The sequence below is a fragment of the Pseudonaja textilis genome, chromosome 1, assembly GCF_049901715.1.
Source record: "Pseudonaja textilis isolate UNSWEBS1 chromosome 1, rPseTex1.2, whole genome shotgun sequence".
NCBI lineage: Eukaryota > Metazoa > Chordata > Lepidosauria > Squamata > Elapidae > Pseudonaja > Pseudonaja textilis.
The window spans coordinates 87,382,436-87,454,524 of record NC_141990.1 but is presented as its reverse complement, the minus strand read 5'-3'; the positions used below and the strand labels follow the sequence as shown (position 1 = coordinate 87,454,524).

The 72,089-nt window shown below is 38.6% G+C and overlaps 2 protein-coding genes across 3 annotated transcripts; both read right to left on the bottom strand.

Annotated features, from left to right (window-relative positions):
- Positions 1-8,024: 8,024 nt before the first annotated feature.
- Positions 8,025-25,251, bottom strand: LOC113439519 (interleukin-20 receptor subunit alpha-like). 2 transcript variants are annotated; one of them, XM_026705401.2, is made up of 7 exons: positions 24,858-25,251; positions 21,677-21,806; positions 20,328-20,506; positions 17,792-17,967; positions 15,509-15,650; positions 13,077-13,219; positions 8,025-11,056 (listed from the first exon to the last, which is right to left on the bottom strand). In XM_026705401.2, the coding sequence occupies exons 1-7, from the start codon at positions 24,934-24,936 to the stop codon at positions 10,013-10,015; spliced, it is 1,893 nt and encodes a 630-aa protein (XP_026561186.1). In that variant the 5' UTR covers positions 24,937-25,251; the 3' UTR covers positions 8,025-10,012. The 2 variants fall into 2 exon arrangements, with proteins under 2 accessions (XP_026561186.1, XP_026561187.1); XM_026705402.2 differs by having other exon boundaries at positions 13,077-13,216; positions 24,858-25,212.
- Positions 25,252-33,406: 8,155 nt separating this feature from the next.
- On the bottom strand, positions 33,407-54,509 carry IFNGR1 (interferon gamma receptor 1). Its single transcript, XM_026705557.2, has 7 exons — positions 54,239-54,509; positions 47,959-48,073; positions 47,629-47,795; positions 44,290-44,435; positions 43,178-43,349; positions 40,728-40,840; positions 33,407-38,682 (listed from the first exon to the last, which is right to left on the bottom strand). Exons 1-7 carry the CDS (start codon positions 54,324-54,326, stop codon positions 38,251-38,253), a joined length of 1,233 nt encoding a protein of 410 aa, XP_026561342.2. The 5' UTR covers positions 54,327-54,509; the 3' UTR covers positions 33,407-38,250.
- Positions 54,510-72,089: the final 17,580 nt, after the last annotated feature.

The following is a 72,089-nucleotide window of genomic DNA, read 5'->3' as shown; positions in this document are numbered from 1 at the left end:
GGAATAACGCCCACACAAGTGAGTGGACCTGAGTGAGAACTCCTTGAGTCCTCAGGACATAACACCCATCTTCAGGAATCTATTTGAGCACAGGTTCCAATCAGTGACTTTAGGTCAGCCAGAGTAGATCTGCTCCTAGGCCATCTTGAGATCTAAAGAAAAATGTGTGAGAGAGAGAGTGGGAGAAGGGGGAGGAGTAAGAGATTGAGAGATCCCCCGCCCCTCCGAACATCAAGATAGTATAGGAAGCTGATTTTATCACGTTTACTCATTTTTCTGCAAGGCCCTCTCTGAGCTTGGCTTCAAATCCTTGCCCTCTTGGTAAAATACCTCAGAATCAGGTCCTTTTCATAACTGAGAGAAGGAATTGATAAATTCTAGCCTATTTCACTGATCATACCTTCTGCCTCATATTAAGGTATTTCACTCATCATTAGCATATAGTAGATGAAAGATAAGCATCCAAGTTGAATTTCAACCAAAATGGCCCTGAGCCAGATCCTTAACTTCAAAGTACACACTGTGCCTCTGGCTAAAGAAAAACATGCACATCCCACACTATCATTTCCTTTGAAAAGCAGAAACACGGACTTGAGCTCTGTTAGGAACAATTTAAATCTTCTATACACTCCCAGCATGAGTACTTAGGCTGAGAGAGTTTGTATTTGGTAGTGCACTTCATTAAATTAAAGCAGAACTCCGAAATAGCATGAAATATATTTACTGAAATAGAAATGCCAATTTAGCTGCAGAAGGTAATGCGTTATTTGCAAGACAGCAACAGTTAAACCCTGAATTAGGGGAAAAAATTTCTCCCATATCTAGAAATTGCTACTAATGTGCTGGGCAAGGAGTAGCTGCAAAATATCAAGTGGCACTTTAGCTGGAAGCTTGTTTCATATGTTTAGACGTCAAGAAATTCTAAATGATATTAAATGTTTATTTTCAAAAGGTTGAGAAGCATCCTCATAACTTCTCCAATTCTTCAATACTGTTGGTCTATCTCTACAGTATAGCATTGATCTATGAAATGCAGTTAACTTTATGGTAGGCTTGGAGGACATCAAGTTTCCTACTCTTGTTCTAGGATCATAAAGTTCTCAAGATTGAGGTCCTCTTTGAAAGCCTTGATAGTCTACATTTACCTTTTCTAAGTGGTAATGTGTCTCTGGGGATACATAGTTTTTCCTAATCCTAGTATCAGAGTTCTTTAGAATTGAACCAAATGTATGAAAACCTTGTGATCTATCACTAAATGAAGATCATTCATTAATTTTAATCTCTTTTGAAATCATTGGAATTTTAAAAAGTAACATTAAAGGTAAATATTTAAGGTACTTTTACTTTAAAACTTTTGACAAAATTAAGAGGATTAAAATTGAGATTTAAAAAATGCTACTTACTTTATGGACATATTTGGCTGTTTATATTTTTGGCAAGATGCTAATGTACTTGTTGTACTCTACTCATGTCTTCTTGAGACATACCCTCCCTTCCTCCAATAATACTTTTATGGCAAAGAGGTTTCAGAGTCTGGCCAACAATTAAAACAGGATGAATGGCTCTGAAGCAAATGTCAGTACTGAATAAACCAACCAAGCTCCCTTCAGCTATTGTTGAATGCCCCATAAGTCTAGCATGCATGATGGTATAGTGAGAAATGATGGGAAATGCAATCTAATCTGATCAGTGAAGGACAAAAAATTGTACTTTGGCTACTGGATGGACCCTTACAGTAGCAGATTAAGGCTCATTGGTGCCCTAAACACTGACAACTCTTGGTGCTCCCCGTCCTTTGTACATACTGTACAAATGAAGCCATATTCTCAACTTTGTGGGCCCACTTTGGGCCTGGTGCCCTAACCATGTGCTTAGTTTGCTTAATGGTTAATACACCACTGGACCCTTAGCAACCATCTTTATATTTCAGTAGGGTGGAGATTTATTTACCATTGCCCAATAGTTTCCATGAGTACCATCTTGTATACTGTAGCCCTTTGGTGGGACCATCTTCAAACTGTCTTTATCAACATATTTCCATTTGGTTTCTGCAAGGATAGATCTCATAGACTATACGTCCTTTACCCAAACCATTGCTGGGTTCTGAATTCCACTGATCTTCAGAATCCCAGGAATTCCAGGAGCATAATATGAAAACCTAGAGGCAAACAGACTAATGTTATGATGACTGTATTTTTTTAAATGAAGTAAGTAATATAGAGTAAACTCCTTTGAAATTTCACAAAAAAAAGGCCAAAGACTTCACGCATCTCTGGGATGTTTCCGCACTAGGACATTATACCCTCTGCAGTGATCACAGACTGAAAATAATTTAAAACAAAAACATATAATCCACAGATTCTGCCCACACCTGAGTTATTATGAATAATGTCTACTTTTATGTAGGGAAAAAAAAGGGTTAGCCTTGAAGTGTGTTTACAAGATTTGGCTTTGTCCTTTAACAATGGCGGCTTTCCTAAAAGAACATGCAATATAATTCATATTTATCAAAAAGAATTGTACATTAGCTGTTGACACCACCCTAAAACATGTTCTGCTTTTATAGCAGCTCCTGGGCACAATTAAAACTATTTCAAAAAACAGTTGAAGAACATGCCACTTTTAAATCTTAAGTGTGACAGGAAAAAATTATTCATTCATCTTCCCAAAGTATTCCAGACTGATGAAAACTTTATCAGGAAGTATTATTTTAATAGAACACATTCTTGCCTAGTGTATTGCCAATATCAGGACTGGAAAATATTGGAAGTCACTGGAAATCCATTTTATCTTCAAAGTAAAAACTTCTAATCCATATTTTATTTTTTTTAGACTTTAACCCAATATTTCCTTCAGAAGCTCAGACATCAATCGCACTCTTATCTCATTTTCCCCATAGCAACAATTCTGTGGATTAGTTAGGTTTGTATATTATTGACTGGGATATCTTAATAGAAGGAACGATTTTATTGGATTTCACCGATCCTAGTCTAACATCTTAACCACTATAGTTGTTCTGACTCTTTGGGCAAGATATTTATTAGGACCTCCACAAGTGGTACAGAAGAAACTGAAAACCTTCATGTACTCAAAAAGTTCTTAATCAGATAAACTTCTACAAAAAAGAGAGTTGGAAAAGAAGGGATTTTTTTAAAAAAAATCCAGAAATGAGACCAGAAGACCTGCAATTTAAAATTCAAGCAAAAATTAATCAGTTGAAGGCAGTATTTAGTGGTAGATATAATCACTACCAGTAAAGTATCTAGAGACACCTACCATTTCAGTAAAAAGGAAATTATTCTTGACCTGCTGCTTTTCAAAGATCAAGTATTAGCCTCCAATATTCACCGACAGGGACACTGGAGGAGGAATAGGCTGAATGTGACTTCAGGACTATGTCTGTCTCTAAATAACTTGCTCTGCCCCTCTATCATCCCATTTTTGGCATCTCCATAATTAAAATAATGTGAAATAAAGAAGCATGTGAAAAGATACCAGGGTAGAAATAGCTTAAGAGAGGAGGAAAGTAAAACTTGTGATGATTTTACAATTATCTAGGTTCTACACATTAGAAAATTGGAAACTGGTCAAGTCTGTTACTAATACTACCATAACTATATTGAAAAATGACCAGAATAATAAGCAGAAACATCCCCGTCTTTCTTTTCTATTGAAAAATTGGAGGTCTCTTTTCCACCGTCCTCTGCCTGGTTGGATGTCTTCATGTTGAAAAAGAGGGGAGCAAGGTGAGGAATCCAGAAGAAAACTCAGAAAATAAGGCACTAAAGAAGTTGGCAAAGGTTGGGAGAGAAATGTCTGGGGTGAAACCTAGCTAATTATTGAGAGGAAGAAGATTCCCAAAACACTTGCCATTGTTTACCTGAATGTGTTTTCAATATAATGAGAGCACACCTTCAGGCTGTCCTCCTTGGGCAATGTTAGAGAAAGGATGAGAATCCCACTTGTAAGCTGTCCACAATGCAGCCGATGACAAGTTGTCATCTGTAAGTGAGCTGTCTCACTCATAGACTATGGATGATTATGAGATGAAGGGAATCTTGCAGATACAAAGGAGAAATGTGGTGTCAAAGCAGAACTGTGGAAAAGTTTTCACCCAATGCATACATAGTTTAAAAAGCCTTCTGTTTTTTTTTTCTTTTCTTTTTCTTTTCCTAGGTAGAGATTTTTTGTGATTATTTATTTATTTATCTCCCCCTGTGGTATAACTGACAGTTATCATTTTTGTGAATGAGGAACCTCCCTGCCTCAACAAAGTTGAAACAAAAGAATCCCCCCAAAATGTGCTTATTAAGTTTAGGATTTTAAAGAAAAAGGAAAATTGAGGTATTTCCGAGACAGACTTAGAGATTCTTGGGCTTGAAGCTGAGAAGACTCGAGGCCTGAAGTTGAGAGAAGATAGATGGGTCTCTGAAAGTATATTTAGGGATAAAGAGGCATCACAAAAATGGAATAATTAATATCAAATAAATAAATAAAATCAGAAACATCAAAATAAAGTCAAGCCTCTGGTGTGCCCACAGCAAGCCTCATTCCCTAAAATAAAATATTTGGTTGTGTTTTCACCAGCGAAATGTTTACCTCATGAAGAACTGGGATGTGACTGGGAGTGCCTAATTGCTCAATAGAATAAGCAACACTTGACAACAAAATCACCATGGCAATAATATTTTTGTTTTGCTGCATTTTGCACCCTAGGGACAAGAAAGCCTTTTCTGTTTGCTTGTGAGTAAATGGGCAGCATCCATGTGCCAATGATAGATGAGTCCCAAGGCGCAAATGAACAAGCCAACAACAATTGATTGGCTGGTATTTTAGGAAGTCTTGGTTGAGCAATGATGTCTTAAATTAATGAAAAAATATTCCTTAGATTTCCTGCTGGGAGTCCTTTACTTATGGAAGCCTCATATGCTTTTTAATACTCAGAGAACAATTTAATACAGCAACGGGGTGATGCTAGGGACACTTGTACTGCATTGCAGCTAATGGCACAGAGAAAGTCACTTCCCTTTCTTAGCTTGACAATAAGAGACAAGAACAAGCTGGTGATAGAGGAAGACAGCATTGTTTTGCTTCCCACGCAAACTGGCTTTTGTTTCTTCTCAGCTTTTCAGTTTCCCAGAGATTAAATAGTTGAAATCCAACTGATCCTTTGGCCCCAACCCAACATCAGCAATGTGGAAAAAGAACAAAAAAATTGGTAAAAGAGAGGGACAGGGCAGTGGAAGAATGAGCCTTTGACTTTCTTAGGTTTCATAAGCCCATATCTAAATTTCCATTTGCTGATCTTTTAATGATGAAGAAAATTTCCCAGATACCCATTTGAAGTTTTACATATTTAAGATGGAACTATTTAGATTCTTGCCAGCAACAAAGATTATTAGGGGACTGGAGGCTAAAATATATGAAGAACGGTTACAGGAACTGGGCATGGCTAGTCTAGTGAAGAGAAGGACCAGAGGAGACATGATAGCAGTGTTCCAATATTTGAGGGGCTGCCACAGAGAGGAGGAAGTCAACCTATTCTCCAAAACACCTGAAGGCCAGACAAGGAATAATGGATGGAAACTGATCAAGGAGATATTCAACCTAGAATTAAAGAAAAATTTTCTGACAATGAGAATACTCAACGAATGGAACAGCATGCCCTGAGAAATTGTGGGATCTTCATCACTGGAAACTTTCAAGAAGAAAATGGACTGTTATCTGTCAGAAATGGTGTAGGATCTCCTGCTTGGGTGGGTGGGGGTTGGACTAGATTAGGGGTATCAAACTCGTGGCCCACAGACCAGATGCATCACATGCTGGCCAAGCCCACCCCTGGTTTAGTGAAGGGGAAAAAAGTCACAATACGTCATGTGATAACGACATGATGATGACATGACAACGCGAGTTTGACACCCCTGGACTAGATGACTTACAAGATCCCTTCCAATTTTGTTATTCTATTCTGTTAACTTTTTATATGGATTTAAAACATTATTAATTTAATGAACATACACAGCTGCCTATCCACAGACTGATACTAGATAGCTCACAACCAATAAAAATAGTACAAAAAGTGACCATGCCTTCCCACCAAATGCCAGATCACCATACTGTTGATCCCCTGACTCAGCCCCATCTTAGCTCAATGCATGGGAGAAGAGCCAGGTCTTCACAGAATTCCAGATCTCAGGAGGGAGGCTATACCCAGGGGTAGCTACAGAAAAGGCACATAGTCAAGCTCCTATCCATGTTCAAGGAAAGGGACCTGGAGCATACCTATCCTTTCTGATAGTGGGATGAAGAGATACCCTTAAGGAGAGATGGTTCTCCTTTAGCAATCTGGTTGTGACCAAGGTCATTATATGTAATTTCCCAACATTCTGTAATCTTCTAGCATATGGGCTTATGAAACCTAAGAAAGTCAAAGTCTTCTAGCTTCTAGCATATTTTTGTGTCAATATATGCTGCCCATGTAATTGACTATTCAGAAAATAAATAAATTCAACTGCAATTTTCTATAGGGAATTGCCTACCACTGCCAATTCTTCAGACTGGATGAAAATATCAAAGCCTGATTAATTTATAGCAGTTAAACTGTATTAGGCTAATAGAGGTGGTGGTGATTGCCTTTAGGATGTTACAGGTGTCAACACTGATTTTATTCATGCTGCATTGACGGAAAAATGGAAGCTATGGATACCTTTTAAAACTTGCTCCAGCAATATAATGTATGCAAGATGCATTTGGCAAGATGTACAAAATTCTAATGTCATTTCCTGAACTTCTCTGCTATCTTGCTTTTGTTGGTCACCTTTAGCCGGTCACACAAACTTCAAGGCCTAATGAGCTTCTGTTTGCAAAGACAGTGGGGTGGGGAAGATCAGGGTGGGAAGCGAGGCTATTGGAAACTAGCAAAAAGGGGTGGATTATATATCACATCCCTTCCAAGAGCTCAAATTCAGATAAGCAGGGGTCATCACCAGTCAAACAACCAGACAGAAAGAAAACAATATACTAATCAAGGAAGTACCAAGGAGGAAATTATACCCCACCAAAACTGGCAAAACAACTGAATATAAACTGGCAGCAAGTGCCACACTCACTTGCATTCATGATGTTAAGCAGTTGGCTAATGAAACATTTGCTCAGACAACACCCAAAACTTCACAGAGGTACAGAGAAGGGATTGGGCATGCAATCTAAAACAGCCTAGAAAATTTTACTGTGGTCAGGAAGAAGGGGTGGAAGAACTGAGCAAAGACAAACTCTTAGCTGAAGGTATGCTTTTGAATATTCTGGCCAGCCAGAGTTTAAGGGTTTTGTCTGAAAGCTGAAAGGCTACAACCATTTTGTTGGATCAGATCAAGGGGCCAAGGTTGCATTTTCTACATAAGATGCATTCAGGAATCTGACATACATTTAAAAAAAAGATTATTTCTGAGCAGCTGGCATTCAAAGTATAGTATCTGTGATCATAGGCATCTGTAGGGGGGCAATTATGTTATTGTGTGTGACAATAACAACTTGACTTACATTTTTTGTCAAGTATCAGGATGCAAGTATGCAATGGTGACATTTTCATATGTTGACAACACTGAAGTTTGCTGTAGGTAACAGTCATCAAGACTACTAATATTGAGTGTATCCATTAATTTATCCTGGAAAAGAATACTTCCAAAATTTCTCAATACAAGAATACAAGAAATAGGTATATGAGCCAGTAAAAGAATTAATTCTTTCATTTAGATATAAGGATCCTATGATGTAGCATGAAACTTATATTTGCCAGGGTTATACCAAGTGGAAATCTAATTCTTCTTTGAGAGTCTAAGTTGTGTTTAGAGAAATCTCACTCACTTAAGAAAAAAAATGGAAGACACACAGAACCGCTGTTATAACATCTGCACTATGGTGCCTACAAGTGCCATGGGATACTTGGACACTTCTCCCTATGCCATATTGATTTTTAAAATATTTTAATTAAAAAAATTAAATGGGAAGCTAGCGAAGTCAAGCACTATCCTCAAACATATATATTTTATTGCTTTCAGATCCCACAATATATTTCACAGGCATTCCTAGAAAAACTTCTCAGAAGCTGCAGTCCAGCTGACTTGATTGTGTCTCCATCTGACCAGAAGAAAGGGACAAGAAGAAAAAGTAGCGAGCATTTGGGGAGTTTGGAATGAGTAGAGACAACTGTTTGTAAATAGGTGTTTTTTATGATTGGTCAATACCACAATACTATATACCATAATAGTACATTTGTGACTGTATTCAGAATGCTCTCCCAACATTCCAAAGATGTTTATCAACTCTTAAGAGTTTAGAAGAGGGGAGTCAAACTGGTGACCCATGGGCCAAATGTGTCATGCACAGGCCATGCCCATCCCAGCTCCACAAAGGGAAAAAAAGGTTGAGAAATGTCACGTGATGGCAACATGATCCCATGAGTTTGACATCCATGTTTTAGAGCACTTTGTCAGAAGAGCAGCCTATTGAATCCTACCAGGAAGCCATCAAGCAAGACATGATTACAGTAGCATCCACTTTGCCTCAGTGGTGCAACGATTAGAGTGCTGTACTGCAGACCACTTCTGCTGACTACCGGCTGCCTGCAATTTGGCAGTTCAAATCCCACCAGGCTCAAGGTTGACTCAGCCTTCCATCCTTACGAGGTCGGTAAAATGAGGACCCAGATTATTGGGGGCAATATGCTGACGCTTAGAGAGGGCTGTAAACAGAGATGGGATTCTCCTGGTTCAGACCAGTTCGGGCAAACATCTAGCTCTGATCAGCTGTTAAGCGAACCGGTTCTCTCCAATGATCAAGTTGGCTTGCCCCACCCCTCCACCCCTGCGCTGTACTTTCCTATATCCTCTCAGCTGATTCACGTGGCGGATTCCCATATCTCAGCTGTGTTACTCCCCGGAAGTAACTTAGAAGATAAGTAATTTTAAAACCTGCCCACGTAGCGTGCTTCACGCTTGTGTGTGCACGTTCATCAAACCAGTTGTTAAACTGGAAGCATCCCACCACTGACTGTAAAGCACTATAAAGCATATATAAGTCTAAGTGCTATTACTATTTGAATTCCGAAGTATGGCACTTCAGATAGTGAAATCATATGGCCAACTTAACTGACAGCTTAATGGCCAATAAAACATGTATGGGTAGTTCTTGACTTATTACCACAATTGGGATTGGAATTTATGTCTAAACCAGACCCAATTTTACAACCATTAGATTGTTAAGCAAATCACCATGGTTATTAAGTAAATCATGTGGTTGTTAAGTGAATCCTATCTACCCAATTGACTTTGCTTGTTGGAAACTGGCTGGGAAAGTCACAAATCTCATTCTTGTGACCACAAGATACTGCAATTGTAAATCCAAGCCAGTTGCCAAGTGTTGCCATGTTGTGGTCATGTGACCATGGGGGTGGCACAATGGTTGTAACTTTGAGGAGGAATCGTAAGTCACTTTTTTTGAGATCGTCATAGCTTTGAACTGTCATTAAACAAGCAGTTGTAAGTCAATGACTACCTATCTTAATCCCTGGTGCTATTAGTTCTCTATACTGAATTGTTCCCTCTAATATTTTATGTTTTTGTTTTAATTACAAAAGCCAGTTCATCTTATCATACCATTCAAACCAAACCATTTTTTCTGCACTGTATGGGCAGTCTTATTTAAAGCAAACCAATACAACTCAAGTCTGTCTTCTTCAAAAAAATATTTTAGATATATTGAATTGCTGAAGTCTAATGATATGAAGTTAGCCAAAGGATCTTTACTTATAACCAATTTTTAGCTATTATGCAGCATTCCTTATCTGCAAATGTCTAGAAGAAACCCTTGAGGTTTGGGTCAACCAGATCATTGCATAAGGCAAGTCTCCACTGACTGGAAGAAGATCCTTTGGTTAAAGCTGACTGAGGGCTGAAGCCATGACTTTGTTGATAGTCATGGGCCTGAATTAGTAAATTGTGAAATGAAAGACGGATTAAGTTTGCATTTCTATATGCAGTCCCCAATGTTCTTTGAGTTGGAGGAGATACATATTCTCATATCTTCCTATTAAGTCTTCAGAACAGTGGTTCTCATAAAGCCTGAAGAGAAGTGCTTCTTCCAGGGATTCTTCATAATTTTTTGGGTCAATTTTATCTTCTTTTGTTATATTAAGTAACGGGGACAAATACATCCTCCCAGACCAGGGATTCCAATCAACTGTTTTGTTCTGTTCTTCTTCCATCCTTGTTTCCTGGTTTTCCTTGGTCCTTCTTCCAGTCTGGTGATATTTTGAAGTTGTCTTTTGAGTTAGTAGAGATAGTAAAGTGTGTGGCTCTTTGAGCGCACCTTCTTTTTCATCCAAAAAGGGCTCTTTTGGATCAGGCACCAAACAAATGTCTGCTATAACATCACACTCAGAACAGAAGGCTCGGTTGGGCTCATCAGACATCAAATTTATCAGAGGGACTTCAGCATCATATAATTGTAAAGAAGCAGATTTCCTTTCAGTCAGAAGGACTTCTTTTAACTGTTGCCTGAAAGAGGTATTTGGATCTCGTGCGCCAAACTGGGGGCAATAGTCCTGCTTTGTTCCATAGATGGGCAACTCTGACATCATTACTTGTGAATTGTGCAGTGCACAATCTGGTTCACAAATACAGCTACACATTTGTTGTGGAGTCATCTGTTCAGCCCTCACGTCAAATTCATATGCCACCACCTCATCATTGTGTGTCTTTTCTAAAGCCTGGGGCGTTTCCAACTCTGCCAGTTTTGCTTTGCTTCTGTTTTGTTCATTTTTTAGTACATTGTCCCTTTCTAAGAAATTACTGTTTCCCAGAACTTTTTTCGAAGCTTTCTCTTCTATACAGCTTCCCTCACCAGTCTCAGCATTGATGTAGCCATTGCCGATTTTCCGCTGACGGTTCTCCGGAAAGGATTTATGTTCTTCTACAACATTAACTGTAATGAAGTTAACCACTATTTTTTCAGAAGGAACAAAATTATATCTTCCACAGCTTTGGCTATATTTCAAGATCTGGGGAAAAAAAGGCAAAACTTTAGAAAGAAAACGGCCCTATCTGTTAAATATTGAGTAAATCTGGTGGAATATGCTTGTGACATAATTGTATATTTCCTTGATAACGTTTCTTTGATAACTATAAGGCCTACAATACTGAGTAAGGAATGGAAGATTGGTAGCTAAGAGAAATATTGCTGGTTGGCACCCACAGTTTCACACTTTCTCTAATAATAAGAAATAGTTTTTAATCTATAGCTACCATTTCCTCGCTCATTTACCTCTTATCTTTTTTTCTGGGATTTCTGCTTCATTATTTTCTTAATTTCTTCTCTATAATTTTTCCTTTCTATCAAGTTATTATAGTTAATATTTCCTCCTTTCTTTCTTTGACATATACTTAAGAATTCACTTGTCTACTGCTGTCATTTTTTTTAGCAATAACTTATCTTTGCTGTTCAGCCTAGCCCACAATATACAGTATGTATGTGTCATGACGAGCAGTTTAAAAAGAAAACAATTTCACTCATGATTTACTCATGATGGGTTTATACATTACATTGAGCCATGGCTTGTTTTAATCATGGTTCATTGTACAAAGGGTTAACCAATATTACCAAGTTAAAATACCCATATGGTATTGCCAAGTTAAAAACAAGAAAACCAAATTATGTCTTAGTGCAATGTGTGTACACAAGTAATGTAATACATTAGTAGATACTTGGACTTAAAATTGTTTATGCTTCAACCTGTGGACAGTTAGCAAGCCAAATAAAGATAATAAAAATAAATTTAAAATCCAGTTACCCAAAATACATACATGATTGATATATGTATTTTAAAATACTTGTAAAACTTTGAATACTGTGTGTAAAACTCAGGGGAAAAAAACCAAAATGTCTTTACAAAATATTAGTTCATTCTATAGCTACCCTTAAAGACTGCAATACTGTGGGATTCTATTCTCTTAAGATTCTGAAGAGACAGTAAGCACTGCGAGATTGAAGAGTAGGCTCCCAAATGAGTCCAGGCAAGGTTCCCATATGGTACTAAGTCATGTTTGTTGCTTAATGCACTGTATTAAGTCTTACTCTAAGGACATTCTGTCTTTTGATGGCATGGCAGCTGGCAAGGCTGTTCTTAAAGAGCAGCACATTAGGACTCCGAGAGTCATTGAGGCCATTTGGGGGTTTCCTCAGAGTCACTTGAATCAGAGTGAAAATGGATGTGGAACCTTCTTGGGACTGCTGAAAGGATTGTGTTGTAAACAGGAGATAGGTGGTGTCTGTTTCAAGAGACTCTGAGGATACAGATAAACTCCCAAGTGGCCTCAACAATTCTCAGAGTGCTACTGACCAGATGACTGCAAAGAGTATAAATCCTTCCACCAGTCAGTTAGAACTGAAGAAGCTTCTTGGATGAGAAGCAAATGTTTTCAAGGAAAAAAACCAAGAAAATCAAGTTGCCTCTTGGAAAAAGCACCTTTGAGACATCTTGTAATGTCATTCACCCATCACTGACAATGCACTAACAATGCTCTCTGAGATTCTGTAAGTCATTTGTAGAGATCTCCCATAATCATGTAAAGCACTTTGAGCCCTTCCAAATAGTTGCACAGGTGAAAAAATGACAACTTACTACCAAAAATATCACCTCTATCTGGCAATCGCTATTTTAAGAAAAGGAGTTTTGGGCAACCACTCCCTGATGTGGTTTACTTTTTCAGTACCTGTCAGGAGATACAATTCTTCTTCTGAACTATCTTATGTAAACTGACCCAGGGAAAAGAAATGCAAAATTGACTTCTATACAGCTGCTAATTCTTTTGGTTGTCCATCCATTTCTATCAAGGCATGTGAGAAACTGCAACACTAGAAATTTCCAAGAATAGTCATCTGTATTTAATGTCCACCATTGTTGCAGCTAAAGAGCATTTCCCCCCCAAGTAATATTTTTTATCAGTATAAACTAGGCTTCATTGCACATTGCCTTAAAAATTACAGCACTATATATTTCAAATATGGCAAAGAATCCTTACCAAATTCTTGGGGTACGTTTGCTTCACGAGATGGGTGTATCGATATAGACAGCAGCTTGACACCAAAATAATCAGGACTAATAACAGGCCTGGTAAAGTATACCCAAATATGACTGTTGCAGTTTGCTTGAAATCTGGATCTGCTGGGAAAACATAGCTTAGATGTTTTCCATTTTTTCAAAGGGCCAGTAGGCAAAAGCATTAACAATTGATAGCTGACTTTCTCCAGTTAAGCAGCCCCATTTGAAAGTGCAAAAACATGCATTCTGCAGCTAGTCCTCAACGTACAATCCATTCATTTTGTGAGTGTTTGAAGTTACAGTTGCACTGAAAAAAGCAGTCCTCTCACTTACAACCATCACAGTATCCCCAAGGCTACATGATCAAAATTTGGGCATTTGGCAACTGGTGTATATTTACAATGGTTGCAGCAACCCAGGGCACCTAACTGCCATTTGTGATCTTCCCAGCCAGCTTCTGACAAGCTGGAAGAAGACAGATTCTCTCAACAACCAGGTGATTCACTTAAAAACTGCAGTGATTCACTTAACAATTGGGTCAAAAAAGGTTGTAAAATCAGGTGCAACTGACTTTAACAACTTGTTTTGTTCTTGTCCCAACAGAGGTGGCATTCAGCAGGTTCTGGCCAGTTCTGGAGAATTGGTAGTAGAAATTTTGAGTAGTTTGGAGAACCGGCAAATACCACCTCTGACTGGCCCCGCCCCCATCTATTCTCTGCTTCCCAAGTCCCAGTTGATTGGCTGGGTCTTCTTTTGTTGCCCTACACAGAAGAATGGAGCTGGAAAGCAGGTTAGTGGGGTGGGGAGAGAATGGGGATTTTGCAGTATAACCTTCCCCTGCCATGTCCAACAAGCCACACCCACCAAGCCGTGCCCACAGAACCATTAGTAAAATAAAATTGAATCCCACCACTGGGTCCCAATTGTCATAAGCTGAGGACTACTTGTACATTAGCTAGAAAATATGCATAATATTTTACAGCTATTTGGAAGTTTAACATATTTTGAACACTTTCTAATTTGTACTATAAAATCTAATTAGATTAGAGTGTTATTCAGAACTGAAAATTGGCCTTTAGCTTCTGTAGAGAATTTCGACTGTTTTGCCTTCAACTTATGCCCACATAGCAGCCAGCATGCTTATGAAATATATTATTTTTCAAAATATATTGCATGTTAGCAAGCATTAAAATAAAGTCTCTTTTATAACTTCTTGCTTGTGTAACAGCTGGGTTATGTTCTTTTAAGTTCTTTATTTAGGCTGTTCATCCAGAGTAAGTTATTGATTTCCCTGCCAGCAGTTTCTTTCTTCGCCTAATTTATCTGCATTTATTAGGAATACATAGGCGATTAATAATAACTAAAAAGGGCTGACTTGCTGACTTGCTTGTTTCTAATAAAAGATTTTAAATTATGCTCTTCAGAATCCCATCAAAGCAAAAATGCAACTACTTAGTATTGCAGAGCTGAAAAGGAGTGTTAAAAACAGGTCTATTTTTGTAAGAGTAACTAGCAGAGGCCATATTAGTGGAACATTGTAATATTGCCTTTTCTATCCATCAGGAGACTCAAATGGAAACCTAAGGTCAACTATGATAGATCTTGGTTGCTCTTTCAAAAAAAAATGAAACCAGAACTTTTTCTCTTGGGCTAAATGGAAAAAGAATTTGAATTTTTTTTTTTGGAATTTTGTTATTATATATGTTGACTGCGGCAAGACTATTGTATGCACAAAAATGGAAGAACACTTTGATTCCTACTATGGACGAATAGTTGCAGAAGTTGATGGAATTGGCTGAAATGGCAAAACTGACTACTTTGATTTAAAAAAAAGAACATAGGTACTTTTGTTTTCACATGGAAACCACTCCTGAACTTCGTGCTTGATGTGGAAAAAAAAAGGAAACTCTGACTTTGGGCTTTACTGATTAGACTGATAGATCTTTATAGAAATGATTTGTTCATATTATTATGAAAAAGCAAAAAGTTGTGATTTGATGTTAATGCCGTATTTTACTGTAACAGAGAGAAATATAAGTCAATGCTTCTTTTACTTTCTTTTTTCTTATCTTATCCCCCACTTCTCCTTTCTTCCCCCCCTCCCAGTGCTCTTCTATTTACTTTGTATTTTGTATTTTATAATACTTTATAATTCAATAAAAATGTTGACAGCTAAAAAAAACAACAAACAATTGTGATGACATAGAAATTGAATGAGAAGTTTTCCCATAGCGGCAGATATAACAGATATAACACAGGAAATGTCTTATATCTTATAAAGCCAAAAGATTATTCTGAAGAATTTTCAAAAGAACTAGAAACCTATGTGGAATTCTTCCTCAACAACTTTAATCTATTCATAGTTATTGATGAAACACAGAAGTTTGGTGTATTTTGTGCTCCTTTGCTTACCTTTTAGGGTAGCAATGCAGTGTTCTTCAGACAATTCACTAAACAGAAGTGGAGTAATATATATTTGTACGGTGACACAGTATATCGTATTTGGCTGTAACTGCTGCACCTCCAATCGATTGTTTTGAATGCAAAATATCCACTAAAGGAAGGAAGGAGGAAGGAAAATCTTTTTTACATTTTAAATTTAACTATATTAAGACCTACTGAACAACAACAATAACAAAAACTCAGATGAAAAGCTCTTTCTGAAAACTTCTCTATAGTCTCATATGAAAGCAGAAAACATGACATATATTTGGATTTGAAAAGTATAGCTAAAAGCATTGCGTAACAAGTAGATCATGCAATAAGATGTCACGTACAGTACTTCCTCAAAAATAAAAGGTTGTTTTAAAAATGAATCTTTCATCTTCAATAATATATTGAGCCAGAGCTTTGTGCAGGCAACAGATGCTTGAAATTCGAACATAATAAGTTAACTTCTGATTTGATATGATAGCACTTATGCTATGTTGTGATATAGCTATAAAAGTGAAAGACTTATTATTTTTACAACCTACTATAAATGTGCAAGCCGTGTTAGATATGGCACAAACAAAGAAAAGTTGCAAACAAGTCATTAGCTGGTTAACAGTTCCCAATCTTCTTAAGGCACACTTGGGATATAAAAAATGGGATATGGGAACAGTTACAATACAACTGTTGTGAGGTATGTTTGGTCACATATAATCAGGTTGAGGACACTCTAAAGTGTTCATAGTGCTCTCTTGTGGTCTGGCTGTGTTCATATGGCATAGAGTTGGGCAAATCTGTATCCATCCTCCCTAAGCCCTCAATTGTGCTGCTGAAATTGATAGCAAAATGTTCAATTTCCAATGATGTAATATTTAGTAATTATTTTTATACACAAAAATAAAGGTAGAAGTGGAAGCAAATGCTATATCTGGGCAGCAAACAAATTGGATTTTCAGACTATAGTGAAATATTATAGCAACTACAAACCCCAAAGCATGTTGAAAAAAAACTGTCCCTGTTACTTTCCCTTTCTATCATATTACCTCCTTCTTATGACATCACCATAAATTTGACCATAAATTTCCTTGGGGAAAACCTCCATCCTCCCTAATGTGCTGCGTTAACCTATTCTTTCTTTACCAATGCCATCATTGAGTATACCACATTTGTCACATCATCTAATTCCATTTTGACTTGGTGCGATGGGAGTATCCACTCTCTACATCTCTGTTTTCCCCTCCTCTTCCTCTCATACACAGGCTTGAGAGAGAGTCAGGCAAAGAAAAATGAAGAAACAGGGTAAGGAAATCTATTTCAAGCAGGCAAAGTCTCAAAGCACTTGACTAGAAGGGCAAAAAGTATCAGTTCAATTTCTAGCAGTTTCTGAAGCCTCAAGAATCCTTAGTGAGAAGTATATGTTCATCTATTTCATCTATTTCTCCCTCTCTCTCTCTCTCTCTCTCTCTCTATCTATCTATCTATCTATCTATCTCTCTCCTCTTTTTTTGAGGGGGGGGCTTATTTAAGGTACTAGTCAGCAAGGCAAATGGACAGTGATGCCACAGGGAGTACAGTGGTTCCAGATTATATCTAGATCGCTTCTCTTTGGGGCTTTGTCCTGCTCTGTAGTTGCTTCATAGTTTTGCTTCTCATTTCTACTTCTGGCCCTGATTCCTGAATTGTGTTTTTTTTTTTTCAGTCCACACTTGCCATATTTAAGGTAATTAGATGGAGGATAAGCATTGATTTGACCTGGCAACCTGCCCTGGAGTTCCAGGTGCATCTTTCTTTTCCAGGAATTCATATACATTGGCAACTCCTCAAGCAGGGAAGGAGGAGGGGGAGCTTGGGAAAGAAAACAGATTTTGAAAACAAGAACACCTTCCAACACAGGGCAGTTTCCTCCTCACATATAATCTTCTGCTCCAGATTGCAGATTTCCTAACTACAGACGTGCATATAAAAAAAAAAACATTAAACTGCGAACATCTACAAACCCAGACATCAGGCACAGTTAGGTTCTCGCTATATCTACAGTTATTGTCCCTGAAGACATACTTGGAATCTTATCTTTGTCCATCTACATCAGTGTTTCTCAATCCCAGCACCTTTACTATGGGTGGAGTTGGCATCTTAAAATCACTGAGCTTGAGCTACACCGATCTACATCGTCACGAGCCAGGAGAATATCACTTCGATTTAGCCTGTAGCACAATCCAGTCCAAATTGCCAAGCAATGGTTTCCATTTCCATGTTCAAACTTACTCTTTTATTTATGTTTTTGTTGAATACTGACACGTTATATTGTAGGCCCGAGTATATTTCGTGCAAATATACGGGTTCCTCCTTGGGATTTCTCTTCCATTTCTCAGGGGGAACCATGGTGACTGAAATAGAAGTCTCAGTGGATGAGAGGGCAAATGTGGGTGGATCAATAGTCGCTGAAAAGCAAACATATATCATTATTTATAAGAATAAGAACACAATAAAGGAGAATATTTGTAGCTCAGGGTTGAAATGTGGGGTTGTTGGTGGTCTCTGAGCTTGGTTGCTTTCTTGCAGACGTTTCATTACTCACATACTAGGTAACATCCTCAGTGCTACCGATGATGATATTACCTAGCAGTGATGTTGTTATCTAGTTTGGGTAATAAAACATCTGCAAAAAAAACACAAGCCAGCTCAGAGAGCACCAAGGACCCCCTCAATAAGAACACGATCAAAACCAACTGAGACAGAATTTCCCTGTTGGTCTATCTGGTTTATTTTTTACCTTGAACTTTTCAGTAACACATGTTTAGGCTTGCCTACTCTAACTGGTACCTCTCCAAATTGTTTCATTGCATTGATCATCCTTCCAAATCAGCATCCATCGTGATGAGAGGAAACTTAAGGGTCTGACACAGCCAGAGAGGTAACCAAGTTGGATAGGCTGACTTACATAAGAAAAGTTTTAATAACTTCCCTTCAACTGTGTCGTTCATTTGAATGTATTTAGAAAATTCAGTGTATTGAGCAGGATCTAAAAACAAAGTTTCTCTATGAGTCAAAAGGCATTTATACATTTTCATAATCAATTTGCTGTTAAATGCATACCATATGGCCAACCTGGCTTTGAAATTGTGGGGTGATTCAAGAGCAGTTCCTGATGAAACATGAGGATTTATTTTTTTTTTTGGATCAAAGAGAGAAAATGAAGCTACTAGACTAGTCCAGGCTTCTCACTGAATCTACATATTGCAATAAATATCTTTAGAAGCTGTAAAAAAAAACTTTATGAATCTTGGGCTATCGGGAAGCATGCCTTCAAAACTCAGGGCAATGAGTTTAGTTCTAAGCACAGTCTGATCAATAAAATACTTGTTCTGTACACAAGCAACATTATTTCTATATTCAAAAGCAGTAAGACACGTGCTCTTGAATGCTATTGCACTTCTATTCATTCTAAGTCATCCTATGGACACTGGTTTTTCTCTGATGATGTATATTCTAGCAGGATCCAATCTGGACCAGAAGTTTAGTCTTCTCACCAGAATGGAGTTCCCTGAGGATGGGCTCCAGCACCAATCCAAAAGCTCAGAAGACTAACCCTCTGATCCCAGTGACTGACCCAGATGGATCATGCAACATTATCCGGGGCCGCATATATTTGCCTTTATTCATAAGTATATTCTAGAATAAAAATAAGGTTCTGAAACAACATGGTAGACTTTAGTTTAGCCCTTTCTCTGTTCTAGGATGCATGCTAAGAGACATTGCTATTATACGCAAGGATTGTTATGGGTGCATGCAAGCACAGAAGGCACAGAATGTATCTCTGTGTTAAATAAGACAGAGATACACGTTGTATTGAACAAGAACTTTGAGATTTTTAATCTCTGTATTGTTTTGATTAATACAATGACATTCTGTGGAGGAAAATGGAAGTGTATATCCATTCGTTTCCCATGGAGCTTCTGTTTTTAACTTCAACAACTTTGGAGAAACAGACCAGAACCAGAATTTTATTGGATCCCATTTGCAATACACTCAAATTAATATCTTCTATCCAGGAAGATAAAAAATCTGTTTTGAATCACTGTCTTTCTCTGTTTAATGATCCGGCATTCAGCAAGTCAGATATATCTTCCCCTAACCAATAGCAAAAATGCAACAGCATCCTATTTCATAAATGGCAGCCTCAGAGACACCTCAATAGCCTTAGAATAATGCAGTCAGGGACAAGTACTTTAACTATTCTGCCATGGCTTCTCCTTAGATGTTATTGGGAAAAATCCCTCCTCTCAGAAGCTATACCCTGGTTTGAATCCCAGAAGGGTATGGCTAGCTGATGAGAGCTAAATAGCTTGAAATAGATCCCTTTATTTCTTTATCGGTAAGTATAAATTTAACTCTGGAGCTGCTGTTTACATTTTAAGGGAGGCTTTCTTCTGCAGCAATGGGAGTTTTCTTGATAATTCAGCAATTAATGGAATATGTAGTTTGTATTTCAAAGAATGTAATTGAACTGCTGTGCACATAAAAGTTATTATAGCAAAAACCTGAGCTGAACCTTAACTGAATCATATCCAGTCTTTATTCCTAGTCAACATCTGCTTTCATTTATTTTGACAGAAGAACCCTAAAGTTGTCTTTAGACCAGTGCCTCTTTCACCAATCATACATTTTGCATATTCCAGCATGTATCTGTTGCACGAAATCAGGGGTGACTGACATGAGTTGAAACCACTAATATCTAACACCAGTGGCTGTCTTTCAGTATCTCACAATATCGTTATGAACATATATTAGTTGTCCTTACTGTCTGTAAATGGATTGAACCTGGGTGATTCTGCCCAGACAGAACAATTTCCATTTAGAGAGACTTTCACTTTGGCATGATATTGTTCTTTGTGGTTGTACGTTCCACGTGAGAGGTCACACCAGGTCTGATTAATATTCTTACATTCGGGATACTTAATCCATTTATCTGTGCCATATCTGAATATCAAAAGGTAAAAGAAAAAGAGACAAAATTAACACTTCTACAATTAATCCTTCATGGGGATTGAACTCTGGGGAGGCAAGAAAGAGAGTGTTGAAAGATTTCTTTGTTGTTTAAATATTAAATGCCTGTTTTGGGATGTCAGTACTGCCTTTGGGCAATCTCTTCCCCAAAGTGCATTGGGGCATGGCAGGGGTAGCTGTGTCAAAAATAGCACAACAATTTCTGCTTCTAGAATTACCCACTGATGAGTTTTGGGTGGGCTGAGTCTGTAGTTCTTTAAAGTAGCCATATCTTTCCCTGGGATCCCTCTACTGACTGTAGAACTGCTACACAATCCTGGGAAAAGTCAGGGCTGCTTTAAGAAGTTGTTATGGCTACTTCATTCATGATACACCTGTTGCAAAGTGCACTTTTAGAATCCAGCCTGGAGTGTGGCAGAGTCTTACTATTCCATGATGTTCCCACACATCAGGGATGTCAAACTCGATTTCATTGAGGGCTGCATCCATTTTTGCTGGCAAGGACACTGTAGGCTGGTCCTTCACTGTTTCGAGGGTGGCCCCATGGGCCTTGAGTCTGATACCCCTGCCGTACATTTTTAAAAAAGTTATCTTATGTTCCTTTATCATGAAACACTATGACATAACAAATCCCCTTCCAACTATCTTTTAAATAAATAATTTATTTCTTAATTAGTTACTAATAAGGAGGAGTATTTTGATGAAATAGCAAAAATAAGTTGTAAGGACAAATTTTCCAGGGGCTCGGAAGTGTTTCAAAAATCCAGTGTTATCCTTGGGAAACAGGTGGTTTTTTTCATACCCAGTACTGCATTTTTCAACATACTCTATTGAGAGCTTCAGCAAGCAGTAAATAGGCATGAGTAGAAATACCCAATAATTCTATGCTATGAGCATTTTCCTCTTAATACTCTTCCAGGCAGCCAGTTGCAGAAGACGAGATTTTTTTTTTTCAGTGGAAGATTGAATAAACCTCTGATATAGAAATTTGCAAATTAACCTTTAGGACCTCAAGGTTATAGACTCCCACCTTTTTAGTCTTCAGCCTATTATGGTTACAAAAACAAGCAGAATGAAGCATTTACACATGGAAATAGCTGACTTTTACAATATACACAGTGTAAAACCCAATAGCCAACATACATCAAATACTTCACTTTATAATTTAATTTGTTCTCCACTATTCCTTCTGGTGGCAACCAATGCAGAATGTTCTTCATGTTTCTGGAGATAAAACTGACATTCCGTGGGCTAGGCAAAAGACAATGTGAAGCTATTGGGAAAGAAAACAAATAACACAAATGAACAATTAGATTATGACTCACACCCACAAAAAAATTGGGGGGGGGAATTAAAACAAATTAGATGGAGGGGCTTTGACAGAATGAACACTCTTGAGTGGACCAGAATTCGTTGCAGGGAAGTTGTTCCATCTCCCTTCTTAGGCATTGAAAAATACAGGATTCTTTTTGCTGCCTTATAGTAGTTTCACATGCAAAAAGCAATCCTGAAATTTTAATAGACAGCTTGGTCTAGTAGTTAAGGTTGTTGCTGTGAGGAAATAGGATGTAGGTGTGTTGGATATGTTTGACGCTTTGTGTTATTTGTAAAATTAAAAAAAGGTGGAATACAAATAAGTAACATAAAAATAATAATATCTATTCCCATTTTCAATGCTAGTGTGGATAGCTTGTTTTAATTATAAGGACACAATTTCAATAGATTGAAGTTAAAAATGATAACAGGGCTTATATTTTACTGATTGTATCTATAATATGTGGTTGAAAAATTAGTAGAGTATCAAGTTTAGTGGGCATTTTTTGGGGGAAATTCTTATTTATGGTCCTGGCAATTCCTGGGGTCGATATACAGTATAAAAATGTTTCGTTTCTGGGACAGAAAAGAGTTGGGCCTTTATGGGCCTGTTTGCTTCCAGGTTGGATTTTGACAATGAGGCTCACTGAATATTTAACTTTATGGAAGAACTCTACAGGAACAGATAGTCCTCACTTATCAATCCCCTATTCAGCCATCATTTGAAGTTATTACAGACTGAAATAAAAAAAAAACTTTATGGCCAATTTAACCACTTTTTCAGTATCCTTCAGTCACGTGAAAGTAAGCTGTTTAGCTCCCAGCCCTGGCCTGCAGTGCAAACACATTGCTTTTGATGTGTACAAAACAATGAACAGGCACTTGAGCATTGCCAAGAGTAGAAGGTGGGGGGAGGGGTGATTAGGAAGCAACCAAACACATGAAAAGTATAAAATTGAGTAGTCTTATTTCTTCTGGCTGGAAAACACAGTGATGGTCACATGATGTTCCACTTCATGACTGCTTCACTTAGCAGTGGCGTTGAGGTTCCAATTAAGGTTATTAACTAAGGACCATCTATAGTGCTATTGCTATTGCTATGGCCACAGCATCCTGTGGTCACATGACTGCCATTTATGACTTTCATAATCAGCTTCCAACAAGCAAAGTCAATGGGGAAGCTGGTTGGAAGTCACCAGTTGCAGTCATGTGATGTCATACTTAATGACCATAATTGATTCAGTTCACAACTGCAGCTGGGACTGATGTCATAAGTTGAGCATAGTCACATGATGATTCACTTTATAACTGTGTCAATTAGCAATGGCAATGGAAGGCTACCTGTACTGGAATTTTAAAGTTACTTGACTGATATGACTTGGTCTAGTAAATTACGGACAAAATTTGAAAATAATATTTTAACTACTTAAGTACATTTATGGAGATTATTTTTATTAAAGATGTTATGTTTATGTTCCAGAATTTTGAGTTCTGATTATTTTGGGGGAGTTATAGTTATATCAGGTCTGGGCAATTGCTAAGAGAATTATTTTGAGAAATTGGAAAAGTAGTAATAATCCTGATATTAAGGAATAGATTCAAGAGATATGTAATTTATCTATCTTTGAAAAGGCAATTCTATCTACTGTACTAATAAAAATAACTTGATATGTTCTCCTTTGACACAGATTTTGAAACAATTTGTAACATTAAACAGTCATAGTTTATTTTCTTGAATTTAGATAGGTTTAAGTATGTTTTGATATATTAGGATATCTATAGCTGGTTTATTTATCCTTTTTTGTAAAGTGTTATTGTTTTCCTTTATTTTTTTAAAATAAGTTTTCCATTTTTGCAGATTTTTTTCTTATAAAACTTTTTATAATAAATAAGCTAAATAGCTGAAATAAAAAACTGAAATTCTGTTTCAAATCTGTGTTTATCTGTACTGAATCTGTGCAAACAACAGTTGTTAACCTGGTTATAGAATTAACATTTTGAATTTTCCTAAAATAGTAAACCATACAATAACCAAACCAGCTGGATTCATAACTGAGGTTAGTGATTAAATTTAACCAATATTAAAGTTAAGTCATCAGGTTCCTTATAACCTGATCACATGCCTGTGAGAACTCAGTAAACCATGCAGAATTCTGTGCAGCTTATTTTAACCATAGTATATTTATTTTTTTAATGATGCACAGTAACTTTGCCAGAGTTATTTTTATATAGGCCCATCATAATATGAAGCTATTCTTATCATTCTTTTTTTTAAAGCATTTCCAATCTAATTGCATCAGAGAATCAAGCTAATATATGTGGATTTCTCACCGTCTCTAGGAGAACAATTGGTTCAAAAACTGTCAGAAAGTTTCATTGCTGAATGAAGATTTGGGTCCAAGTCTTAGTGCAACCATGTAACCCCTCACTGCAATAGCTGGTACTTAGATATATGAAAACTGCAGGGTGGAGGAGGCATCCACCCCTAGAAATAACTTCAAAGCAACAGCAGGGCTGGCCCCCAAAAAAAAAGACTGAGCTGTCCAACAATGCAAGAAACCACAGATAATTTGAAAGCTCACATGGAAAAGCAGCCCAGCCCTTTCTAAGCCAAATACCTGACTGATCGGGTTTAACTACCTGTTAAAACTTTGCACGTTTCCCCTGAGCTTATTTAAGGCGTGCACTGTATCAACAGTGTCATTTTAAAAAGTGCCACCCATCCCCACGCCAGTGATTCGTCCACTCTGCAAGTATTCAGAGGCATCCCTTTCCTAATATTGCAGAGAATAGATTTAAAGCAGATTCCAAGACCCAACTATGACCCATTATTGATACCTTTTTTAAAAAAAATTAATCATCATCTTCCTCTATCAATGCACCCGTGGCTCTCAGCAAAACGTGCCAGGAGCAGAAGCGGACCAACGCTTCGGGTTTAAGCCCCAAAGCGAAGAGGAAACTGGCCCCGGCGACCCCCACCCCCCGGCGTCCCCCCACCCCCGCAACCTACCTGCCGCCTCTGGAGGAGGCGCGGGGAAGATCAGCCGGAGCAGGAGGAGCCAGAGAGCTGACGCCGCGGGGTCACTCATTGAGAAGGGTCAGCGCCTGTGCGTTGCATGGTGCTCGTCTCCTCCACCTTCTCTTCAATTGGGTCGGACACAGTGGACGACAGCAGCGCCGACCCCAATAAGCCAAGAACCGCAAAGCTTCCGGTTTTCACGCTTAGTGACTCCTGCCTGGCCGAGCTTTTTGGCTCGTTCCCCCGGGAGAGGGAGCGAGGCGCAGCGGTTCTGTCGTGGGACTGCGCGCCTCGCGTGCTTTCCACGGACTCGGGCTAGTTGCTTGCAAAGTGCGCTCTCGCGCCTGGTTCCCCGAATCCAAGCAGTCCGAAGCCACGCCTGTTTAAGCTGAATAGTGGCGACGCGGGATCTGGGTAGATCGGGGTTAAAACGCCCTCCGCCGGAATTTGCCCTTATAAATATATATATATATTTGTGGTGGGGAGGGGGGTTGGGGGCTGACAGTCTAATTGCAGGGCTAAGATGCTGGAAAATCTAATAAAATAAGCTCTTGTTTCATCTTTTCTCTCCCCCCCACTTTCCACTTTTCGCTAAGGGCAATAACATTTTACACAGGATTTTCTTTCAGAAAGTTGTGTCTCATTGATTGATAGATTTTGGTTAAATCTTACGGTATTTACTGTAGCGTGATGAAATCTGCATGCTTCTAAATTGCTCTGCGTGTGAGCATTGGGAAGCTGTGAAGTTGCATAAGGGCACAATAGTGCCTACCCTACTGTCCCTGTCCTATTGTCCCCATTTATTCGTACCTATTTCCTGTATTCTTACTCATGTTAATACTTATATCTATTATCTTGTAAGCGATTGACAAATCAAATCAATCAATAAATAAGTGCCACAGCTTTACAGAAACCACAGAGAAGTCGGGGTTTTTTTTCCCCCAAATGTTTTTCTCATCTTTGTAGGAATATGCACGTGGAGCATAAAGCCACAGTTCTTGGCATGGGTGCAAAATCCTGTGGTACTCTGTAATTTTAGTGACAAGGTACAGTATTACTGAACATCAGCATTTGTCCCAGAAGTATTATGCCAATTCTTGTTTCCTGTTACACAGTTTTATGAAGTGGTGTATCCTACGGTATTTTACTTGATTAACCATTTGGATTAATTAAAGAAAAACATTTCAGTGGAATGAAAAGGCATCCACAATTTATGGGGCAGAAGAACTTCTACTTACTTTTTTTAAAAAAAATGTTCAAAACCTGGAGCTGGCCAGCAAAGCTTTAGAACCAAGGCATCTCTTCCTGGGGTTTTAACAAGAAGAGGATAATCTTAATGTTGTTGTCTGCTGTGACACCATCATCTAAAAATAAATAATTATTTTATATTCATTTCATGAATATTCAATTGGTTTACTCAACAATGACAATCAGCCATGAAATTGTTCCACAGTTCTTTATAACCCTACATAAGATTATACAGAATCATAAAACTCTACTGAGTTCAATTCTTTTCCAGGAAATTGTATCCGGAGCTGCAGCAATCCTATAGAAAATTCTCTATTTCTTACTAGGCACATATTGGGTTATGCTGCTAATCATGTGATATCAATAGCCCCAAGGCCAGCAACATTGGTTTCTTGAACTGACTCATTTGTACAAGTTGAGGCATCGCTTCTATGGGCCTCATCCTTTGGGGTGTGTCAGTTGCTTATTATCATCTGCCAATGTGTTGACACACAGCAACTGGTCTATCAATGAAAAATGCGTACCGAACTTTTCACATTCTGAGACTGGATTCAACCATTGCACTAAGATATAAAGCTTACCAATTGCTGTGGTGTTTTGGGAGGCAAACATCTAGCAAGCTGGCAAATAAAAATGGAATTATTTTATTAGAATACTTGGCAATCCTATGTGACTGATCTGCAAGTGTGTAGGTAGATAAAATTTGGTGCATTTCTTCTGGCAAGGATGTTCCAGTTGATCATTTCAAAATTGCCACTGCTGATTTTAATTCATCTTCAGAACCTCCTCACACTTAGTGGATATTTGAAAAGGTGAACCTGATTCTGAGTTTACATAATGGCCTAAATGGTAATTGACTCACACCAAGATATAAAGATTGACGTATCAATGCTAAAGTCAGATTCACACAACATTCTAAACCAAAGGTATCAAACTGGCAACCCGCAGACCGGATGTGTCATGTGCAGGCTATGCCCACCCCATCACGAAACATTACGTAATGGCAACATGATGCTGCTAGTTTGACATCCGTGCTCTAAACTGAAGCCAAACTAGCCACAATAGCTTAATAAGATGGGTAGACTCAACTTCTTTTACTCTTGATCTTTATTTATTGATCCAAATGTTTTAATTCAGCTAGCTAAGGGATACAAATGTTGGAGGAAGCTGAGGTTTACTGCAAATAAGACTGAAAGATCTTCAGACTGTTCTAAAGTAGGCAAGTGTCTCAGATCTCTATATAGAATAGGATAGGATAGGATAGGATAGGATAGGATAGGATAGGATAGGATAGGATAGGATAGGATGGGATAGAATTCTTTATTGGCCATGTGATTGGACACACAAGGAATTTGTCTTTGGTGCATAAGCTCTCAGTGTACATTCATCAAGAATCATAAGATACAACACTTAGTGATAATCATAGGTTACTGATAAACAATCAAATCATACTAGGGAACAAATAAAACAATATAAATTGTAAAGATACAAGCAACACAGTTATAGTTATAAGTTGGAAGAGATAGGTAATAGGAAGGATGAGAAGAATAATAGTAATACAGTCTTACTAAATAGTTTGACAGTGTTACATGATAATAACTTGTGATATATGATAATGATATCCTAAAATACTTTATCATGGTATTACTAATCCATCAAATGTACTTTTCTCTGTATCCTTCATGTACTCATTTATATAGCTGCCCATCTCATAGATCATGACTCTGAGGCGTTTTCAATAAAAAAATTGGTGACCTAATCTCAGACTTTCTGTTCCAGACTAGATTCTAGCTTTTATGGATTGGAGTAAGCTTATACAGAAAACCATATTGTCATTAATTATATGAATTCTTTGTTAAGGGCAATATGAGAGCTATTGGACAGAATATATCAATTTGTGTAAAAACAAAATAACCTTTGTCCTTAGATGCTGTCTATGTGAAAAAGACATACAGTGAAAAAAGACTTGGTTATGATTATAATTGAATTTTATTTCTTCTATCTATTTTATGTATACGTCAATTCAACTTGATATGTGTGTACCTATTATAAGAGATACTGATTCCTTCTCCTAAATTTGAAAAATGTGAACACAATTGATGAATATAATCAAAAACTACCCTTTTTTAAAAAAGCATACTATTACCAGACTGTGCTAAATAGTTATATTAGAAAAATAAACAGAAACTCCATCTCAAAAACAGACCTGTGCTTAAGATTGTTATTTCACTTAGGCTATCCAACTTTCACATGATTATACATCAGAAATAGTAGCTATCTGATTTTCCTTTCAAACAGCTGTTCTAGTTATAAAATTTTGGCTACTTAAAAGAAGTTAACCTTGTTTCTCAGTTAGTGGGACTTCTTAAAAATATGCCCTGTCTGAATAATCCCACAAATAAATGTGGATGCAATAACTTATGTTTTCTTATATCTAACAATTGTGTTTTTGAAAAAAATCAAATGGTTAATATGATAATTTTCATTTTATTACTTTAACTGAAGGCTCCTATGAATTTATAACCCTCTTAATTAAAACAATTCCCTTTTCCTGATCTTTCTATTGTTAGCTAGAAATAATTTTCTCTTTGCCCAAAATGCATAAATTGAAAACGCATTTAGGAGACCAAGACACACAAATGTTGCTGGAAGCTCTCTAAATTAGAAATATAAATAATATCCTCAGATTTAGTCCAAATAGCATCACATATTGCCAGATGGACTGAAGGGAAACCATGGAACAATTTGGAAGGAAATTATATGAAAAATTTTTTTAAAACAATCTCAGCCAGATAGGCAAAGCATTTTTTAAAAAAATTATATTTGGATGGAAAGATTCCAGAGAGTAATTCAAACATACACACATACAGCAGAATCAAACTATCAGTCTCAAAACAAAAATATTTGTCTCTTTAAAATTATTATATACTGTATTCTATCAAGGTTAAAAAAAAATCCTTCCAGGAGTCAGTATAGATGGCAGCAGGGTATACATTTAACAAAGAAGCAGGATGAATTGGTATCTTTTAAACATCATGTAGATAAATGGAAAAATACTTTCTATTTTAGCCAGTTCTGATGAAGAATGGTAAAGTTTCAGGAATCCCTATATTCAAAGGGGTTACAAAGCTGAGACACACTCCTATATATCCCCTCCATAAAGTGGATAGATCATTTTCCTATTCCTGGTGTAAAAACAACTCCACGTCACTAGCATATCAGTGCATAGAGATTTTCACAGGCAAAACACCAACCCTTTCTCATTCTTCTGATCAAACTGCCTATTAATAAGATTCAAGATTACATGCACTGGTTTTCTGATCCTAGCAACATTTACAGGAATAGTTATCGGGGACTCTTATAGCATTTAGACTTATATACTGCTTCATGGTGCTTTACAACACTCTATCCTTTCCCAGATTATTTCTTGTCCTAACGGTAACTGTTAGTAACAGTAAAAACTTAAAATTGCTCTATCCACTATATTGAATTGTTCAGAGTTTTCAAGAAAGAAAAGATCTGAGTAGGCTAAAAGAAAAATGATTTTTGGCTTGGGCAAGAGATATGAATACTGACTTAAAAGTTGTGAGGCATTACATAGTATGTTGCTATATTTTATCAAACAATCATTTACCATATTTTTTTTTAACTGTCAAAAAAGTATCTTCACTCTAATTCCTTTTCAAAAGATAAGTCACTTGACTCTCAAATGATTCTGTGTGGTTTGCAACTAAGAACCATTTATATATAAAAGCATATAAGAGATAAGGTTCTCTTTGCACATATGTGCTAGTCGTTTCTGGCTCTAGGGGACAGTGCTCATCTCTGTTACAAAGCCGAAGAGGCAGCGCTGTCAGAAGATGTCTCCGTGGCTATGTGGCCGGCATGTCTAAACACTGAAGACGCATGGAACACCTTCCCACCAAGGTGCTCCCTAATTTTCTACTTGCATTTTTACATGCTTTCAAACTGCTAGGTTGGCAGAAGCTGGGGCAAGTAATGGGAGCTCATTCCATTATGTGGTGCTAGGAATTCGAACCGTCGAACTGCTGACCTTTCTGATCAACAAACTCAGTGTCTTAGCCACTGAGCCACTGGTATATAGGAGATACCACTGACCAAAAGAGCTAAAGTATTCAAAACATGGCCAAAACAGCTCAAAATAAAATTGGCAAAATGATGCCTCATAATCACCCTGTCTCCAAGGCCTTGTTTCCTGAATAACATAAGAATAAGAACCACACAAATCTCCAGGGTTGGGATGGGGAGATAATTCCAGATAGCAGGAATTACAATAGAGTAGGCATACTTCCTAAGTCCCAGGATATGACATTCTTTAGTTGACGGGACCTGGAACATACCTATCCCACTGAATTGTACCAGACAGGTAGAGAAAACAGGAGTTAGTTAGGCAGTTCCTCAGATAAGCAGACCCTGTGCCTTGAAAGTCTTTGAAGTGTGTAGTGGAGCTGACCTGCAAAAAAATTTAAATCAATAAGTAAATACATAATAATAATAAAGTCAGTACCATGAATTGTACCCAGAATAGGTGAACTGGTAATACACATAATGTGGTGCACCCATTACTGTCTGGATGACCTCATTCTGGACAAACTCTGGTTCAAGGACAGTTCAAGTAGAATGCATTAAAGAAGCCCAAGTCTACTTTAACAATGAAGTATTTTGTAAAGAATTAGATTTTTTCCTGGGAGTATATTTGAGCCCAAATATATTTTTGAAACTTGCATGATGCAAAATATTGTTTCTTTGCTACAGAAATCCAGTTTCCCATCATGAAAAAGGTTATATATAGTGTAGAGACCTTCATGGGTACCGAAGATTCAGTGCTACTTTGGGGTCCACAGAGTGAAAGTGTCTGATTTGGAATAGGGAGATACAACATTAAAGCCCCTTGTAACTATGAGACTCATTAAGACAATTTTGGGATGATCACTATCTTCTAATTTACCTGTTTTTGCACACTTACTGAGCAAATAATTAGGTTGGAAACATGGATCTGGGCCTCTTGGGAAAAATGTTCAATGGTGCAACTTCAGTTCCACCATCGTTTTGTAAGAAACTCCTCTCCGTCTGGGCATGTTAATAGTTAGATAATAGAAAAAATCTATTATTTATTGTTGGGAATTATTTCCGATGGATGAAATATGCTTAGAGGTCTCAGGTGATTTCCCCACCCCATTGCTTAGTATCATACTATATGTGTCAGGAGGAAGGCAATCCTGGATGACAAATGCTATTGGCTACTCTGTAAGTGGCTCTTGGATTATTTCACATTTTTACATAACCTAATAATAATCAGATTAGGTAGTGTCAGTGTTAGAAAGGATGCAGTGGCTCAGTGGCTAAGACGCTGAGCTTGTCGATCAGAAAGGTCGGCAGTTTGGCAGTTTGAATCCCTAGCGCCATGTGAGTTCCCCTTACTTTTCCCAGCTTCTGCCAACTTAGCAGTTCGAAAGCATGTAAAAATGCAAGTAGAAAAATAGGGACCACTTTGGTGGGAACGTGCACCTTCAGCATTTAGTCATGCTGGCCACATGACCACGGAGACGTCTTTGGACACCGCTGGCTCTTTGGTTTTGTAATGGAGATGAGCACCGCTCCCTAGAGCCGGAAACAACTAGCACGTATGTGCGAGGGGAACCTTTACCTTTACCTTAATCAGATATCAGCTGGCTAGTATAAATCACAATTTCTGCATCCCTGCTTATTTTATTTAAACAGCTGGGACATTGCGTACTTTGATGTTTCAGCTTCTCATCAATTTCTTATGTTGCCAAAGTTTGCAAGTATTGGGTTTCTTTTTTCTTGAAGCTTGAGATCTAAAGTTATTTCATTCCTATCTGCTTTCTTCAACCTTTTATCCTGGAGGCTTACTGGATTCATTCCTATCCAGCCATGGGCATGCTATCCAAGGGTGAGAATTGTACTCTACAACACTGGAAGGGGAACAAGGCAAAATCAGTGGAATTAGTTCTCCATCAAGGTATTGCAACCATGTTCTTGCAGATAGCACCATTAGTATTCAACAAGGCTCTTGACAACCATTCTTTGGGGGGTTTCTTTTAGGGTTTTTTTAAAATGAAGAATCTGGAAAGTGGCAAAACTAAGCCAGGGCAGTGATGTCACTCCTTCTTGAATTGTAGCAAAACAGAATTACTATTAATCTCAAAACCCTTGTATGGCAGGCTGTTACTACATAGCAAAGTAAGAGTTCCAGCAGCCCTTGATAGTGTTTCCTAACCAGGCCTATCTTGAAGAACTGATACATTGGAATCAGCCTCATCAAGTTTGAAGAAATTGTTAGCAATTTCCCACTTTAGGGAGGTGAAAGGAGCCAAGGCTAGGAGGCACTGTTTTGGGTGGCAATACTAATCCTTTGGAGTGGTCTCCCCGTGGATATGAGGTTGGCTACTGTTTTGACCATTTTCTAGAAGAAGCTCGAGACAGAGTTCTTATGGAGCATGGGCCTTGATGCCATCTTGGCTTGGGTTTATAGATTGGTTTTTGTCAGAGGTGGTATTCAGCAGGTTCTGACCAGTTCTCAAGAACCGGTAGCGGAAATTTTGACTAGTTCAGAGAACCGGCAAATACCACCCCTGACTGGAGATTTTGCAGTATCCTTCCCCTGCCACGCCCATCAAGCTACACCCACAGAACCGGTAGTAAAAAAATTTGAATCCCACCACTAGTTTTTGTTTATGCATTTTCCCATGGACTTTGGCTGCTCTGTGTATTTATCTTTGCAATCCACCAAGAATCCTTTAGGATGAAAGCAGTCCATAAATGTGATAAATACGTTCGTTATCAATGAGTCACCTATGTACCATGAAAGGCTTCATTTTGTATATGATTTGCTGGAAAGAAAAAGTGTAATGTCTCATTAGAAAAACTTACGTCGCCTATGAAAAGCAGAATCCCAGTCTCTTGGAATCACCCGCTGTATTGTCCAGATAATGCCTTCTACGTTTTCTGAATGCAAAACAAGAGTGCCACCTACTGACAATATTTCTGAAGTTTATATGATTTGTAACTTGCATGCTCCAAGCTTTTACTAAACTTCTGTGTAGTCATGATCCCTGAAACTCTCTCCTGATATTGTTGCATTGCACTCTGGAGGAAACGGCTTTCTTAGCATTCAAAATTAAGTAGCGTTCTTAAATATTGGTTTTTAAGATATAAAGACATTTAAACACATAATGCTATATTAAAACAAAATAAAATGCTGTATAAAATGTGAAAGAATGCTACAAGATTAAGTAAGGACTTCTGAATTAATTTAAAAATATTTATTTACATGAACAAAATACACTGAAAAAATAAAACCTGAATTATACAAAAGCAAAATCTTGCTATGTACTATACACTTACATATATGCATTTCTAATCATGATTACATATTTACAGAAATTCAACATTCTATTTAAAAGGAATTATATACCCAAACAATTCCAATCTCATAAAATTCAAAACTCATGAAATTTGGATGGATCTGAAGCTGTTCTCAGACTATAAGGATCTGAAAGAGTTTTCGGTATTTGATGTATTTTATATAAGAGATTCCTTTGATTTTAAAAAATGTAGACACATTCCGATCTTCAAACACAGTACATGTGTTTATTTGATTAGATATATGCACTTTAATTTATACTAAAAATGTTAAGCTTGAACTCAAATTGTAACTTGTGACCAAAATATTTGGCATCAATAATTAATTTTCTAGTCCTGTAAAGTCTTATTTTCCTAACTTTTGAATGATCATATTTACTGATGTTTCTAAGTTTGCATTATTAAAGTGTGGAAGAAAATTGGAAAGGCACCAGAACTGTTTTCATTTTTTTCCAGTTTTTCAAAATAAGTTTTAAATATGAATTTAGTATAATGTGTTGTATTAGGAAATGAGTTCTATTTTTTATGTCCCAAACTGTACAGCTAATAAAACTGTGGAAGACAGCACATAAATTGTATTTAAGACTACAGAGAAACAAGAATGGAAGATTTCATTACTTTTGCTACAAACATTGCCATAACCCGGTTAAACATATGTAACAAAAGCAGTTTGCCCGAAATGAAAATTTGGAGCATCACAAGTTTGAAAAGCAGCAGTTTAAGTTAGGGCTGGATAAATGTCCTCTGTGAAACATTTTGTGTGAGTGTGTGTTGAAAGAAAGCTTTGAAATGCTCAAGGTATTGTCTGAGAGGTTTCCTCAAACTTACAATTTTATTTATTTACTGGGATGCTTCTTAATGAATTTCAGTCAATTAAGGAACTTGCTATGAATATTCACCAAACATCCTGATTCGTGTGATATTAAAGGCACCAAAGGCCAATTCAGAGTAAGAAACAATAGTTCCTATTTGAATGCCTTGCTACAAATAGGAAATGGAATAGAAATAAACACTTTGTAACCATTCTTTTTAATACTTATAAACAGAACTTGAACTCCATGAAGTCACACTGCAATGTATCTACGGGGAGACAGAATGCCTTAATCCTGTAGATAAGAAATTTGTTCTACGGTGTTTAGACAGCTTGATCATCCAAAGAAAAACATATTAAAAAACCCTCCAAAAACAAAACCATCACAAATTGTAAACTTACATAATTAGGTATAAAATCCCAAACTCATCAGTCAGCTGCCTTTGCCTAGTTCATTATTTTCTCCTAGTATCAATTTATGGATGGCTTTTTTTTTTTCATTTTCTTGACCATTTTGGATATTGGTTTTTTTTCCTCACCATCAAGACCAAAATGATATCCAATATAAGAAGGAACTCTGAACATAAATAACACCAAAATAAATATATGTCTGACTCCAGCAGATATATAGGTGGTGGACTAGGCTGACCAGATGCTAGACCATATGACAAATACAAAGAGTCATGGTGTGGTATAAAAAAACTGGGCATTTATATGGTGCAGCTGGCTATGCATAATCTTCTCCTAATTTATGAGGCTGGAGCATCTGGTGCGTTGCTGTCATGAGATCTGAATCTTTCCCCCCAAGCAAGCATATCTTTTGTGTATCAAATTTTAAAAAGCTACCCTCCCAGTCAACTAAATGACAATGTAATTGGGAGATACTTTTATTCTTGAGCTATTGCTTGCAATATCTTGTAAGCTGTAAGGATACAGTTTCAAAAGTTGTGTTCCTAATTTGTATAGTTGTCCTTTAATGGATAATTTGTTTACTGAATTGTTGCCATAGTTTTTCCAACTGTAAAGGAAACTAGGTTTGCCTCTATTACCTAACCATGTGCTAAAACAATCCAGAGGTAAACTGTATTGGATCACAACAAATACGCAATACGTAGTGTGACTGTGTACCTGAACTGAGGCATTGGCAGCTAATCCTAAAGTCAAGGAGATATTCAAGGAGAATAGGAGACAGGAGAATCTGTAAATATAAACTTATAAGTAAGTCTACAAAAATGTTTCTAGTCTTCTAATTAGTGATTTTCAGCTTGCTTTTTGCTAACAAAAAAAAGGTAAAAATTGAGATATAGATAACTTTATAGATAGTGCTTGCTTAATGACTGGAACTGGCAACTCTGTTGCAAAGTGATGTGGTCATTAAGTGAGATAGCAATAGCAATAGCATTTAAACTTATATAATGCTTCACAGTGCTTTAGAGCCCTTTCTAAGCTGTTTATGGAGTCAGCATATTGCCCCCAACAATCTGGGTCCTCATTTTACCCACCTCAGAAGGATGGAAGGCTGAGTCAACCTTAAGCCGGTGAGGATCAAACTGCCAGCAGCCAGCAGTCAGCAGAAGTAGCTGCAATGCTAACCACTGCGCCACCACAGGTCTTATAGCCTGTGGCTCTGGTAGACTTGAAACCTCATTAAGTGAAACAACTGCGGTTGTTAAAAAAGACATTGAGTGGATTGCGACTCATGATTTTACTGTGTCTCCACTGATTCTACTTGTTGGAAGTCGTGTGTGAAGTGTGCAAATGATAATCACATAACTGCAAGTGCGGCAACAGTCATAAACACCTGCCAGCATGAAGAATCTTGAACTGGTGACCACAGGGATTCTGCAATGATTCTGCAAAGTTATTTTTCCAGCACCATCGTAACTTATGAAGGATTGATAAACCAGGCAGTTGTTAAGTGAGGACTACTTCTATTTTTTTTCCTTGCAGTCTTTATCTTGATATAGTTGCTACAAGATACATATTGTCAAGGAAAACTATCCTATAATAAAAAGATAGCCGCCTCAACATTTAACATTGGGGTTAAATCGGGTTTAGATCTAAGTATTACCGATTTCTATCTTGCCTTTCCTCACAAGATCAAGGCAGTGTAGATACCAGTTACTCCTCCATTCCCCCACCTAGTAACTCTGTGTGGAACACTGGACTAAAAGAGAACAACTGGCCCAGTCACCTAGTGAACTTCTGAGGCTGAGGGCAGACTTGAACCTGGGTCTCTATGGCTGTAATCCAACATCTTAACCACTACAATTCACTACCTCTCAAATAAATTTTAGTGTTATCTAACTAGTTATAGTTAAGGAGCATGAAATTTAAACCTTTATTTGTAAAGTGCAATGAATTAGTCTAGTTTTACTAATCTAGAACTTTCAGTTCTATTGAGAATACAAGTCCCAGATTTTTTTATGTTTCCTGAGGATTCTGGGAACTGCACTTTTTGGAGGTATCAGTTTTGGGAAGGTGATTGTATCTCCCTAAATTTATGGACTAAATGTGTAAACAGGATCCTCAATGCTGGCAGGCCATTGTGTTTGTCACAGCCGTAAACTACTTGTGCAACACTTTCCAATGCAGAGTGAAGATTAATAATCATATGGCAAAATAGATACTGTAAATTTAGACACTAACACATGTCCCAAGTATTTATCATGGCACAATTATTTGACACAAATGGTGCAAGTATTTACCATATCTGCAAAGATAACATTTGTCCATACAGTTATGAGTCATATATATATAGTAGGGTACATATCTAATACATGCAGAAACCAGTAAGCCATTTTACATAAAGTGAAAGTCCTTGACTACAATATAGCTCCATCTACTTACTATGGTCTTTCCGAATTCTCTGTGGAAATGCCTTAACTCAGGTGTGTCAAATCTCTATTTCACTGAGGGCCGCATCAGGGTTGTTTGACCTTGGGGGGCCAGAGTGCGTGCATCCAGCTTGACGTCACTTGTGTCAGGGGCACCTGTGGTGGCCCGGGTTGGCTGTGGGGGATCCTCCTGCAGCACTCTGCCATGTGTGGCCCTCCTGAGCTGTTTTCGCTGGCAAAGAACTGCAGGAGGCTGTCTCAGCCAAAAATGGAGCACAGGAGGACTGCACGCAGCTCTCAGGCTGATCCTTTGCTGTTTCCATGGCAACCTCGCAAGTCAGATCTAAGCACCCTGCAGGCCGGATCTGGCCCGCAGGCTTTGAGTTTGACAACCCTGTCTTAGCTGAAACCTATACTTTTCTAGTATTTCTTTAAAAGTTGGTCTTTTGGGATTTTTCTTCCATTAAAAAAAGACAAATTCACAAACTACCCCTACTACATATAGAAAACTATACTTGTAATAGTCCCAGTCTCTTCCACTGACCAGTATGGACAGAAGCCTCTTATCAGTTAATCCTCCTATCTTTAAACATTATCATACTTTGGGCAGGATAAAAGTAATTGCTCTGAGAACAAAGGGCAGAATAGTGCTCTCCAACCATTCTAGCCCACCAGCACACAATCATCAAGGCCACTAGCAAAGAATGATAGCATTTATAGCCTAACATATTTAGAAAATACCAGCTTCTTAACAAAAGGATGTCAATACAGCATCTTGGCATATTATGAAATCATTCTATTAGAATCTTATGAATATCTATTCAAAATGGAGTGAATACAATATGACTTTTTTTTTTTTAACCAAGCATCTATACGAGTGCAGCCTCAGTTCAGTTTTTTGGCATCTACAAGTTCTCATCTCAGGTTTGATACCATCAAACTATATGAATACCCACTCTACTGCAAGGATTAAAGTGCTCACAAGCATGGATGCTTCTGATGAAGTTTCCAATAATGCTCTTTCATAGTAAAAATGGCTTTCCTAATTTTTGGAGAGTCATCGGAATTCATCTCTAAAACTTCAGTCAACCCAGTGGGGTTTGTCATACCCAGATGGTTTTAGTGAGCACCTTAGAACAGCGGGTTTGGGGTTTAGGACATCTGCTCTGGGAAGATCCAGATTTTGAAGATCAGGACATGTGTCTTGGCCAGTGATCGATTTAGAGTAATCTGTGATGCCATCTTCATGAATATGTTCATTTTCAGAGATTTCTACAGCCGTATCTTCTTGGGTGCTCTTTTCTCCTTTCTGGATTCCTTGGGAACTATCGACATCTAGGTCTTTGCTATAATTGGGATCAGTGATTTTTGCCTTCTCGGTGACATCTAATTTCTCTGCTGGTTTTTCATCTTCACACAGTTCCATTGGCTTGTAGGATGTTGATGTTATAATGTCATATCTGCATTCTGACTTATATTCAGTATTACCTACTTGGTTTCTTACCACAGTCACCTTTAAAAAAAATGCAACAACAAAATCAAGTCAGTCATCCATTCCATTTTTTTGGAACAGCAAAAAGGGATGAAATAGAAATTATAGCAGAGGGCTACACGGTCTCAAATCTAGCAGGTGAAAACTAGGACAAACAGGTCCTGAGCTGTCTGTGTTTTTTCTAGTTGAGACTGAACAAATTCCCTCTCCCCCTGTACAATTGGCCCTTGGTTCAGGACTATTTCTTTAGCTATCTTTCTAAATTACAATAGCGCTGACTTGTGATCAGTTCTCCTACTTATGTCTCCGCAGTCACATGGTTGCAACCCAAGTGTTTGGCAATCAGTTCGCACTTACAACGGTGTCCCGCATTCATGTGATTGCCATTTGTGACCCTCCCAAATGAGTTCTGATAAGCAAGGTCAAAGGAGGAGCCAGCAAGAGGTTGCAACTCATGGTCTCACTTAATGACTACGAGGAAAAAAAAGGTTGCAAAAGTCTCTATTGTGATTATAAATCAAGGGCGACCTATACATCTTGTGACACTCTTCATGCATCGTAGACCTTTCACTGAAAATCTACTGAATGAATTCCGAGCAAAGGGGAACACAGACCAAATTAACATGTGACTATATATTTTAAGTGGTATCTATTATTTTGACATAATCAGTTAACACACGGAGAAATTTGGTATGATTGTGGTACCATATAAATGTGATATGCAATCAGTTAATTAATTAATGGTTAGGTACAGATAATCATAGAAAAAAACTATGCGATTGCTACAAGTCAACAACTTGATAGCACATAATAAATCCAAAGTCCATATCACTGAAATATGATGAAATTTTTCCTTACCTACTGAGTAGTGAATTTAGAGGAAATATCTTTATAATACAACATGCATTCTAAAGTTAAACATTTTATTTGATTATACACTGTTATTAGTGGGTTCTAAAATTCATAAACTTGGTGAGTGAAGGCGACCAAAACATCTGTAGTCCATGATTCACAAGTCTCTTGGTTTTCACTTTTAATGAAAAGTGATATAAAACTAAGAGGAAAGGTCTTGGAAGACCAGCAATTAACAATGCTGATATTACATTCATCCAATCAATATAAATTTTCCACATGAAAACGAAGTAGCAATAATATACCTTTAACACCCTACCCAGGTCCTTGGGAAGAATAGGTGGATAAAAAATAAAAACCCAGTCTAAACAGTTGGCTGATTGTTCAACCAATCATCATCATCATCATCATGCAACAGTTAAGCGAATCCAGTAAATATAAAGAACTGCACTGAAAGTCACACTACAAGATTGATGGGAATACATATATTACTCATGCTGTGCTATTATTGTCAACATTGATTGCTTTGCTTGAGGGTATTTCTGCATGAATAATACTTAAGAGAAATTCTTTTGCTCATGAATACAGATCATACTAGTTGCTGGATTTGGTTTCAACTAGTATGTAACAAAATTCTGAAATTAACATTGCCCAATAAATATTCCTTGCCTTTTGTTTTAATTTTGTCTTATATTTGAATACAAAAACATACTGTCAGATTGTTACACCCTTTCCTGAGAAATCTCTTAAGAATGCTAAGGTTAATGGAAGTTAATGGAAAACAACCCCCGCAAAACTTAAGATTGCCAGAATTAGTTGGCAATTGCTCAGTTATTGTGTTGAAATGACCACAAGCAGTTAGCGCAAGACCAAATGAATGGTGTCCTTAAGCATCCAAAAACACTGGTTTTTAGTTTCCACCTTAAGGACAAATAATTTGGCTAAACAAGGGATTACTTGTCTTTAGGACTTCACTATGATCCCTTTTTACTAATGGTTTTCACATTATATTAACAAAGTTACATTGACTGAGTAAATATTGAGATTGGTGCTAGCCTTCTATGGACTCGGGACAGTGAGGTGTCCTTGATATTTTTCTCCACAAAGGAAGGATAGGTGGGGTACTTTCAGATTTGCAAGATTATGTTAAAATGACCTTGCAATAAACATAATGTTAACTGCTCAGAAGGAATAAAGATATTGGGGTATCTTACCAGAGATTTTGGAAGCATAATTTTTCTCTCCTGAAATTTTATAAGCACTACAGCAAGAATGATTACCACAACAACCAGGACAACAATTCCAAAACTTATCAATAGTGTAAAGCCTACAAAATTAAAAGAGACATGTTATTGTATAAAATTAATGCTGAATACATACTACCACCATATGATGTACATTTTCTATATATGTTAAGAGACAAAAGATACATAGTTATCCAGCAATTAATTGGTTCTTCTTTCATAAAGCATAATTAACTCATAAAGCAACTCCCTAAAATCACAAATGTATGCAGCCACTGTCCAAAAAAGCATAATCCAGTGTACTTAAATGGGTCCAATTATAAAATCATTTTATACTGAGGTAGCAAGCTGGCTTGACATCATAGCAATGGTAGCTTACTTTCTCCACATCTTAAATTAGGGTTAGAGAACACCAACAGTTTGAAATATTTTTCCGACAATATTTTGTACAACTAGGGGAGCAGCAACTTTGGCCAATAGTACAAGTATACAGATATAAATAGTTTCTAGCACAGAGATCCCAAGAGAAAAAGCTTCATGGAAAGCAAAGACGACAGAAGCACTCAGAAAAGCAGAACAAGTACATACCATAAGCAGAAATATTTCACTTGGCCTTAACCCTTGCATTAATGCTTGGATGTTAAACTGGGTACAAATGTATACAAGTATAAATATTTTGCTTAAAAATGCTACTTAAAAAAACAGCTCAGAATAGAATTGCCAAGTCCTATAAAACACATTTGGGACTCCCAACATTTCTTCTTCCTCATTAAGAGGGAGTATCTCTTCCCTCATTTATTGATTTTAATTAGTTGGCAGGAATTAGTTGTTTCTGAATCTCTACATCGGTTAATACAATATTAGAAATCTTGTAAATGCCGTGTTTCCCTGAAAATAAGACCAGGTCTTATATTAATTTTTGCTCCAAAAGATGCATTAGGGCTCATTTTCCAGTTAGGTCTTATTTTCAGAGAAATGTGATACTAAAATGTATCTGTCTGCCTGACAATCTTAACTGGGGTTTATTTTGGGGGTAGGGCTTATATTATGAGCATCTGAAAAAAATCATGCTAGGGATTATTTTCTGGTTGGGTCTTATTTTCGGAGAACACGGTACAGGTAATACCTGGGCTACGAGCATTCCCTTAGCAAATGTTCAAAGTTATGCGATAAGTACCTTCCAGCATTTACAAACAAGTCCCGAAACTACAAATCTTGCAGCACCATGACAGTTGTTCGCCCTTACAAACAATTGCACAGCCGCTGCAACATTTGTCCTGCACATTGTCAGCCAAAATAGAGCTTCAGATGGGTAGATCCGCCCCTATGATGCTCCATTCAGGCCTCCGGAGCCCTTGCCTGGCAGGTTGCAGGCCAAAATGAAGCTTTGTGGGGCAGACACTCCGTTCAGGCCTCCAGAGGCTTCCCCCAGCAGGTTGCAGCCTGAATTGGAGCTTTGGAGGGTAGATCCACCCTTCCAAAGTTCCATTTTGACTTGCAACATGCCAGCGGAGGCCTTCAGAGGTCCAGAATATCAGAGAGGTGGATTTGCCTCTCCGAAGCTCCATTTCAGCCTACAACGTGCTGGGTGAGACCTCCGGAGGCCTGGAGTGTCAGAGAGGCAGATGCGCCCATCTGGAGCTCCATTTTGGCCTGCAACGTGCTGGGCAAGGGCACCAGAGGCCCAAACGGAGCTGCAGGGGTGTGCATGTAGCTGAGAGAAGACTGCTTGCTAGATCTTCACAACCTGGTGCGGCAGGTTGGGTGGTTGGGCAAAGCAATTGTGGGGAGCATGAAGTATTTCAGTGGGTCAGGAGGCCTTGGGTAGTCTTAGGCAGATGGCCTGTTCCATCACTAGGTCTCCCCGTGGCCTTCCCCATCTTGAAATGCCTCATGCACTTAACAAGCCTTGCATTTGATTAGCAAGTGTGTGGGTGAAAGGAGGGACTGATCCTGTTCAAGGTATGAGATTCACTCCCACAAATCCTCCCATTACGAGTCAAATGGGCAGGCTCCATTACAGTTGTAACTCGAGAAGTACCTGTAACTTAGACATCCACTATACACAAATTTCAACATTTTAAAATGAGATATATTAAATTTATCACCTCAAAATAACGGTTCTTTTCTCTCAGTATTACCAGTTGGAATTTATAATGAAAGAAAAAAAGAAATGAGAGGAGAGGGGTGCGGTGGGGTGGGAAAAGGAAAAGGGGAGAGAAGGAAAGGAAAATCCAACTTCTGCTTTTTTGTTCTCTTCCACCCCTCTGGATTTTTCAATAAATAATACTTTGCAATATAGTGAGAAAAAATCCTCTCCCCACAGACATGTAAAAATGAGATGCTGATAGAAACGTGCTGAGCTTCAGGACAGAATATTTTGTACAATTATCTATTTACTGAAGATTTAAAATCTTTACCTAGGCTGGACTTGGGAGTTGGTGAGATGCATTTTTCTTCTGATTCTTCACCAACCTTGTTTAGTGGCCGTGAAATGACTTGAGTGGAAATACAGTAAGAGGTATCCAAAGACACAGACAGAGATACATTGCATAGCTCAAGAGAGCAGTCATCTGAGATAACCTCTTGTTGCTATAAAAAAATGAAATATATTGTAGTTAGAACTTCCTTTAAGAAACGTAAACAGAATAAACAGAAATATACACAAATATACAGTCTTCATCTGCAAAGAAACAAATTCTTTCTTCAAACCTTTTGAATCTCGTTTTGGTCTAGAATACTCTGCACCATTGTTAGCTCAAAACATTTACTTGCAAAAATCTATCAAACAACCTTTAAAGAAGGCATGGTTTTCAGAACTAGTTCAGAGTTTTCTGGAATGTTGTTTCCAAACCTGTGAGTTTTGAATTTCATATGAGTCACATGTAGTCTTGCAAGATTCTATTACTGTATTTTTATCATAAAAATAATATTGAACTGCATGATTTTGGTTTCCTAGTATGCTCCAACTTTAAAGGTAAAGGTTCCCCTCGCACATATGTGCTAGTCGTTTCCAGCTCTAGGAGGCAGTGCTCATCTCCATTACAAAGCCAAAGAGCCAGCGCTGTCCGAAGACAACTCCCTGGTCATGTGGTTGGCATAATTAAACAATGAAGGTGCATGGAACAGTTACCTTCCCACTAAGGTGTTCCCTATTTTTCTACTTGCATTTTTACATGCTTTCGAACTGCTAGGTTGGCAGAAGCTGGGACAAGTAATGGGAGCTCACTCTATTACATGGCGCTAGGGATTCGAACCACCGACCTTTCTGATTGACAAACTCAGTGTCTTAGCCACTGAGCCACCATGTCCCTAGGTCTACCATTAAAGGATGATAAATGGAAACTGGCAGGAGGCATTCTGCCAAAGAAGAGATTATTGGTGATATATTGCCTCACCTCTACTGTGCTACCACCAATGTCAGAGATAGCAGAACCAGCCACCACTAAATTCACAAGGCTTAATGACTTTTTTTGAATACAGCATCAAAGGCACAAATATTATGAAGAAAAATTAGAGACTTAAAATATACCCCTTCTCGATCTCCGTTTTTCCAAACGAACAATTTGTAGGTGAACTCATCAATCAGGTCATCATATGGAAATAAAGGTGGCTCAATATTGACTACAATGTCCTGATTATCAATGGAAAGATTGAACTTTGGAGGTCCTATTTGGCCTGAAAGAGTTGCAACATTTTCTATTAGTATCACATTTTGACAACACAACACAACATTCTAATAAAATGTTTATTTATATAGAAATAGAATGCAATGATATAAGTCACTTTCTGGAAACAATAGGTAGGGAAAGCAATCAAGAGACCACTTTTCCAAACTGATGAATATGTCAAAACTCAAAATCCAGCCTGCTTTATAAAACGTGGAAAATGCAAGAACATTTTTGGGATGACATGCTTTGGATCTGTTCCAGTTAATCCTGTGGTGCTGCTGTCTGTACCCCATCTTGGAGGAAAATAAAAGTAACAAAGCATGAAAGAGCCAATGTGCACCCCTTTTTCATGAGAACTAGCCTGACTTGAAGTACTGTGGGGGTCCTTGGTGCTCTTTGAGTTTGGCATCATGATAGAACCAAGACCCCTGTAGGCCAATTCTGAGCTACAAATATTCTTCTCTATTGAACCTTAAAGAAGCCACATAGAAACTATATCTTACTGAAAGAAGAAACTGACTTTGTCCCCACAACTACAGAAGATGTAGGCCAGGGAACTTCAAACTTGACAGCTTTAAGACTTGTGGACTTCAACTCCCAGAATTCTTTCTCCAGTCATATTAGCTCAGGAATTCTGAGAGTTGAAGTCCACAAGTCTTAAACTTGCCAAGTTTGAAGACCCTTGATGTAGGCAATATGCTGATATATTAGTTTTGGCCTGAATAAAATGTCTCCCTAACAGCAAGATCAAGTCCACAGAAATGTCTTGCCCTAGTTTAAGGATGCTACCACCTGTAATTCACAGTCTACCTCAGGCAGTCCGAGGATGGCTTTGGGTACTGCCTTTAGGAAGTGATGTTTTCTCTTTTAACTCACATCCAGATGCTGCAGGTGAGCAATATAAGGAATATAGCAATAATAAAGAAAAAAACTGGCAATGGCTTACAACCGGAACATAAAAAAAAAGACTTGATTTTGGCTGCTCAAGAGCAAGCTATCACAACACATAAAGACATGTGAATAGAACAACTGTGGCGAAAGAAAGTAACAGGCATCATGGGTGCAATACGTAAGTAACTGGAGTACCACTTGAATATCATCAGTATTGATAAAAATCACCATAAATCAATTGCAAAAGGAAGCTTCACTTGGAAGTTTGATGGTGTCAGTTAGCGTATTGTTGCAAGATATAAACTTTTTCAAGTAAAGCTGGTTTTTGTAATTGATTTATGGTGCTTTTGTCAATATTGATGGTATTCAAGGGGTACTCCAGTTGCTTTGTTATTACACCCAAGGTGATTATAACTATGGCTGTCTAGCCCAGGGATAGTCAACCTTTTTACACCTACCGCCCACTTTCTGTATCTCTGTTAGTAGTAAATTTTTCTCTAACCGCCCACCGGGTCCACAGTAATGGTGATTTATAAAGTAGGGGACAAAACCCCTACCGCCCACCATGAAAGCTGGAACGCCCACTAGTGGGCGATAGGGACCAGGTTGACTACCACTGGTCTAGCCTATCAAAGAGAAGATTTGCAGGAGACATGATAATAATCTTTCAATACATGTAAGGCTATCATAGAGAAGAGGGAGCTGATTTATTCTCCAAAGCACTGAAGGGTGGGACAAGAAGTAATGGGGGAAGTTTGTAAAAGAGATCCAATCTAGGAGAAATTTTCTGACAATGAGAACAATTAATCAAGGGTATAGCTTGTCTCCTGGAGTTGTGAGTACTCTATTACTGGAAGTTTTCAGAAATAGACTAGACAACCATTTGAATAAGATGATATAAGGCCGTGGTGGCGAATCTATGGCAAGTGTGCCAGAAGTGGCACGCAGAGCCATTACTGCCAGCATACGAGCACTCGCCCAGAAAACACATACTGCGCATAGGTGCATGCCGCCCACCCACCAGCTGATTTTTGGGTATCTGGCGCACATGTGCAAGGGCACGGTGGCATGCAGGAGACACTCGCATGTGCGCAGAAGCACGCAGCATGCATGGGGGGTTGCGCGTGCATGTGCAGAAGTGTGCAGCATAGGTTGTGTGAGTCGCACGCGCATGCGCAGAAGTGCAAGTTATGTGAGTTGCTCACGCAGGCGCAGGAGGCATAAGGGCCCCCCACGTGCACTGCCTTCTGGGTGATGCACGTGAGCACGAGCAAACAAGTCTGTGCACAATTATCAGCACGGGAGCCCCAAAAGGTTAGCCACCACTGATATAAGGTCTCCTGCCTTGAGCAACGGATTAGACTAAAACACTTCTGAGATCCCTTCCAGCCCTATGATTCTATGTTCTAAACAACAACTGTCTATCACAGGTCGTTGGGAAGGATTTGATAGGTGGACAAAAATACCAAATCCCATCTAAATATCTGTCTGACTGAATGACAAACCATAACGATCATGTTGAAGAGAACAGGGAAGATGGACTGAAATTACATGTCAGTGCTAGCAAACTCTTCGCTCCAGATGCTCCTGCCAATTAGAGCTGGAACTTCTCCTATCTAAAGCCCACAGAACGTGGGTATCTACTGGGAGGAGACATGTTGAATACAGAATAACAGAGTTAGAAGGGACCTTGTAGGTCATCTAGTCCAACCATCTGCCCAAGCAGGAGGCCCTGCACCATTTCCAACAGACGGCAGTCCAGTCTCTTTTTGAAAGCTTCCAGTGACTAAGCTCCCACAATTTCTGAAGGCAAGCAGTTCCATTGGTTGATTGCTCTGTCAGAAAATTTCTCCTTATTTCCAGGTTAAATCTCTCCTTGTTCAGTTTCCATCCATTATTCCTTGTCTGGCCTTCAGGTGCCTTGGAAAATAGCTTAACCCCTTCCTCTCTGTAGCAACCCCTCAAATATTGGAAGGCTGCTATCATGTCTCCCCTGGTCCTTCTCTTCACTAGACTAGCCATGCCCAGTTCCTTCCTGTGCTTGTGGTGCCAAGATCCATGCTTCATCATTCTGGCATCATCTTGATTGGAAATCTGAGAATGAGCTTTGCTATCCCACCAACATGACTGGAAGGTACCATGTCGACAAAGGCTATTATAATTTGTAATATGTTAATGCAATTTTCAAATTTGATGTGAAAAACCAGTTGCTACACTACATCATAAAGTATACAGACAACAAAAACAATTAATTTCTAAAAGTGGTAAATGCTTTTTTATCTAAACCTTATATATGAATGATCACTTACCATCTCTGAGAACATCAAACTTTTGTTCAATATAGTTAGATTGGTGTTGTCCAGAAAGAGCTTTCACTCCAACCCAGAAAGTTTCACAGTTATCAGTTTTGTTGGTAAGATCACAATAGTTTTGCTTTATGTTTGTGCAAGTATCCACGTTCTTCCCAGCACCAGTGCTGCCAAAAATGGAGAGAGAAAAAAAGTCAGTTTATAGTCAAACTATTTTTAAAAAGTAGAAAGAAAATCTGTGATTGTTGGTTCTGCTGATTTTCTGGCCAACAAAATCAGTGACAAAAATTGAGCAAAGCAACGCAGAGTTCTAAATCAAAACAGTCTTACCTATAGCACTTGATCATCACCGTAAATAGAGGTTTTAACGATGGACTTTCATAATCCCAGTATGCAGAGATCTTCTCATTATATGATTTTACAGTAACATTTTTGGGAGGAGGAACTAAAAATAAAAATAAAATGATAAGTTTTTAGGGAAGTTTTAAAACGGTTATAAAGATGCTATCAATATCTATTTTCTTTTACTGGGCAAGATTTTGAGATTCATCCTAGAAGAAACAGACGGTCTAAACCAGTGGTCTCCAACCCTGGCAACTTTAAGACTGGTGGACTTCAGCTCCCAGAATTCCCCAGCCAGCAAAGCTTCTGGGAGCTGAAGTCCACCAGTCTTAAAGTTGCCAAGGTTGGAGACCCCTGGTCTAAACCCCCTTTCAGGCAGGAATTAAGCCCAAATGTAGGACAGTACCATGTAGAACTTTGATTGATGACCTCTGCTGGGCCCTGGATATCTCAGCAGTATTTGATGCTGCTGACCCTGGCTGTGAAGTTTGGGACCACTATAATACAATATTTCTGCTCTTTCCACAGTATAAGTCAACATGAACATGTTGGGAAAGCAATGTCAAGCTCATGGCTCTTTCAGTGACAAAACTCTCTCATAAACAGATAACAGCAAGAGGTTATTTATTACTTTGGTGACGCACCATCGGTGTGCTAATAATGCTCAACTATATATCTCACCGTTTCAGACCAGACCACACCAAACATATTGTAGTGGGCCTGATCCAGTATCTTGAGGCTTGTGAGGGATTGTATGGGTCCAAACACGCACGGATTGAACGGGCATCATCCTGATCTTCAGGCAGACTCCATTGAGAGTTGCATTCCCTTTGCAGGAAGACATTTTGAGGAACTGGGATGCCTTTGCAAAACTGACCCACAGTCCTTTTGCCCAAAAGTTATGACTACTGCAATATGCTCTAAATGAAAATGTCTTTGAAGGTGACTTGGCAGTTGCAGTTGGTTCAGAATGCATGCTTTGGCTATTAAGGAGAGGGGTAGGTTCACCTAATACACCCATGCTGAACTTGCTGCGCTGCTGACTAATAACCTTCCACAGTCAATTCAAGGAACTGGTTTTCAACTTTATATGGCTTGGCATCCATTTTACTTACTTAACTTAAAAAGCAATACAGTCCATTTACTTCACCTGCTTCAAAGTGGGGTGATACAAAAACACTGTTATAAATAAATAAGTTGCAAAAGGTTAGTTGTATGTGCAGAAGTACTATAAAAATAAACTATATTTATCACTGCTGCAGCTTCCCATCTAATTGGAAGATACATGATTCTAAATTTCAAATTCAGTTATCTGATTAACAGAACTCTGCAGCATGAAGGGAACACGGCCATCTCAAGTGGCCACTGTGCTCAGTGGATAGGAACTGGGAAAGGAACTCTCCAAATTTCTATTTGACGTTAGAGAGAAACTTCCTCTTGTATTGGAATCCACAAGTTATGTTTTTACTCATGTTGTGCAATGAAGTTGCCACTCTCCATGCTTCTTTGTTCAATGCACACACACGCTGCTTTTCAGTTAGCAAACATCTTCATGAATGGATATAGGAGAAAAATGTCCAAATTGGGCTTCTCCCTATGAAACATATTTTGAAAGAATGGTACCTTGTATTCTATCTTAGGCATACATAGAATAAAATACATCTAAAAGATCCTAACTCTGCAGAACTGTGTTTGAGGATGTGCTATCAAATAATTTTATTTTGCATGGTTGTAAACAAGATATCTTCTTTCTGCTTGTTGTTTTCAGAAGAGAACCTGCTATTGCTGAACTACAACATTAGTTCCTTGCTTTTAACATGCTAACCAAAGTTGCTAAGAGCTGTCATTCAATAACAGGCTGTAGTTTCCTCATTCCTGAGACAAAGGAAAAAGGGGGGGAGAGGAAAAAAAATCAGAGCAAGGCGAGATTTGTGCATAGCAAATATTATATTTCATAAAATATCAAGGCTCCCCTTTTAAGAGATTTCCAGAACTGACACTGAAAGGGAACTGGTATTCTGATCCTGCCAACATTTAACAGAAATATGTCTAACAATGCCAAACCTCTATGTTTAAGCAAAGATGTTCTTGATTAAAATGTTCGTTTTAGCACTTAATTCATTTTGATGTTGCAACTTTCTATTTTCCCTTCTTCCCTCCCATTCTTCAAAATAGCATCAACATGTCTGAATTATAGGTCATGGTACTGTTACTGGAAGTTGGGGAGTGATCTCATTTACAGTAGAAGCACCTACACGCCTCGTTACTTATTACCTGGATATTATAATGACTACCATAGAACTGCTAAAATATACAGTGTAAGAATATGTATGTAAAGAAGGTGTTTCATTAGAATTTCAATCTGGTGGTTGAGTGCTTCCAAGTCCGTCTCTCCTACTACCAAGTTGCCTGGACAGAAATCTTAGTGTAAAACAAATTTTTTTGGGGGGGGGGAAGGGGGGGGAGAGGGAGAACTATAGCAAGAAAGTTTCATGTGGTATATCCTGGACCAGACAATATTAACTATTTTTTATGGAGAAGCTCATTTTGTATCCTAGCCTGCAAAATCTGCAATGAACAAGATGCATTTCACTCTTACAGTCTGGTCCTTCAATTGCACAATGAACGTAGGCCTCCTAGATGCAGAAGATCATCTGATAAAGTCAAAATGAAATGCCATTTGGTAGAAAAAAAAGTCACTTAAAAAATGGTGATTGTTCTGAAGGCAGGTTTCAGTAATTATGCTCACCATGGTGAGGACTGCACGCCTTGAAATTGTTGAGGCCAGCAGTTACTACTCTACATTTCTGCTATCTGTTTCTGCTATTTCTGATACTATCTTCGACTTCTTCAAAAGCTCAAACCGGGGTTTTGCTGCTGAGATATTGAAAGATACTAGCAAACACCCAATGGTCTTGCTTTGAGGCAGGAAAAGCAAAGAAAGGAGAGCTGTACATTGTTTGCTGAATATGCTTGCTCTGGGCAATAAGACCAGGCATTATGAACATGATTAGAGAACGTGCTTGTATAGAATAAGCTTACCTCCTTTGGGTAACCACCATTATATCTAGAGCCCAGATGACCTGTGCTAGTTACTAAACTGGTAGGTCAGTTATTACAGTCACTTACCACTAGCCCTTCCTTTTTAAATTCTTCCTCCAATTTGCTCTAACTGAGGGAATCTCAGGTAATGCTTGACATACAAACATTTATTTAGTGACTGTTCAAACTTACAATGGCATGGGAAAAAACTGACTTATGACTTTTTTCACACTTATGACCATTGCAGCATCCCCGTAGTCCAAATTTGGATGCTTGCCTTGACAATTGGCATACATTTACGATGGTTGCAGTGTCCCATGGCCATGGTCCAACTTTTTACAACCTTCTGGCAAACACAGTCAACAGGGAAACCAGATTCACTTAAAAAACAACTGTGTTACTAACTTAACTCAGGTAGTGATTCGTTTAACAACTGTGGCAAGAAAAGTCATAAAATGGGGCAAAACCCACTTAACAACTGTCTTGCTTAGCAACAGAAATGTTGGGTTCAAATGAAGTCGTACATCAAGGACTACCTGTATATCATTCAGAGCAAACTGGACAAAACTGTCCAGAGCTTGTCTGTATAAAATACAACAGAGACAGCAATACAGTCCAAATATCTGTAAATAGAATTCCCTTGTTACATTTATTTCTGTGAAAACAACTATCCTACTGAAGTGCACTCAGTTGTACTGTAGACAGTGAAATGTCTACTGAAACGCACACAGTTGCAGACAAATGCACCTCAGCATTAACACAAAGCTATCTTGCCTCCATTTACAGAGTGTCATCAAACACAAAACAGACTAAGGAGACTGTTCCCAACTTTCTGTGTTTGTGTGCACTGACAAGATTTATGCTGGACTTTTCTAACTAATGTCTTAGAACAAGCCAGCCACTTAAGCATGATTCTCATTCTTGTGGCTACACTCAGCATGGCAAGCTCATTGAAAGGAATGCAGGAATTACTGAAAATTTACTTAATTTCATAAACCCCTTATTTATAGCAACAAGAAGCTGCTTGCTGGCAAATAATAAACAGTCACCCTGCACAAAGAAATGACTTTTTTACTTCCTTATTTGAAACACTGCTATAGTATGATGCAGGAGAAAAGGCTAAATTCCACCATAGCTATGAAAGCCAGCTGGGTGATTGTGAACCAGACTCTCTCAGATCAACCCACCTGGCAGGGTTGTTGTTCTGGGGAGGGAGGAAGGTGTGTTGAATAGGTTCGTCGCCTTGAATTATTTGTAAAAATACTAAAAGTGGGATACAAATAAATAAATTGGCAAAATGCTTCACTCAGGAATGTCTTATAAAAGAAGTATCTTTCAAATGGCTTTAAAAAGAACAAACGGTTAAAAGTTTTCAACAAGTTGAAAGAAATCTTAAGTTTTTCCCTATGCATCTTATTTGATGAAAAAAATCTAAAACCTAAAAGAGCGTTTCTTATAGCTTTCTCCAGCCTAGTGCTTTGTCTTGAATTGGTTTTGAACTCCCACAGACCCCAGCCATCAGAAAAATGGCTCTATTTCACTAGTAAGTCCCTTTTTAGTGACAATTCTATTTTGCATGTTAAAGGCTTCTCATGAATGCTCTAGCAAAATGCAGAATTTTCTTCCTCCCCAGAGCTGCCATTGCCAAACAACAACAAAAACCATACACGACACTTACTGAAAGTACTTTCCACTACAATACAATAAGTACTTTCCACTTTGATACAATAAGCATCCTTTTTTTCTGTAAGAATAATTTTACATAGGATCATTTTAATATCTGGCTAACTTCACCTTTACTTAGCAACATCAAATAAAAGCACCTTAAAAATAGCAGGCAGGGCAGAAATATAGGCGGATGCCAAGAGTGTGAATATACCAGGATCACCTTGCCTACGCCTCATCAATCAATTTTTATTCCTGCTCAGAGTTGAACCTAGTAACAAGATGTCATAAGGCTGAGCACAACTCTTGGTGACTCATGGTGACTATTTTAGATATGCCTGTGTTATTTTCTTTACAACACTATGGAAGCTCTTGTTTTCTTCTAAGATTTTTTAAAATGTCCCTGTGTAATCTACAGCCTTGGGATTTCTGTAGGCTTCCATTTAAATATTAACCCCAACAATAGTCTCTTAGCTTTTTAAAAACAGAATCAAGATCAACCATGACAAATATGTAAGATTTTGGTGAATTATGATTCACTCTAGTTCAGATCTGAGAAATGACAAGAGAACGGCGAAACTAACATCAGGATATGTTTAGATAAATCAACCTGACATGAATAAATCAAATGCCTCACTATGGTTTATTCACTGTCTCCTATATGTGTTAAAAGCCAGTGTGTGTTAGGAAAACCTGGTTTATTTAAGCTCCTGTTTGAAGTCTGGAGGACGTATGTGGACATTAGTAATGATGTCATAATTATGGTTTTTACAATGATTTATTAATATTGTATATATATATACTTAATTGTACTTTGTAAACCTCTCAGTTTTGACTTTTTGATTAACATTAATAAATAATAGACAGAAGCCAAAAAGAAAATGGGATTAACCCATGTGTTTGATCATGTTTTAGGGATTAAAAAGAAACAAGAAAACAAAACAAGAGGAACACTGGGAGGAAATCATCCCCCAATGCTGGTCCCTCACTGCAGGAAGAAGGAAAATAAACAAAAGCCAAGGCAAACTCCCTGGGAAAACCGGAACAACCGTTTCGTAAAAACTGGAGAAAGACACCTCGCCCCACGAAAACCAAAGAAAAGGGGGGTCGCTAACAGTGCATGCAAGCTTCATTTTGTTGATGATGTTATTCTGAACGCGTCGATTAGATCCAGAATCTCAAACAGAGATGAGATTTTAGATGCCCCCACTCCCCAGGGACGCTTGAAACGCTGTATTTTCCCACGAAGGACGGGGTGGGTGGGTAAGAGTAGACAGAAAAAGAGCGAATGGCGGGGAAAGAATCCAGAATGGGCTCAAAAGCAAGAGGCCAGACCTTGCACCAGATCTTAAGGTATATGGAGATTGTCAGTCAGATCAGAACTAATGTTGGCTTCTTCTGGCGCGTGCGGGGGGGGGTCCTCTTCCCCCCACAACTCCATCCCTCCCGAGGGCCACCCAGGCCATATTCCCCTCTCCTCCCCTTGTAAGAAAGGAAGCGCAGGCGCCAGCCAGCCCTGCCCGCTTTCAGCTCCTGGTGTAACTTTTGATCTCTGGCTTACCTTCCGTCTGCGGTTCCCGGGTGTTAAACCCGCTGCAGTGGCTCCAACCTAAAAGCGCCAGGACGAGCCAGGGCCTCACGAGCCTCATTCTTCTGCACCTCTCGCTCGGGGCGCGCCCCTTTTTTTCGTCTTACGGCTCGACGAGCAGCGGGGAGGCGAAGGGAGACCGGGACCGACAGAGGCGGCCTCCGCGCTTCCGTAATCAGAACCGCGGCCTGTGGTCGTTTCCCCAGCCTAGACGAGCTCCACCTAGTTGGTGCCTTCCAAGAAGGGGTGGGGCAACTGCTGGACTTTTTACCAGAGAATGGCCGCTAATTGGAGCCGGGAAAAGGAGGGGTGCGTGGGTGGAAGGTTGACTTGGATTTATTGGTCGGGGAATAAAAGAATTATGAGCTAGCTACCTTTTCTGTTTGGGGGTTTCCTGCGGCAAAGCTTGTAAAAGTGGGGCCTAGCTGTTGCCTGCTTTGTGTTTTCTTATTTTAACTATGTTTCAAGGGCACATTTTTCTTTGGAGGAAAGCCTTTATCCGCACCGGCCCCGGGGTCGTTTCGCCCCGCCCTCCCCCCATCCCGTCTTTTTATTACCATTTCTGGGTTGCCAAAATTCCGGACGGCCGTTGTGATGGCAACAGAGGGGAAATACAAAACTCGAATTTATCCGGATGTTCGCAGCTCGGATATAGCATCCTAGTTCTTGCGCAGGAGGGCAAACGGGACAATCGAAAATAATAATAATAAAAAAAGATTTAAATCAGCGGCAAGCCATGTTTGTCTTACTGGCAAGAAAACTATAGGGATGGATCCGGGCTGTCGCTTGGAACCAAGCTGATTTAAAGGAGACCCGGTTTTTAATCACATCGGGCTGGACGAGGTGGTGGTTTTTGCACCGTTGAATGATATCATCACCGTTTCCCCAAATATATGAAAAATAAGCGTAGGTCACTAAAAGCCCCTCCTCCTTATTCTGCCTTGCTACAGTTCTTTTCTAAGTAAATGTACTCTGAAGTCTTAGTTTGCATTATCATACTCTGAAGTCTTACTTTGCGTTACTGTACTGTTTAGTTCTGCTTCCTGAGAAGGCTGTTAACAGTTGCATCAAAAGGGTTTGCTTAAGTTCTCTTTTCATACAGTATTGCAGAATGTTCCTCCCAGCAGTGTGTTGCACATTTCACTCAGAATATGGTAAGATAAATTACTGGCTAAGGTGTGATGTCTGAATTGCAGTGCCTGAAACAAATCTTGAAAACAAACATTTTGTAGAAACTGCTAGAGATTGTTTTACAGACAGGGATTATGACCTTGATAAATGGACATAGTCCAGAGAAAAGGCCAGGCCATTCTGCTCATACAGATAACCCTAGATTTACAACCATTCATTTAATGGCTGTTAGAAGTGACAAGGGCACTGAAAAAAGTGGCTTAAAACAGATCCCACAGGCGTGACTCTCACAATATCCCCATGGTCATGTGGTCAAAATTCATGTCCTTGACAATTGGCTTGTATTTAGGACAGTTGCTGCACTCCGCAGTAGTATTAATGTCGTTTGCAACCTTCCCAGCCAGCTTCTGACAAGCAAAAGTCAGTGGGGGAAGCTGTATTTACTTAACAACCACACGATTCACTTAACAACTGCAGTGATTTGCTTAACAACTGTGGCAAAAATGGTAATAAAATTAACAACCGCCTGCCTTAGCAACAGAAATTCTGGTCCAACTGTTGGAAGAGAACATATGAAATTGTAAACAAGACAGACGAAAGTATAAGTATAATGAATAAAAAGATATAGAAATTTAGGTAAAAGAAATACAATTGAATAAGAAGAAAATGAGATAACCATAAAAGAAAATTAAGAGAAGTAAAGAGAGAAATAGTGAGAAGCTGGAAAAAGCGTAATAAAATATGAAGTTGAATATATAAGATGAATATGCATATGAAATTGTGTCTGTATGGAAATGTGATGACCCGGAACCATGCTGTACTCAAATAAGATGTTTTATTTGTTTTGTTAAAACTCAATAAAACTTTATTAAAAATAAATAAATTCTGGTCCAACTGTGTTCAGGATTGCCTATTTCGGGATAGATGTGGGAAGTAGATATGGAACAAGATTTTAGTGCCAATGTAGTCTGTAAACAATATTTAGTACAGTTTAACAACAAAGGGAAAAAATTACTAATATTTCATTTCAGACTTTCTGGAAATTAGTCTTAACTGAAAAATAAAACAGCCAGTCCTTTGCTGCTATTTTTCTAGATACCTCAGAGTCTTAAAAAGATTCTGGTATACAGGTGAGCGTCAAAAAATTAGAATAATGTGCAAAAGTTCATTTATTTCAGTAGTGCAACTTAAAAGGTGAAACTAATATGTGAGATAGACTCATTACGTGCAAAGCAAGATAATTCAAGCCATGATTTGTCATAATTGAGATGATTATGGCTTACAGCTCATGAAAATCCCAAATCCACAATCTCAGAAAATTCAAATATTGTGAAAAGATTCAATATTCTAGGCTCAAAGTGTCCCACTCTAATCAGCTAATTAAGCCATTAACACCTGCAAAGGGTTCCTGAGCCTTTAAATGGTCTCTCAGTCTGGTTCAGTAGGAATCACAATCATGGGAAAGACTGCTGATCTGACAGTTCTGCAGAAAACCATCATTGACACCCTCCATAAGGAGGGAAAGCCTCAAAAGGTAATTGCAAAAGAAGTTGGATGTTCCCAAAGTTCTGTATCAAAGCACCTTAATAGAAAGTTATGTGGAAGGGGAAAGTGTGGAAGAAAAAGGTGCACAAGCAGCAGGGATGACCGCAGCCTGGAGAGGATTGTCAGGAAAAGGCCATTCAAAAGTGTTGGGGACTTTCACAAGGAGTGGACTGAGGCTGGAGTCAGTGCATCAAGAGCCACCACACAGAGACGGATCCTGGACATGGGCTTCAAATGTATCCCTCTTGTCAAGCCACTCCTAAACAACAAAAAAGGTTAGAAGTGTCTTACCTGAGCAAAAGAAAACCAGAACTGGTCTGTTGCTCAATGGTCCAAAGTCCTCTTTTCTGATGAGAGCAACTTTTGCAACTCATTTGGAAATCAAGGACCCAGACTGATCTGGAGGAAGAATAGAGAGGCACACATTGCAAGATGCTTGAAGTCCAGTGTGAAGTTTCCACAGTCTGTTGATTTGGGGAGCCATGTCATCTGCTGGTGTTGGTCCACTGTGCTTCATTAAGTCTAGGGTCAACGCAGCCGTCTACCAGGAGATATTGGATGTACTTCATGCTTCCTTCTGCAGACGAGCTTTATGGAGATGCTGATTTCATTTTCCAGCAGGACTTGGCACCTGCCCACACTGCCAAAAGCACTAAAACCTAGTTCAATGATCGTGGGATTACTGTGCTTGATTGGCCAGCAAACTTGCCTGACCTGAACCCCATAGAGAATCTATGGGGCATTGCCAAGAGAAAGATGAGAGACATGAGACCGAACAATGCAGAAGAGCTGAAGGCCACTATTAAAGCATCCTGGTCTTCCATAACACTTCAGTAGTGCCACAGGCTGATAGCTTCCATGCCACGCCGCATTGAGGCAGTAATTGCTACAAAAGGGGCCCAAAACAAGTACTGAGTACATATGCATGCTTATACTTTTCAGAGGTCCGATATTGTTCTATGTACAATCCTTGTTTTATTGATTGCATTTAATATTCTAATTTTCTGAGATTGTGGATTTGGGGTTTTCATGAGCTGTTAAGCCATAATCATCAAAATTATGACAAATCACGGCTTGAACTATCTTGCTTTGCATGTAATGAGTCTATCTCATATATTAGTTTTACCTTTAAGTTGCATTACTGAAATAAATGAACTTTTGCACGATATTCTAATTTTTCGAGTTTCACCTATATGTGGCACCCAAATAGCTGATGCTGTTATATTTGCTATTTCTTTTAATATACCATGTATGTAAGGCCCAATTTTATATTAAAACTACTGCACTAATGAGGTCAAGTAAATTCTCCCTATCTCCCATCTTTATTAGAGTACTGTGTTGTCACCTGCTGTTTTTCCAATACCAAAGTTACTTCCTTTGGGGAAAAGGTACTTGCATCAACAAAGGTAAAGAAGGGATCCATGTATGACTTTCAAAAAACTAAATAAAACACTGAAGATGGTGTTTGATTTCGTTGTACGAGGTGCAATGACAATAAAGTAAACTAAACTAAACTAAATGTTGAGGCCCTTCCCCTCCTAGACTTGTATTCTCTTTCAGCAATGCTTATACTGGCTGAGTATTTTAAAGGTTGGAATTCATTGCTGAGCGAAAGTATCAGTGGAACTTATTAAAAAAATGCAGTGAGCAACTCTGAAATCGGTGCCTTGAATTGTAGTATTAATTTATTAATACAAATAAAAGGGATGTGTCTTGTTAACTAAATCAAACTGGATCTCATAAGGACTTCAGGAAATAACATTCAGAATTTTTTTAAGCAAAAAGGCTGCTTTTCTTATCAATAGCTACAACGTCCATGGATCAGTTAACAAGGGAGATCTAAAATGAAGAGCTAATCTTGCAGATGTCCAGAATCTAAGAAACGTTTTTGAACCCAAATGAATCACATATTTTATTTATTTATTATTTATTAATCTACCCATCTCACAAAAGGTGGTTCTGGGACACGTACAGAAATACGATAAAACAATACATGCAAAACGATCAATATAAAAATATAAGAATCAATATTAAAAAATAAATATTATAAAAACAAAATATACTAAATTGAGGAAAAAAAGAGAATAAGTATAGCCAGCTCAGCAGTGGAATCATCTAAGCATGTCTCCTGACCCTAGGAAATCCCAGGCCTAACCGAGTCTTGAAGGATTTTTGAAATTTCAAAAGGAGTGGAGGTAATCTAATTTTGGGAGGAAGAATGTTTACTTTTTCCAACAAGTGTGTTTGCTTCTCAGATCGTTATTGTAACATTTGATAGTTTAATAATCTTAATGCAATGAAAATTATTGAAGGAGGATGTTTACTTACTATAGTTATACCACATCAAATAAAGAATAAATCTGGCTTTTTTAAAAAAGAATTTCTTTAAAAAGAATCTTACAGTATATAATACCTTGATTCAAAGCTGACGCCATGCCAACCTCATATATTCGCTACAATGTTGGATTCAATGCATATTATTTGAGAGGAAATCCAATTAGAGGATGGGCAGGGGGCAGTAATGGGCAAAATGGCTGCCCTTATATATCTCCTAACACACAGGTGTCAAACTAGATGCATCACATGATGTCACATGACGTATCACAATGTTTGTTGTCTTTGTGGCGCAACCTGTGTTTGATGCATCTGGCCCATGGGCCACCAGTTTCATCCCTGACAAAATGGTCCCCAACCTTTCTGGCTTTGCGGATTGGTGGTAGTGGCGGGGTAGGCAGAAGAGAGAAGATGGTTTTGTGCATGCAGCAAGTACGTGTGGGGTACTGGGCCACGGTTCGAAGGTTGGGGACCACTGTCCTAACAGAGATATCCACAGTTGGGAGAGGTTAGTGGTATTGAAATGGTAGAGGAAGCCAGGTTATTAAAACCCAACTTTTTTAAAAATCCGTATCCCTTGGATATAAAAAGGGGAGAGCTTTTTTCACCTGCTCACACCCATCATTTTGACACTGTGGATCACTCTGCAAGTGCCAGTGCCCCCAAAGCACACACACAAACAGATGGCCATGCCTATTTTGATAAACACTGCCCAGAATCACATTTGGTGAAATGGGTGGCCCATCAACATGATAACTAAATAAATACATGCAGTATATGCATGTGTGGAAAGGGAATTTCATGAGGACAGTGGTGACACCCAAGCAGGAAAAGCCCAAAGGGAACATCAGGCCAGCCATAAAACAAACTTGCATAGGAAAAGAGACTTAATAAAAGGTATTGAAAGAAGCCCCCTAGACAAAAGCCAAGTAATTAAGAAAGCTAGGGAAACAAGAAAAAGAAATCCCTTACAAACAACAGGTCATGCCAAATCAGCAAAACAAATAGACAAAAGACACAAAATAAATTCCATAGCAGACAGGAGATTGCCACAAAACAAATATAAGAAAACATTAGGACGAAACTGATAATCCAATCAAACCACCCCGCGGAGTTTACCCTCCGGTGGAAATGAAGACCACCCTTGACAGGATTTAAAACATTAAGAAATACAAACAAAAGCACTCACACACAAAAGGAGAAAAAAAGTATAAAAATCAGGGGTTTATTATACAAAGCTAGCTAGTCCTAGGAACGCAGACTTCTTGCTATCTCTCGCCTTCCTGAAAAATAAAAAGAACCAGCTTTCAAGCAGTTGTCTGTATCCTTGCACCAGAGCTCTCCCAGCAGGAAAATCGAATCCTCAGAAGAAAGGCATTTTCCAAGCCTTTCAACACATGCTAGGACAAAGCAAAGGGCTTCCCTTGGAGTTCACCACTCTCAATGTCCTACTTTACTATATGATACTTTAATAATGACAATAAAGGAAGTTGGGCTTTAATAACCTGACCATTAATAATCTTTTGCAAGAATCATCTTTATTTAAAGGAATGCCTATATTAGGCAGTGCGGTGGCTCAGTGATTAAGATGCTGGGCTTGTTGGCTGGAAAGTTGGCAGCACAGATTCGAGACCCGAGTTCCAAGTGACAGGGTGAGCTCCTGTTCCTGCCCTAGCTAACAGCTCGAAAGCATGCAAATGCAAGTACAGTAGATAAATAGATACCACTTTGGTGGGAAGGTAAGAATGCTCTATGATGTCATGCTGACCATATGACCAGGGATGGGCTTCAAAAATTTTAGCAAAGGGTTCTCTGCCCAGTTGCTGGGTGAGTGTGGCCATGATGGGCGTGGCCTGGTCAGCCTCCTGCACCATGGCAGGGTATTTTTGCCCACCCCAGACTCTGGAGGCTTTCTGTGAGCCTCCGGGAGGGCAAAAGCAGCATCCCTAGGGTCCAGAGGCTCTCTGGAGGCTAGAAATGGGCCCATTTCTGGTCTTCCCAATCTTCCGGGAGGCCCGTTTTTCGCCCTCCCTGAGCCTCCGCATGCACCATGCACTTACCTGCATACAAAAATGGGCCATGTGGGGTCTCCTGGGTGGGGCGGGGTGGGCAGGGTCAGCCAGGAGTGGGATTTGGGGTTCTCCAAACTGCACATAATCTTAGCTAGGGTCTCTCCCGAACCCCTGCAAACCCCCAGCAGCCACCCCTGCATATGACGGTGGCTCAATACATATGAGTGCTGGCTCAATGACCTCGAAATGGAGATGATATAGTCGGCAATGACTAGCGGAGTAAAATCTGTAGGGATTCCTTTATTTTTTATGTTTTACCTTACCTGTGCGGTTTATATTGGTTGCATAGGCATCCTTAGAAAATAAACATTACAATACGCTATAATAGGCAAGTGGTAATGATAGGAAGGATGATAGGATAATAGCAGTGGGAATATACTGTATGTAGAGACAATAGTAATATTTACATACAGCATTTAGTTCTGTATTAAGAATACTAATGCATAGTTTTCACGAATTTAGTCATGCATACTAAACAGATTATGAAATAAATACATTGCATTTTTACAAATTTACCACAGCACAGGAAACATTTACCTCATAGTGAAAGTAAAATCAAAAAGTGTTAAACCTGAATGTATTTTCTTGGTGGTTTTAACAGTAAAACAGATACTTATTCTAATGGCAGAATAAAACTTCTCTTGATATACTGTATAAAACATCCAAGGTCTCCTACAGTGCAACAAAGGCATTTATTAGGTTAAATTTAAACCTGTGGTTTGATTTTTTTGTGCTTTGAAAATTTCCAGTGGCAAAGTATAAAAGCTTTGGTAACAAAGTGTAAAGTACTTTATACGCTGTATACTACTCTAAATACCTTAAATGCTCTGAGGTCATGTATACATGTTATACTATCAGTTAATATCTTACATTAATTAATTAAATATTTAATTTTATACATTGCCAGTGACCCTAAATACACCACAAACTTTTTCTTATTTGTCTCTTAGCTGTGATACAAAATTGCTCAATAACCTTTCCATCAGACTTCATCTGATTGTCTGCCAATACCTGAATCAGTTTTCTATCATGTGTGGTAGTACTGATGCTACAGTTCTGTATTTTGCAGACTTCAGGTAGGTACAATTTAGTTCGTAACTTTTTAGGTACTGGCTAGAAGCAAAATCTTTAAGAATTCACTTTATGATATTACCTATTTATCTATACCTGCTTAACTACCGTGTTTCCCTGAAAATAAGACCCTGTTTTATATTTTTGCCACCCAAAAAGATACCAGGTCTTATTTTCAGGGAATGTCATCCACTGACTAACTTCACTTGTGTGCGTCATCCCCGGCTTCCTTTTCATTGTCAGGGGCCTTCAGGAACTACTTCTTCTGCAGCAGGCAAGGCTTTCCTGAAGGCCTCTGCAGCAGATAACAGAGCTCCAGATCGATCCAGAGTTTTGTTATCGGCTACAGAGGCCTTCAGGAAAGCCTTGCCAGCCTTGCAGAAGAAATGGGCTGGCAAGGCAGGTGTTGGGGTGTGCGAGGCCTGGCTATAACTGTCCAAAGGTAAGTAGTAGGGCAGCTCCACCCCCACCCCCACCCTAGCTTAATTTTTACCCGTCCACTCTGGACTGGGTAGGATCTTAATTAGGGCTTATTTTGGGAGTAGGGCTTATATTGGGTGCACATGTAAAAATCAAGCTAGGACTTACTTTCAGGGTAAATTGTATTTTTGGGAAAACAGGGTAATTTCCTTCTCTCTCCCTGTTTCCCAAGATTAGATTCTATGTCACTTGCTGCTCTTTTCTTGTGCTGGAATATGGTGAGGACCTTCATCTTATCTGCATAATGGTCTTGTTTGATCTGAGACACTTTGCTTTTTATCTTGCCAACTTCACTCTTTATAGATATTCCACCTTGTTCAACACAAGTTTTGCCATGTATGCAGTCTGATTCATTTTACCAAAATTTCTGTAGTTAGCATAGTCATCATGGAGGATAAGTTCAGCCTGGTATATATTGATTTTTATAGTCCATTGGGGTGTGTCCACTTCCTTCTTCCCACTAGGCAGTGCAGAAGAGTACTAACTCATGCCCCAAAGGAGACCCTCAGTCAATATCACCTGCCAGTCTGGCTATCTGACGAAAATCTTGTCCTCCCCACCCCATCTATAGTAAGAAAAGAGGCTGGTGAGAATTTCCCCAACAGCTAAGTAGGTCAATGGGAGAGGAAGGAAACAAAAGGAATCCACCAAAACTTGTTTTTAACATATCCAATGCACCATAAATAAGGACAGCACATTTGCTAGCTTTGTGTCTTGGCAGGATAGGAAGCAGCACAAGAATTGGTAAATAGTATATAAGTCAAACTAAAGGAAGAATCTTAATCGTGTTCTGTATATTGATATTACCTTTTTTCCACCTTTTATTTATGAATATTTGGAGAATTTCTTTATAGTCTCTCAGCAAAGCTTCCTGAATGGCTTTTGGATAAAATAGATTAGATGTATGTCCAAGCAACTCTAAGAAGATACTACAGAAAGAATTAGAGTATCTGGTGTGTTTCCCATCTGATCTACTTTGGAAGGCTGACTGAATACCTCAAACCTGTTTGTTCCTTAGATGCTGAAGCAATGAAATGCTAGACATTTTTTTTTAATGGTAGAAAAGTGAAAGACTGGTAATTATTGTATTATTCCTTGGCAGAATGGTGAATGCCTGAATCTTCTTTAAAAATTCTGAGCTGTGAAACATTGGACCTTCCTTTCCTCCTTTTGTTTTGTGAGGTTCTGCCAAATACACTTTCTAGTCCAAGTCAAGGAAGAATGGTAAAACTATAGTGATTTCCTTCCTTCTTTGTTATTTATATGCCATTGGATATGCCAGACAAGAAGGTGTTAACTGTGAGCAGGACATAATGGAACTGAACTCATAGAAAGGATCTATCTGTGGGAAACTACCCATGAAAATAAACGGAATTGCTGGTTGTTTTCCTGGCATGGGTAAAAGAAAGAAGCAAGGAAAGCCACCAATAAGGTCATGGTAAGGGCAGTCAGATTGAACACCAAGTCATCATCCTGGCCAGAGCCGGAATGGGGTAAAATCCAGAAAGGAATTTCTTAAAACTGGATTATTTTGCAGCTGGTTTCTATATGGGAATCAAACCTGGGATCTGTGAGAATGCCTTGGGAGAGTTGATGAGGAAGAAGAGGAGCTACAGGTTAAACACTGGTCAGATAAGAGGCAATTTAGCCCCAAGAAGCAATGGAGGTGTGGCAAATATCCCAGAAGGGATTAGGTTTTTGATAAAGAGAAGCGGAGGGGTGATTAACTTTCAGACTTGTTAGATTACTATAATGTTACTGAGTAGCATGGTGAGCTGGAGATGACGGTCCCACTTGAAAGGTTGAGAGTTGAGGGTTCGATCCTAAGCAGCAGCAGATGTTTCTCTATTAGGGCACAAAGAGAAAATATCTGCTGTGAACTTTACATAGGTGTCAGGAAGGGCATCTGGCCAGTAAATGTTCAGCTCCATTCATTTGCCCCAACTCCATCACAAATAAAAGGATGAAAGGGGCATAAAAAGAAAGAAAAAAATCTTACAACGAAGTTATTGTTAGACTCATGATAGGTACTTCTTATCTGGAGTATATTGAATGACTAATATAATTCTTGCATGCCTGAAAGTACATCTCTTTGCCTGCCACCCCTACTTTACTCCCCAGTCAGTTGTTTTCATTCCATGGTGACAAAACCTAACAGTGTGAAGAATAGGTAATTAATATTTGTCACCAATGTTTACTTACACCAATCTAGTGGATAAGAAATCTATCCATTCAGAACAGTATGGAAGTGCCAACTTTTCCTATTTAAAGGACTTTCCCACAGCATTTTTAATCTTATTGTCTTGGAAGCTCTTATTTCCTATATTACTCCACTTCAGAATTCCACAGTGCTCTGATAGTTATTTGAGATTGAGGCACTGCTAAATGATAATGGCGTAGTGTTGGCACTGCTGCTGTAAGTGGATGAAGGAGGGAAAAATGTGAATTTCTCATCTCTTCAGAGAAATTCAGTGAAGTAGTCACACAAAGTTTTCTGTCCAAAAATAGAGCAAAAAAATGTAAGAGGCCCCTAATTCCATAAGAAAAGAGGAGGCATTAGTTTTTTTTATAGGCATCAGCAGACTGCCCACATGTTCCAGAATGGAAGTTTTCCTTGCAGAAATTACAGATCAGAGTTTGAGATGATGTTATTTCTTAGAAGCCATGGAGCAGGCGAAGACAGTTGTCATAACACCCAATGAAGAGCGGTATCAGTAGAGAATAGATATCTTATCAGGGATCAGTCAAATCAGCCCTGAATAGCTGTGTGGTATTTTCACAGTGCCAACAGCTCTTTCCTGGTACAGGCGTGGCCTTGTTTGAGCAAAAGGGATTGCTTATGCAGGTCCTGGTTGTAAGCTTGGTTTATTTATACCTTACATATTTGCTCAGTGCCTAAGGAAATTCCACAGAACAGTTTAGTCAGAATAAAGCTGACATCATAAACAACTGTCTGTGTTAAATTATAACATTTAAAAACTGTATTCACATCATAAGTGTTAAGTATGGTCGGTGGGTCCCATTAAGACACGAGGCTCGAGTAGTGAACAACAGCTCTTTATTAAGGAGGCAGATTCTGAGACAACGAGCCTAACCGCGGCAGCCCTTTATATAGAGCTGGCCGCAGCCAGGCAGCCTATGACAGTAGTTTAAGCTTGCTGCGCTTGGTTTTACCCAATCATGGCAAGCCCCATACGAATCAATCAGGAATGCGTATATCGTCCAATCACGGTCCGGCTTTTCCGGACCAATAGGAATGCAGGTCTACAAGCCTGCTAGTATGGAACAATAAGCATATCTCAATTTCTTAATACCAGAAACCATTTGAAACAAGGCAAAGTTTAGTATTTACTGCAAACATCTACAAACATGTTATTTATAATAAACATTCTATTCAATAACAAAATATGGACATAGACTGTAGAAGGAAGGAGGGGAAGAAAGGAAAGGGAAGAAAGGAGGAAGTAGGCTCTTATTTAGAGTTCCAGCCATGCATTTTTCAGGATATTTATTGCAATCTTTTCTCACCTATTTTTCTATTTCTTTGTCTCCAAATAGAGGTTTAGCATTTTAGGGTGAACATGCACAGTTCTCCAAGTGTTCTTTTGGTTCTTCTCTTATAGGGGATTTTGCTCTAAAGAGAGTTTTTCTTTGTGCAAATGTTGGAGTTCCTCAAGCTTGCTGATTTGTGTTTTTATGTGTTTTTATCATCGTTATTCCCTTGAGTATATGACAAAAAAAATCAGTGACAAAGCAGAAAACAAGACTGGGCCAGCATGGGATGATCATGATGTGAAAGAAATTAAGAAATGCTTTCGATTTCACACAGGAAAGGGAGACAAGGAAGAGGAAGTGATTGGAAATTATTAGGAATAGACAGTGAAGGAGAGGACAGCGTAGCCTGCTGTTGAAAAAATGCATACAATAGGGGGAAAATTATTTTAAGTATGTGCTACTTTAGTAAAAGGAAGGCCTGGAGGAACATTGTCCATGGGGTCTTGATGGGTCGGACACGACTTCGTGACTAATAACAACTTTAGCAAATTCTCCATATTATTCTGGGATCTGAGTAAAATTTTGCAAGCGTGCTAGAACAGTGAGTTATACATAAAGCTGTTCTCACACATGTTTACTTCATTCCTGCTAATGATGTACAATTGTAGGATAGTAGAAATAGGAAACCACCACTACAACTGAAACAAGTTGTTTCATTCTCCTATGGATATGATTTGGCATGGAGTCACAATAGATTCCACAAACCAAGAATGCAATGGTATTGCCAGAGAGTGAAGCAAGAATAAAGGACAAATGAGCAAATGCCTAAGACAATTGAAGTTTTGTGCTTCTGTTGGACACTAGGCAGAAGAATGCTGGAATAGAGTTTAGTTAACAATCCCGCCACTTAATACAAAATTGTACTTCTTTTGTAAATCCACTTGGAGTCAGTGTAATACAGGAACTAACCTAATACTACCAGCATAGTGTATCAGCAGGAAATGTTAAATAACGAGGAGGGAAATCAGAAGTGTTTTCTTAATGCTAATAATGATAATTTCAAAATTCCCCAAATCTGTAGAATTGATTACACTTTGCAGAATGCTCAACTGGAAATTACACAAGAAAGGAGAAGCACTTGTGCTTTTTAATTAGTAGTAATGAAACAAAGTATGTAAAAGTAGAACTCAAAAGACATATCTGTATGGATGTTTTCTTCTTTTTTCTTTTCTTCTTTTTATACAGGTAAGTTTTTCATGATTTTTGACACCATGATACATTCACATAACTTAATCCATGATACATTAATATAATTTATAGATTATTGTATTGTTTCATTCAAACTTCAGAATTTATCAATGCATTTTACACTAGGCATAGGTAACCAGGAGTAATCAACATGTTTTGGGTTATTGTGCCTTATTACAGAATTTTATTTTAGAGGAAGTTTTGCTAAAGGGACATTTTGCTAGCTAGATAAATTGTGGTATATTTATTTTCATTGATGAACTGCATTATTTTGGAATGTGCATACTTTTTTAAAAAAGATAATAGGATCTAAACAACAAGTTTATGACATTGTAGAATTGATTTATAGCAAACTCTTATACAACTTCATTTTCATGAAAGTTATTTATTTATTTGATTTCCATAGCTGCCAATCTCAACAAGAGACTCTTAAGGTATTTCTGAAAGTAGAAAAGTAGGTAACTTGGCCAGCTTTAGAAAGTAGCACATTTTGGCAACATGACATCCAAAACAAGCAAACCAAAAATCAACATTCTATTCAAATTAAGTAACTGGAATTTAATTCCCATGAAAACTACCACCATGTATGGGGAAGCGGAGGAGGGATCAGGGAACTGGGGCTAAAACAGGGTATTTCAGTTTGTGTTCAGTGGAATCATAAGCTGCTGTGAGGACTTGGTGGGTTCCCTATGGGTAAAACTTCCATTTCACCCACTAAAAACAACAACCTTCACTTGAATGGAGTCAGATTTTTCAAATTAGAGATTTGTCTCTTGATCAGGGCTTTTGGGGATTTTTAAAAAGTTAACAGGTTCTGAAAAAGTTTGAAAACATCTATTTTAACATATTTGGTAAGAACCAGGTTGCCTTCCCAGAGGGGAATAGTGTCTTCAGTAATTCAGTAAAGAGAGTTGTTATTCCTTGAATTATCCAGTTGGTTGAAACCACTGATAAAAAAATCTGAAAAGGTATTTTTTTTAAAAAAGTTCAATGTAAAATGTTTACCTAAATAACTTAATGAAAACCATTCCTTTCTATGGAGCTATTGCAGAGCGATCAGTAAATAAAATGGAGTTTTCATCTGATGACATAAAGATAGTCATCAACATACAACCCTTTGTTTAATGAACATTCAAAATTACAATGGCACTGAAAGTGACTTATGACCAGTTCTCACACTTATGACCATTGCGGTATTCCCACAGTCATGTAATCAAACATTGGGTACTTGGCAACTGGCAGACAATTGCCATGATTGCAGCATCAATGAGGGAATCTGAATTCACTTAATAAATGTGTGATTCATTTAACTGAAATATATCACTTAACAAGCAAGAGTTGTAAAAATCAGATGTGACTTACTTAACAACTGCCTTCCTTAGTAAAGGAAATCTTGGGCTCAATTGTGGTCCTAAGTCAAGGATTACCTGTAATTAAAACATTTGGGTCTATATTCAGTCCACATGTTGTATCACAGGGGTGTCAAACTGGATTTCTTTGAGGGCTGAATAAGCACTGTAGTTCTCCTCTGTGGGCCAGCAGAGGGGGAGGGGCCGGGGGGGAGATGGGACAGATGCATCCTGCAGCACCCCGCCCGGCAAAATGAGGTGTGTGGGGGCTGCATGTGGCCCCCCCCCCGTGCCCCATTTTGGCTGGCAGAGTGCTGCGAGAGACCATCCAGGCTGAAAATGGGGCACGGGGGCAGCACACCAGTGATGGGATTAAAAATTTTTTCATGACCGGTTCTGTGGGTGTGGCTTGGTGGGCATGGCAGAGCAAGGATAATGTAAAATCTCCAGTCAGAGGTGGAATTTGCCGGTTCTCCAAACTACTCAAAATTTCCGCTACCGGTTCTCCAGAACTGGTCAGAACTTGCTGAATACGACCTCTGCAGCACGCGGTCTCCCCATGGCCCATTTTGGCTTCCAGAGTCTCCACAGGCTAGTCCTTTGCTATTTCCAGGCCGACCTCATGGGCCAGATTTAAACATCCCATGGACTGGATCCAGCCCACGGGCCTTGAGTTTGACACTCCAACTGTAGGGTAGCTACCAGCTTTCAAGCACTGAGTTTACTGTAACAACTTTTCTGGCTCTGCCTGGTCTGGCTGTGAGGGTCTGAATAGGAAGAATAATTGAGCAAAAACCCTGATAAGACAGAGTTACTGTTTGTCCAGAGATCACCTAATTCTATGTTTGTGCTTTGATAGTTATCTATGATTGGATATCATCACCATGTTGGTGACACTTCTCCCTGAAATGATGAATGATCTTACCCAGCAGTTTCATTTAGATTGTGTACAGCAGAGAAAAGACCATTGTGAAATGGTGCTTCCAGAAGTATATTGTAAGAATGATAATGATTCAAGAGATTATTATGCAACCAACAAACTAACCAGCCAACTAACCAACAAGCCAACCAACCAACTACAAAGTTCCCCATTATGAGTGAAATTATTATTTTCTTAATCCAGAAAATTATCTGACCATAGAAAATGATTTACAGTAACTTCCTATATCTTAGATCATTCAGTAACTGCTCAAAACAAAAATGAGGCTCAGTGGGTGTTCATCTGTGTGGGTTGGAGTGAGATTATTTGGGACGGACCCATGCTTGTCATGAAGGCTGTGAAATCCTGAGTTTTGTCAAACTGTACCCCAAAGCATGGAAATTGATTTCACCCAGTATTAATAACTGTGGAGGTTCCGATGTCAATCCCATGATGAGTCTGTTCTTCCAGAATGGTTGATACATGAACAGAACCTCCAGTTTGTTTGTTCAGCAACAAAACATACAGGGATTGACATCCTGGCTCCGGAGTGGACCTCCAGATCACAGAAGTGATCTCAGAAATCTTTCTCAGAAGTGCTTCATCACATTCACCATCACATTAAAGTTGTGGTTTGTGAAACCTTAAGAACTTTCAGTCTTCTAAGATAGATCAACTGGGAAATTGACTCCAAAGGATACCTTGATTGAAATAGACTAGTATCATACTCCCTTAGACCTCTTCACAATAGCACCAGACCTTTTAAATAAACTATCAATGGACCTCAGGCATTCTCATCACTTTGAATTTTGAGCAAACAGCTGAAACCTATCTCTTTATCCTGGGCTTTCTCTGAAACTTGAGTAGCATTAGGGCTGAGTAGGGCCCTTTCATATTTGATTTTAAATATATTTTTTACAAGTATTATATTTTAAACAACAACATTTTAATATTTTAATATTTTTTTGTTGGAAACTTCAATGTTCTTTTCATTATGACAAATCTGCCCTGAATGGTATGAAATAACAAGGTGAGGCATAAATCTAATTATATGAATGAAAACTAGGAATAGGAACTACAAAAACAGGAAGTGCAGTTTATTTTATTTTACCAGTAAAAGAGAAACTTTCTCAAACTATTGTGCTACTGGAATTTCCCTATAGTAAGTTAGATAATTATTAGCTTAATCAATCTGCTTTGTAATATTTCTCTGTTCATGAGGCCCGGGCAGGCTGGTTTTCTGTGATGGAATAATAATTAATGTAAACAAAATAGTGTGTCACTTTTGTGGGGATAGTGTGCAGATTCTAGAACTAGTCATGTCATATCATGTGGCCGGCATGACTAAACACCAAAGGCACACAGAACGCTGTTACCTTCCCACCAAAGGGGTCCCTATTTTTCTACTTCCATTTTTACATGCTTTTGAACTGCTAGGTTGGCAGAAGCTGGGACAAGTAATGGGAGCTCACTCCATTATGCGACACTAGGGATTTGAACCGCCGAACCACCGACTTTTCTGATTGACAAGCTCAGCGTCTTAGCTACTGAGCCACCGCTCACAAAGAACAAAACAATTAAAGTGTTTGCTGGATGAAATGACTGGCAGGAAAATAATCTTTACTGTAGCCATGTGGACCCTAGTAAACTAGCATCCACTATAAATCTTATAATTCTTTTTTTTTATTCCATTCAAAGAGTTCATTCTTTCAGTAGTCTTGCTAGCCTGATAAAGGCAAAACTATTACCTTTCTTGAAAAAAGACTTTAGAATCAGCTGACCAATTGTTCACCTGACCAAGAAGTGTGCAAAGCACACTTTGCAAAATGGAAAGATGGTCTGAAAATTTCCTTTGATGTCTGCTTTGCCAGGAAGGGGTTATCATCCTGAGGCAGTTGAAATGAGAATTTTGAACACAGATTCTTAAAGTATTTGAAGAATATTATCCCTGTATTTTCTTGTTTTGCTAGCAGTAACATGAAAATAACACTGAGAGTGAAATGGTTTTTGACTGGAAGATCAACTGCATTGCTGAACAAAAAAAAGTTGATTTGGAAACAGCACAGGGGTGCTGAAATATACAAATGCACACGCCTATACTGACCTCAAGGTGATCATTCTTTTTCTGTTCTTTTCCCATGAACCCGCTCCATTTCTTTTCTTTTGTATGATGGGAATGC

Bases quoted from the DNA above. Each gene is read 5' to 3' on its own strand.
- LOC113439519 (XM_026705401.2), bottom strand. From the start codon at position 24,936: ATGAGTGACCCCGCGGCGTCAGCTCTCTGGCTCCTCCTGCTCCGGCTG. The intron at 20,507-21,676 runs GTATGTTGGCTA...TTTGATATTCAG, and splicing joins TATAAAGTGAAGTATTTGAT to ATATGGCACAGATAAATGGA. The intron at 13,220-15,508 runs GTAAGCAAAGGA...ATGTTTTCCCAG, and splicing joins CTGCATTGCTACCCTAAAAG to CAGATCCAGATTTCAAGCAA.
- IFNGR1 (XM_026705557.2), bottom strand. From the start codon at position 54,326: ATGAGGCTCGTGAGGCCCTGGCTCGTCCTGGCGCTTTTAGGTTGGAGC. The intron at 48,074-54,238 runs GTAAGCCAGAGA...TTTTATTTTTAG, and splicing joins CCGGGAACCGCAGACGGAAG to TTCCTCCTCCCAAAAATGTT. The intron at 44,436-47,628 runs GTAAGTGATCAT...CAACTCTTTCAG, and splicing joins GTTTGATGTTCTCAGAGATG to GCCAAATAGGACCTCCAAAG.